Below are 60,948 nucleotides of genomic sequence, written 5' to 3'. Positions count from 1 at the left end.
TTGCTGTGCGCGGACTTTCTGCAGTTGAGGAGAGCAGGGGCTATTCTTCATTGCAGTGCGTGGGCTTCTCAGGGCGGTAGCTTCTTGTTGAAGAGCACAGGCTCTAGGCGCTCGGGCGTCAGTAGTTGTGGCTTGCAGGCTTTATAGCGCATGCTCAGTAGCTGTGGCTCATGGGTTTGGTTGCTCCGTGGCATGTGGGATCTTTCTGGACCAGGGCTCGAACCTGTGTCCCCTGCATTGGCAGGTGGAGTCTTAACCACTGCGCCACCAGGGAAGCCCTATGTTTGTATTTTTAAAATTCACTTCTCCTTCTTTGTCAGAAAACAAAATGCTGGTTTAGAAGTGTGTTTTCTCAAGTTCTACATTTAGTTATGATTCCACATAACTAGACTGTAGAACTTAACCACACTAGACTTTAAAGATTTTCACAGTACCAAGATCCTCAGTAAATAAAAAAAATCCATGCTGAAACAGATTGACCAGACATGTCTTAATGGTCAATTAATTCCCCAGGTGTAATGATATCTTGACTTTAGCAGTCTGAGGTGTTCTGTAATTGATTACTCAAACATGCCCCATCTTGTTTGTTTCAGAAGCTCAGGTTCTCTAAGTTTGAAGGGAAATAGTGGTTTAAAAGCACTAATTTATTTGGTTCGTTAAAGCCCTACAAGTTGTCAGTAATTGATGAAATGCCCTGTGCCCCCATCTTTCCCCATTTTCCCATCCATTTCAGGGCTTTGCAATGCTAGAACAATGTATAGGAACTCAGTAATTTCAAACACATTGTTTGCATCTATAGTAAATGCATTTGATTGCAGATTGCCTTAGTGATAACTTTTCTCCATCATTAAATGTAATATGCCTGTGAAATTTGATAGAGGGATACAATCTGAAATTGGTAATTGTCTTACCTTTTCACACTATGTTAGCTTGGTCCTTATTTTGTTAATCTTTTCCTTCATCTTGAATTCGGTATCCTTATTGTATTCTAACCTATAATACAATCTAGTTTTTGAAAATACAATTATTTAAACTTATGCTTAGAATATTACTGACAAGCTAGAGTTGATTAAACTGTTTGAATCAACACGATCAACCTCTGATTAGGAACTTTTTTTTTTTTCTCATTTCATGCTTTAGCACAGGGCCTGGCTTGTCCTGGCTGCTGCTGCTCTTCAAATTTAACATGTGATTGTCGTGTATAAATTGCCTCATAGCTTCTGCCTTGTGAAACATGGCAGCACTTTCAACAACTGATAACCCGCAGCAAATATGAAACATCCGACCCGTGTTTCACAACACCTCTACTCTGAATGAGCTCAGACAACCCTCCCAAGAAACCCGGGAGTCTGTGGTACTGAATAAGAAGAAACGGAGGAGAAGCAGCAAGAAATTTTATTAGTCCTGGAAAGTAGATACAGAATCAGACAAGCAAAACTTCTCTAGTATGAACATGTGCAAGTTTTGCAATGTTATTATTAAATTTTGCACTAGCAGATTGCTTGAGGTGTAATTACTTGATCAGCATGTGTCAGATAGATTGGCAGCCACCCGCCTTCTTTTGAAAATACAACCCATAAAATGTGATATCTAAGCCAGAGGTGAAACTGACACAGAGGTCTTCTCAAGTCAAATGATGGCAGAGAATATTAAGATAGGGTTTTTGTGATTCAAAACAAGACTCCCCATCATAAAACTGCATGGTGATTAAGGCTAAATTGTTTCTTCTACCTTAAATGTAATATTTCATATCATGCAGCATCTTATAGCATTGAGAATTGAATGCCTATCATTTGTGAGACCAAGACACAGGGAATGGAATAAAATTGTCTGTTTGCTTGGGCACTGAGAAAGGGCTTTTTGTTTTGGTTTTTTTGGCTGTGCTGGGTCTTTGCTACGGCACGTCGGCTTTTCATTGGGGACTTCTTTCTAGTTGCAGCACACAGGCTTCTCTATTTGTGGCATGCAGGCTCCACAGTGTGCAGGCTCAGTAGTTGCGGCACCTGGGTTTAGTTGCCCTACGGCATGTGGGATCTTAGTTCTCCAACCAAGGATTGAACTCGCGTCCCCTGCATTGGAAGGCGGATTCTTAACCAGTGGACCACCAGGGAAGTCCCGAGAAAGGGCATTTTTGTATTATTATCTTTTTTAGAAGAAGCTGTTGTTTGTTTATGCAGCTGTGCTTTTTCTCATTGAATACATGTTAGATCCATTTGTTGATGAACAATTGTGGATCCTGTCTAAAGCTGCTGAGACTACTTAGGATTTTTGCCTTTTGGTTGGCCTGGAGATTTTCCTCCAATGGAACAATGCAACCCCTTAAGGCTGGCACCAAGTGCCCTGTCACCATTGTACTTTACCATCTATCTACATGCAATGGTAAAGCATTTTCCTGTTTTCCAGTTTGAAATCACCTCCCTTTAGTCTACAATAAAGCAGCTCATTGCACATTGCTCTGCAGCTGCTTCTTTGCACTCTCCAGTGCAGGCTGGTTTTACCACAAAGTACTGAAAAAATGTACACATTCTAAGATTCCATTCTTGCTGACTTCGTTCTGTCATTGAATTGTAAAATTGGAAAAAGTTTTTAAATTTTTTATTGGAGTATAGTTGCTTTACAATATTGTGTTAGTTTCTACTGTACAGCAAAGTGAATCAGCTATACATACATATATATATATATATATAATCTCCTCTCTTTTTTGGATTTCCTTCCCATTTAGGTGACCACAGAGCTTTGAGTAGAGTTTCCTGTGCTATACAGTAGGTTCTCATTAGTTATCTATTTTATACATAGTATCAATGGTGTATGTATGTCAGTCCCAATCTCCCAATTCATCCCACACTCCCCTTTCCCCTGTGGTATCCATGCATCTTTTCTCTATGTTTGTGTCTAGAAATATCTTTTCTAAGTCATGAATTATACAAATTGAGAATATTGTTTTACTTTTTCTGAAAGATTTTTAGGTGAAGTCAAGTCACTGCCATTAAGCCACTAAATATAATGTTTGTGGTTAGTACAAGAATCCTAGCCAGGAACATTCTACCCTGGATACCTGCATGGCATACTCCTTTGTATCTCTGCTAAATTCCTATCTTTTCAGAAAAGCTGTCTCTGACTCCTCCACTCCCACTACCAAGCTGGCACCCCTTATCAACCCCATCGACCCTATACTGCATTACTTTTTACAGTAGTACATGTTAGAATGTGACCTGTACATTTATCTGTCTATAGCCTGTCTCCAGTGTGTTTAAGGGAATGGGCTTTTTTTTTCATACTCTGCTCTATTTCCAACTCCTACAACTATGCCTGACTAGTAGGTGTTCAAAATATACTTATTGATTAAATGAATAAATGAGGCTAATTATTTACAGACCTACACTTTAACCTGGAGCCTGTAACCATACTGCCCCTTTTGGTTCATCCTTTTTTTTTTTTTTTTGAGGATAAATGTCTCAGTGAGCAGAGTGTAGCTCAAGTAACAGAATTTAATGTTAGCTTCCTGATCTGTAGTCTTGATAGAAATTTGGTTGGGGTATTCCATTACTGGAGAAATGTGATATATAAAGGATATCTTCTTCAGATTTATTATGTAATCCAAAATAGCTGTTTGTTTTGGTCAAGTCCCTCAATAAGTGGATTTGACTGGCCTTATGGATTAAATTACTTCTTGCGCAATTAGCATAATTAAGTAGGTGTCATGGTGTGTGTTCTAAGACTGCAAAGATTTAAGCAAGAAGAAATTGGCTTAAAAGGAGTGAATGGATTTTATTAATCATAGCAATAAATCTTCCTGATCATCTTAGTGATTTAAAAAAATACAAATCAAATAGTAACACTTGTCGTCTGTTGAGTCCTTAGTGCCGATATAGTGCAAAGAGGTTTCTATCTCACATGATGTTCATGACAACCAAGTGAAGGAGGTATTCCCATTTCCATTTAATAGATGAGGAAACAAAGCCCTAAAGATGGTATGAAACCTATCCTAGGGCAGCAGCTAGGACCTGGCAGAGATGGAACTCAAAATCCGATGCTCTTGATTTAAAATTCCATCTTCCTGATCTATACTCTATCCATTTCTGCTTATGCTGAGGCTATTGAAAGAGAACAAAACCACATCTACTTGAGGGAGCTCAAGAAAATGATTAAATTGAATTATCTTGAAAATAGAAAATAATATGACCTGTTTAAATTAAAAAAATATTTCTTCCTCAGTGCTTGGTTTATAGACTTCTGCTCTGTGTTCCATTGTTCTCATAACTTGCCCCCTTTCTCTCTGTGCTCGGTGAAATTTCTGCCTGAAAGACTGTCAGCAGAACAGCTTTCTCAAGAATCATAAGACACCATTAATTGAAAAGATGACATTAGAAGCAGAAGTGGAAAGGAGAGTAATTTGTCTTATGTTTCAATTTCAAGATAATAGACTAATCCCATCAATGGAAAAGTTTATCTTAAACCTCTCTCCTCATCCCACTCCTCTCCCCAAAATAGCATCTCTCACTCTAGACTTTCCAAAGTATTCTATAAAAAGTAATTTTGAAACTCTTGGACTTGGAGATAGTACTTTAAAGAATTTTTAAAAAGGCAGGTTATAAATCTGATATATTAGTAGCCAATCAAAGGCTTTCATCCATGAACTTATTCTGGAGTGGGTCATTGATATTTTAAGTGCTTTTTGATGATGAAAAATAAATCAGAAGACAATAACATGTCAGTGTAAAAATGCAACTAGTGGACTTGTTTGATTAGTCTGATTTTAACAGAAGGGAAAATCAAACAAGATTTTAAAAATACTCTTCATTAATCTTTTAAAAAAAATTATACTCGGCAGGACTATGGAGACAGTAAAAAGATCAGTGGTTGCCAGGGGCTTGAGGGGAAGGAGGAATGAGTAAGCAGAGTCTTGAGGATTTTTAAGGGAGTGAAAATACTATATGTACAGAACTATAATGATGGGTACATGACATCCTACATTTGTCAAAACCCTTAAAATATGCAACACCAAGAGTTAACACCAATGTAACCTGTGGACCTTGAGAGATAATGATGTGTCAGTGTAGATTTATCAGTTGTAACAAATGTACCCCTCTGCTGCGGGATTTTTTTTTTTTTTCATTTTTTAAAATTGAAGTGTAGTTGATGTACAATATTATTGACGTAAGTTACAGGTGTACAACATAGTGATTCACAATTTTAAAAGGTTATATTCCACTTATAGTTACTACAAAATACTGTGTGTGTTGTACAATACATCCTTGTAGCATATATATTTTATACATAATAGTTTGTATCTCTTAACCACCTACCCCCATCTTGCACCTTCTTCCTTCCCTCTCCCCACTGGTAACTCCTAATTTGTTCTCTACATCTGTGAGTCTGTTTCTTCTTTGTTATATTCACTAGTTTGTAGTAGGGGATGTTGATAATGAGGGAGACTGTGCCTGTGTGGAAACAGGGAGTACATGGGAAACCTCTGTACATTCCTCTTAATTTTGCTGTGAACCTTAAACTACTCTGAAAAATAGTTTTTTAGTAAAAAATATATATATATACTCTTAGTTTGCTGATGAAAATCTCCCCCTGCGATATAGATGCAGTCTTGTGTTCCTAGTTTGTCTAGAAGTTTGGCTACTGCCTGTGTAAGAGCTATAAAATCTTTGCTCTGTATCTCAGGTAAAACCAATATCTGATAAAAAGATGAACAAGCTGGTAAGTAAGATATATATTTGTTGGAACTGAGGAGAACTTATTCATCAACAGTACTAAAAAATATCTTCACAACTTGACCAGAAGCAAGATAACATCACTAAAATTTCCTTGACAGGAATAAATAAGTGATGTACAGCATTTTTAATGAAAATGGTTTCTGGTGTTAATAATTTATATTCACTGTTTTATCTGTATTTTGATATACTATCTATATCTTTAGAAACTTAAACATATTCTGAAATTAATACCTTTTTTATATGAGGTAGAGTAGAAGCTATTTAGTGATTAAGGTAGCTTCCCTTATTTTTTTTTGATTTCTGCTTACTTATTCACCGACTCATAAATTATTATTATAACTAGTTGTGTTGGTTTCCTTTTGCTGTTGTAACAAATTGGCACAAACTCAGAGGTGTAAAACAAAGACAAATTTGTTATATTACAATTCTGGAAGTCAGAAGTTCAAAATGGATCAACAGGGCTGCATTCCTCCTGGAGATGCCAGGGGAAAATCTGGTTCCTTTCCTTTTCCAGCTTCTAGAGGCTGCCTGCATTCTTTGGCTTGTGGCCCCTTTCTCCATCTTCAAAGCCAGCAGTCAGCGTAACATCATCCAATCTCTCTCTCTCTCTGCTTTCGTTGTCATATCAGCTTTTGATTGACCCTCTCGCCTCCATCTTATAAGGACATTTATGACTATATTGGGCTCACCTAGATATTCCAGGATAATCTCACAACTCAAGACCCTTAAATTAACACATCTGTAAAGTCCTCTTTTCAATGTAAGGTAACATATTCATGTGTTCCAAGGATATGAACATGAACTTTTTGGGGAGACTGTTATTCTGTCTGCCATACTGTCGAAGCTGCTGGATATAGATACCTCCTGAAACCCATTCTAGCTGAGTCTAAACAGGCCAAAATATTTTTAAGTTTTATTTTATTACACAACAAATAATGAATATGTAAATGTATTCTCATTGTAAAATATGCAAATATTATGATAAAATTGAGTCTTACTTCACTATCACATTTAATTTCCAGGCCCTTCCCTCCAGGTAACCATTATTATCAATGAGCACCGTGTATGCTATGAGGCCTTTCTACATAACTGCATAAAATAAATGTCTCTATACAAAAATGGTTCATAGTATTATTTTTTAAAAGATGTAAATGATAATATACTGTACATTTCTATGTTTAAATACCATTATTCCATAATCTACTAAAAGTTCATAGAATGGATATAATATGTTGGTATAATTATCATTATTCTGTTGATTTATATGCTTATTTTCCTTTTTTTTTTAATAAGCAATTTTAACTGATGCTGCAGTACCTCACATATTCCTCTTTGCACCCTTATTGGAGTGGTTCCTTAGAGACCTCTAGGGCTGGAAGTGACAAGACATAGGAGATGTGCTTCAAAAATCTAACAAATGCCACAAAATTGCTTTCCAAAGTGGCTGCACCAATTTACTACTAGCAACTTCAGAGAGTTTCTTTTCCCCTTTGGGCTCAGCAGCTTTTGATATTATAACATTTTCCCCCTGATAAGATTGTTTTCAAAAGTGGTATCCTGGGATTACTTTAGTTCCCATTTCCTCCCTGACCAGTGAGGCTGGGTGTCTTCCCGTGTTTACTGGCTATTTGGGTTTCCCCTTTGGAATTGGCAACTTATATTCTTTCTTCATTTTTGTGGACCATTAAATTATTAATTTGTAAGAGTTATTTTTATATGCTAGATACTAACTTTTTGTTTGCTATAGAAATTTCAAACGTATTTCCCTTTTCTGTTGTTTGGTTTAAAAAATTTATGGCAACCTTTAGCATAGATAAGGCTTTTGATGTGGTCAGATTTATTACTCCTTTAATATTTTGTTTTTAAGTGATGACATAACTTATTACAGGCTTATAGATATATCTTTCATAATTATTTTAAAATTTGCCTTAGATTTATATCTTGAATTAATTTAGAACTCGTTTTGTGATTCCTCTGAGGTAGGGTCTTAACTTTGTTATTTTTTTAAATTAATACTCAACTGTTCCAACCCAGTTTATTGAATAATGTATCATTTCCTTAGAGGTTTAAAATACCAACTTTATTTTTAACAAAATCTACTTATATAAATGGGCCTGTTCCTTGATTCTTTGTTTTGATTGATTATATGCTATTCTTATTTTGATCCTAGCCAGCTTAATTTCTGTATGTTGTTTAGATATGTTTTGATAATATACATTTTCTTCTTTTTCAAAAATGTCTCTGATATCTTTATAGTTAAGGCCTCCTACATGAAATTTTGAATCAACCTGTCAAATTGCTTCAAAACTCCTGTTGGAATTTGGATTTGGATTATACTAAGTTTAAGATTAATTTTTTTGAGAATTATAATAAATTTCTTCATCTATTCAGATGATCATTTCTTTCATTCTGGATAATTTTATAGTTTCCTTAAAGTCTTACATATTTTAGTTAATTTTATAGAGTTTAAAAAATACTTTTCATTTATTGTCTTATTGCTCTGGCAAAATGCTCCATTACAGTGTTTCAGAAGTGAAAGCAAAGAAACAAATTTCTGATCTTCATCAAACGTTGTGTGATGTTTACTTTGGGTATTTTGTAAATACCTTTTATTGGTTAATGAAGTTCATTTTTAGTTTTCCTAAGATACACATCATTGATTTGGTTTGTAATCATTTGCTTAGGCTGGTTTTTTATAGTCTTGTCATTGGCTTTTGCCTGCTGTGGCCTCAGTAAGAAACTTTAAGTACTGAGCTAGGTGATCTTTTGAATGTGGTGGCTGTTGTCAGACACGTGGGAAACTATCTTGCTTCCCTGAGTTATCTACTCACATTCCTAGTTCCTGCTTGGGGAAGACACCTCTGCAGCTTGCTCCTTTACCCATGAGAGAATATGGTGGTGAAGAATTGATCTGCCTGGTGTTTCTACTGAGGTACCCAAAGGAAACACCAGAAAGCTCTTGAACCTGGCTGTCCCCTAACAGTCATCAACTCCTTTGAGGGTTTGTAATTCTGGTCTTCTTTAATTCTATCCCATGTGTCAAACAAGGAGTGCTTTCAGTGAATTAAAAATAGGTAAAAATCCCTTCTGTTTTGTCCTGCATGTTATGAGTTAGTACATTAAAAACAAAACAATACAAAAACAAAAAAAAACCTTCTCTCTTTTCTTTTCATGGTGGGAAAAGGGACTAGCAGCAAGTATTTAGTTTGTTCTTGAATAAGAACACAGAGTTTGGGAAAACCATGAGGGTCCTTCCATTTTTATTTTTGGAGTATGTGCACAGCACATGCCCTAAAATAGACCACATGGCAAATGCCTAATTACCCTCTAAGACAACTCTTAAGCATTTTTGTTTTTGTCAAAATGACATCAACATCATTTTTGTTGTCACTGTATTAGCTAGAACCCCGTCATATGTGATATGACTAACTGTGAGAGAAGCTGGGAAATGCAACCTCACTGGGTGTCCAAGAAAAAAAGACAGTATTTTGGTGAATAGCCAGCAGCTTTTGCCATAGTCTATAGGTAGAAGACCCAGAATCTGAACTCAAGTTTTCTGCTTACAAAGTCTCTGCTCTTTTCATTATATCATTATGCCCTTGACTAAATACCAAATAGAATCAGCGATAAGTTTTGGTACAGAATAAATGCTGTCTATTGACTCTTAACAGTTAACTAACTGCCACAGAGAGGCTGGCCCAGAGCTTACCATTGGCACCCTTTATTATTCTCCATTTTGCAGATAACTGCCAATCTCCCTTCTAACTGCCTGAATCCCTAGGCCTGTGAAACATTTCTATTTTATTTTCAGTGCTCTTGCATCCAAAACCTAAGTTGGAGCCTTGCCCTAAGCTAAGTTCACAAGGATAAGTTTCTCTTTTGGACTCCTTTTCAGATTCCCCATTGTTGTTCTATTCTAGATGGACCCTAAGGGGTCATTCTTGGCCCACATTGTAACTGGAGGTAGCCAAGACCATATGGAAATATGTCTCACCCACCATGATGTGGGCTTGGCTCCTATTTAAATCTTTACCTAGTGGACAGGTTTCTAATCTTTCCTCATGCCTTCTGTGTTATGGTTGTGTTTTGAATAAACTGCTAGACCTTGCTGGGACATCGTAGTACACAACAGAATTCTAACCCTGAAAATCTGACCCTAAGATAGAGTTTGGAAACTAGATAGAGTTTGGGAAGTCATTTTACCTTTGCAAGAGTGTAAATCATGCCACCCCTTACACAAATCAACAAGTAAACTCTTTATTGCCCTCAAGGTAACCCACCATGATCCTTGTTAGCTTTCTTTTTGTTTAGTAAAAGATACACCAGCATCAGCTATTTTTATGAAGTAGCTGAAAGAAAAAAGTTCTCAATCAGTATATTCCAAAATATTGATATTTATTAACCAGTATGTTACTAAAGTGTTTTTTTTAATCTTCACTTCCTTTTCAGACAATCTAATGGTTACATCTAGTTATTTTTGTCATTTAAAATTTTTGTCATTATAACATGTGTCCTGAATCTCCAGTAGAATATTTTTACTGAGTGACCATAAAAATGAGGTATGTGAAACACCCCTGCAATGGGTTTTCATTTCTTCTTTGTCATCATAAAGACACTCTTATTGGGTAAATTGATATAGGTAACAGAAATTGACCTAAATTATTATCTCACACAGTATGAGACTGGAAACATAAAATAGAACTAAGATTATAAACATATGACTTTCTTTGGAACTTTCAATATTTTAACAGTTCATAAGAGCAGTTTAGGATAGCAAAAATCTGGTTTTCTAGGAGCCATTGCAAATCAGCATGCAAAGCCAGGAACAGTATGCTGCAAAACTGAGAGCTAAACGTATTTCCGGTAAACTACTATTTATAAGGAAGCCCCTTGCTGAACACAATTTTGGGTCAATATTTTACGTTTTTAGACCCCCATTTAGGTACTCACGCGATGCAGCACTGTGCATGTTTTCAATCTAAGCCACGCCTTTGCTACTATTAATATGTGACTACTACCCTAGTTCTTGCCTGATGAATTGGTAATACTCATTTGTCCTCTGGATGCCTACTACGAGCCAGGTGGCATTTTTTCTGCTGCCATATGCCCCATCAATCTGTAAGCATTGGTTCTATATTTAAGCAGTATTTAGTTCAGCTTATTTATGAAGTTGGCTTTGGTGTCATGTATTAAAGACATAGTTGGCTTTGGTGTTCCTTAAAAAAAAAAAACGGACAACTGGTCAGACATTATAATTTAAATGTGCTAATGAAGACAAACATATCTACTGAATTAAAAACATTATCTCAAAATCACAGCTTTCTGTATTTTTCTGAAGGCACAAATGATATTCAGAAATTCTTTTCCCTGGTGGTGTTGGAAGAAATTTACAACACAGCCAATATATGCTTAATTAAAACATTCCACATATGTTATCAAAGCACTTCATCTTTTCTCAGCACAACAGAAATAGGACTAGCTAGTAGTAATAAAAAGAAGACTAAAGAAATGTCATGGAAATACCACGGCTCCACAATATTTAGACACCAAAGTCATTTGATAGTGCGAAATTGTCGGCGTTAAATTGGTCTTATATTGAGTCTCTGACTTAAGAGATGATTCCCATAATACTAGCAATTTTAACTATAGGAGGATAAAACTGAATCAAAGTGGTTATATCAAGTGGCTGTGATAATAATACTACATACATACACATATTTTTTTTTTGCCAAGGTATACAACTGTGGTTAGAATTATTGATTCAAAAAATGCTTGCTTTTGGAAAAGCATCAGCAACCTGAACTGCTAAAAGTAGTTTTCTCAGCTTTTCTTTCCACTAGACTCTGTCTCTGGGGAGGTTTTTACTGGGGAGTATTGCTGTCAGTTGTATGCGGGACCAGGAGCACTGAGGGAACTCACACACAGCTGAGGGCGGGGTTATGCTGATACACACAGGGAAGCATCACATTCATCTTTGATTGGACTCAAACCAAAACAACTTATTTATTGTAATTGACACTTAAAATACTTTTTTCATTTTGCTCCTCAGAACCCAGCTAAATAGACAATATGCTGAGTTGTATACCATTATATTGGTAGAGAAAATATATTTTTACTGGTTACTAAACAATCTAGAAATTGCAGGCATTTATAAGTTAAAACCAAAGATTAAACAAATGTAAACTCCTGATATTCTCTTGATTTTTGTTTTATAATCAAAATATAATTCTCAAAGTTATAAATAACTAATGTGAAAAAAGCCTTACTTTTATTACCTTAATTATTTCTATTTTCAGTCAGTTTTATTGAGTAAAATTTACATGCAGCAGAATTCATTCTCTTTTAGTGATGGTTCCCTGAGTCCAACAGAAGCATGCAGTCATATAATCACCACCACAATCAAGCTATCGAAAAATTCCATCACACCCTCAGATTTCCTACTTGTAATTATCATCTCTCTGCTCCTAACTTGTGACAACTACTTATCTGTTTTCTGTTCACACACACACACACACACACACATAGATCTGTGTTTTTGTGTGGACATAAGTTTTCAGTTTCTTTGGATAATTACCAAGGAAAGCAATTGCTAGTCAAATGGTTAAGAATATGTTTAGTTTTGTGGGAAACTGCCAGACTGTGTGTTCCAAAGCGGCTGTTCCATTTTGCATTCCCACTAGCAACGAAAGACAGTTCCTGTTACTCCACATCTTTGCCAGCATATGGTGTTGTCAGTGTTCTGGATTTTGGCCATTCTAATAGGTATATGGTGGTATTTTATAGTTGTTTCAATTTGCATTTGCTTGATGACATATGATGTAGAGCATTTTTCATATGCTTATTTGCCATCTGTGTATCTTCTTTGGTGAGGTGTCTGTTAAGGTCTTTAGCTAATTTTTCAATTAAATATTTATTCTCTTACTGTTGAGCTTTAAGAGTTCTTTGTATATTTTGAATCACAGTCCTTTATCTTATGTCTTTTGCATATGTTTTCTCCTGTTGTGGCTTGTCTTATCTATCATTCTCTTGACATTGTCTTTTGTGGAGAAGTTTTTAATTTTAATGAAGTCCAGTTTATCAGTTATTAGTTTCATGGATTGTGTCTTTGGTATTCACCTAAAGGTCATACCCAAGGTCATTTAGGTTTTCTATATTATCATCTAGGAGTTTTACAGATCAGCATTTTGCATTTAGGTCTGTGATTAATTTTGAATGAATTTTTGTAAAGGGTGTAAAATCTGTGTCTATATTCATTTTTTTGCATGTGGCTGTCTACTTGTTCCAGAACCATTTGTTAAAGAGACTACCTTTGTTGCATTGTATTGCCTTTGCTCCTTTATCAAAGATCAGTTTTCTATACTTATGTGGGTCTGTTTCTGGGCTCTGTATTCTGTTCCATTGATTTATTTTTCTATTCTAACACCTACCATACTGTCTTGATTACTATAACATTATAGTAAGTTTTGAAGTCCGATAGTAAAACAATTCTCCAACTTTGTTCTTTCTTTCGGCGTTGTGTTGGCTATTCTGGGTCTTTTGCCCCTCCATGTAAGATTTAGAATCAGTTTGTTGATATCCAAAAAATAACTTGCTAGAATTTTGATTGAGATTGCATCAAATCTATACCCCTATATTTCTGTCATGTAAGTGGTATCATACAATATCTAGCCTTTTGAATGTGGCTTTTGTCACTTAGAATAATGCATGTACAAATTATTTATGTGGTTGAGTGTATTAGCAATTTCCTCATTTTGATTGCTAAGCAGTATTCTGTTGTGGATATAACTCTGTTTGTCCATTCATCATTCACCAGTTGAAAGACATTTCAGTTTCTAGTTTTTGGTGATTCTGAATAAACCACTATAAACATTCACATGTTTTAAAAATTTTTGTTAAATTGCTCTTTTTCAGTTCTTTTTTATTTTAAATAAATAAAATAAGTTTATTAATTAATTAATTAATTTTTTAAACTTTTATTTTATTTTATTTATTTTTGGCCATGCCATGCAGCTTGCGGGATCTTAGTTCCCCGAACCAGGGTCCCTGGTAATGGAAGCACAGAGTCCTAACCACTGGATAGCCAGGGTATTCCCATACACAATTTTGTATGAAAGCACAAGTTTTAATTTTTCTTGAGTAAGTAACTAGGAGTGGGATGGCTGGTCATATATAAATGTATAAGAATTATTTTAGAGATAAAAATTTGTGAAACACATATATGAATATTATGTAATTATAATATGTCCTTAAGTTATTTACTTTAAACATACAATTTTAAAAACTTGTATGTTTCCTTACAATTTCCTTAATAACTGACCTAGATAATCTGACTGATACCCATTGTTTCTTTGCCATATTAAGAAGGTTGGCTGGGTTAACTTTGTCTACTAACAGTATTTTTTTTTTTGCTGGAATGATAAATTTCAGGATTAAAGGGTAACAAAAATTGTTTTAAACAAAGTATACTGTTTTCAAACTTTTTTGTTACACTACTACATACTTTTCTTGCTTTCTGGCAATAGATACTAACTCATATTGATTCATTCACTGTAAATAGAGTCAGCTTAGATAATGGAAATGCACATTAAATAATGGGAACACACACAAAATCTTATTTAAGGTCTTATTAGGTCTTTTGCCTACCAACTCTCTTGTCAGGACTACCAAGATATTGACAGGTATCTGATATTATCTTCACATGATTTATAACTTCTGATTAATTCCAGCAACCAAATAAGAGAGGGAGATGGGAAGGAGAGAGACAGAGAGAAAGAAGGAGGATGAGAGAAAGGTAAGGAGGAAGAAGGGAGGGTAGGAACAAAGAAAGGAAAGAAGGGCGGGAGTAATGGACCCGGCTAATCCACAAACTGCACACTCAGTGTCTGTATAGAGTCTAATGACCACTTACCTGATTTCAGTAATATATTTAATGCTTACAAAATAGTAGCAGTAGGACAGTTAACTTTCATATTGATTTATATTTTATTTTTTGTTCTTCAATAATTATGATAGTAGAGATCATTTCAATTACATTGATAAGAGTAATACTTGAAAGAAGACATCCTACTTGAAAAATATGAAATCTGCACTGGGATACATTTATCAAGTTTAATTTTTATTTCTTAGGAATTTTTAACAAATGATAATAAAATGATAGATTTGTTAATTGCTTAGTATAGGGTGTAAGACAAAGAGCAAAATAAACTATTTTAAGCTGTAATTATTATAGTTAACAATAATAACAATTACTATTGTCTCCTTTCAAAAATATCTATCGGTGATTTTTCACAATTCTGTATAGCTAAAAGCTGATAGACACTTAAACACTTTTAAAACAATGCTTTTATCAAATTGTCTTAGCGCAGTAGCATCATTTTTTTAAAGCCTTGATTGAACTCTTTATTTGGTAAATTATTTATCTCTGTTTCATTAGTTGTTTTTGGTCAGGTTTCTTTTTTTTCCCTTGTTCTGTCATTTGAAACAAATTCCTCTGCCTTCTGATTTTGCTTAACTTTCTCTGTCTCGGTGAAATTAGATGAAACAGTTACCTATCCCAGTCATAAGAGGTGTCCTTGTGTGGGAGCATCCCTATACAGTCTGTCCTGTGGCTTTGGTGGGAGAACTGTATCTGCAGTGAGTATGAGTCATATCTTTCCCCTGGGTGTGCTGGCAATTATCACCTTGGTAGAAGGTGGGGCTGGAGATGCAGGGGCTAGAGCCAGAGCCAGGTGTGAGCCAGGGCTTCTCCTCTGTTCAGTGGCCAACACCACCCGACTGGGAGTCAGAGTCAGGCCCAAAGCTGCTGGAGCAGAAGCCCGAGGGTCAGGTCTGAGCTGGCCATGTGTGCTCTCCCTCCTCCCAGCACCCACACCCTCGCCCTAGAAGGGAGCAGGGTTGGAGTAAGACAGGCTGCAGCAGGTGCTCAGCATGGGTTGGGGTACAGACTCGGGTGGTCCTGGCCCCAGTTATAGTTCTGGACTGCTCCCAATCTGCTGCCTCTTCAAGCACCATCAATGGCAGTCCTCTCCCCACTCAGATGCTACATCAGGCCTAAGGTGGTTCCCAATAGGGGTATGGGATCACAAGTTACAAACTACTATGTATAAAGTAAATAAGCTACAAGGATATGTTGCACAGCAAATGGACTTTAGCCAATGTTTTATAATAAATTTTAATGGAATATAATCTATTAAATATTAAATCATGCTGTACACCTAAAACTAATGTAATACTGTGAATCAACTCTGCTTGAATTTAAAAAATCCCTGATGAAAATTAAAGTATGCATTTTAAGAATAAAAGAAGAATTCTCAAGTAAAAAAAAATTAAAATTATATTTTTTAAAATAAAATCAATTAAAAAATAAAAACAATACACACACCAGGTTCTGCAAGACTAAGAAATTGTATAAAAATATGTTTTTGATAACCATTCCTGTTTCCCATAAATATTATTGATGACCTGCTAAGAGCCCGATACTTTCCTAGGCATTGAGGATGAAGCAAAGAGCAAAGCTGAGAAGATGGGAGTTGGCAAGATTTGGTACATGGGACAAATTTGTTCCACCACCTGTTTTTTAAATGAAGTTTTATTTGAGCACAGCCATAACCATTCATTTATGTACTATCTTTCATGCTATAAGGACAGAGCAACTAGTTGCAACACACACCGTAGGGCCCATACTGCATAGATACTATCCGGCCATTTCTACAAAAGGTTTGCCAAACCCTGGACTAGACTATTCTCATGGAGCTTATATTCTAGTTGAGGTGAGTTGGGAGGCAGTTGGGACAGGAAAATAATGCATGTAAATAAGATAATATTAGATTGTACCAAGTGTAAATTAAATAAAACAATTGGGTTGGCCAAAAAGAGCCTTTGGTTTTTAAGTAAAAATAAAAGACACATTTTCCATTTTTACCAAGAACTTTATTGAGCAACATATTCACTCTTTCATTCCACTACCTTCTGCCATTTTTCAGGCAACTTCATAATTCCATCTTCCCAAAACTTTTTGTTTTTGAGCAAAGAACTGTTCCAGGTACCTTTTACAGTCTTCCAGGGAATTGAAATTTTTTCCATTAGGAGAATTTTTTAAACACCTAATAAATGGAAATCCGAAGGTGCAGTGTCTGGTGAATACAAATGAATCAGAATTTCCCAGCCAAGCTGTAACAGTTTTTGCCTGGTCATCAAAGAAACATGCCGTCTTAAGTTATCCTGATAGAAGATTACAGTTTTCTGTTGACTAATTCTGGATGCTATTTGTCGAGTGCTGCTTTCAGTTGGTCTAATTGGGAGTAGTACTTGCTGGAATTAATTGTTTGGTTTTCCAGAAGGAGCTCATACTAGAGGACTCCCTTCCAATTCCACCATATACACAACATCACCTTCTTTGGATGAAGACCAGCCTTTGGTGTGGTTGGTGGTGGTTCGTTTCACTTGCTCCACAGTCTTTTCGTTTCCACATTATTGTACAGTACCCACTTTTTATCATCTGTCACAATTTGTTTTAAAAACGGAATCTCATGAGGAAATACAGTCAAGAAGTTTATGTTCGCTTAACTTATGTGGAACCCAAACATCAAAGTGATTCACATAACTGAGCTGGTGCAAATGATTTCCAACACTTGATTTGGATATTTTGAGTATGTCGGCTATCTCCCACGTGGTGTAATATTGATTGTTCTCAATTAATGTCTCGATTTGATCACTATCAACTTCAACTTGTCTACCCAACAGCAGAGAATTGTCCAGTGAGAAATCTCCATGACGAAACTTTAGAAACCAATTTTGATGCATTCGATCACCTTTCTTGAAATAATAAAGCATAACATGACAAAATGTTGCTTTTTTTTCCATTTTCAGTATTAAAATGGCTATGCAAAAATTTACCAATTTTGATGTCTTTTGTCATATCTGCATGCTGATATGACAGCTGTCACATACAATCTAACAAAATTGTTTTGAATGAAGTTAAAGACAACTAAATGCTACTAGATACATCTTATGGGAAAGAAACGAATGAACCTTTTGGACAATCCAATAGATATGTTAAAGAGGGACCAGGATTTGGATAATTTCTTTACACTGGCTGCTTCTAAGGAGAGGATGTTTGTGACGCAATCTAAATGAAAAGAGAAATTCAGGTATGAAATAATCTGGAGGTAATTTGCTTTAGGCAGAGCGAATAGGAGGTGCAAAGGCCCTGAGTTAAGAACAAACTCAGAGAACTCAGAAGTAAAGCCAAACACATATGGGCACCTTATCTTTGACAAAGGAGGCACGAATATACAATGGAAAAAAGACAGCCTCTTCAATAAGTGGTGCTGGGAAAATTGGACAGCTACATGGAAAAGAATGAAATTAGAACACTTCCTAACACCATACACAAAAATAAACTCAACATGGATTCAAGACCTACATGTAAGGCCAGACACTATAAAACTCCTAGAGGAAAACATAGGAAGAACACTCTATGACGTACATCAAAGCAAGATCCTTTTTGATCCACCTCCTAGAATCAGGGAAATAAAATCAAGAATCAATAAATGGGACCTCATGAAACTTAAAAGCTTTTGCACAGTGAAAGAAACCATAAATAAGACTAGAAGGCAACCCTCAGAATGGGAAAAAATAGTTGCCTATGAAACAATGGACAAAGGATTAACCTCCAAAATATACAAGCAGCTCATGCAGCTTAATACCAAAAAAGCAAATAACCCAATCCACAAATGGGCGGAAGACCTAAATAGACATTTCTCCAAAGAAGACATACAGATGGCCAACAAACACATGAAAAGATGCTCAACATCACTAATCATCAGAGAAATGCAAGTCAAAGCCACAATGAGGTATCACCTCACACCGATCAGAATGGCCATCATCACAAAAGCTGGAAACAACAAACGTTGGAGAGGGTGTGGAGGAAAAGGAACTCTCCTGCACTGTTGGTAGGAATGTAAGATGGTACAGCCATTATGGAAAACAGTTTGGAGTTTCCTTAGAAAGCTAAAAATAGAACTACCATATGATCCAGTAATCCCACTCCTGGGCATATACCCAGAGAAAACCATAATCCCAAAAGAAACATGTACCATAATGTTTATTGCAGCACTATTTACAATAGCCAGGACGTGGAAGCAACCTAAATGCCCATCAACAAGTGCTACCTAATGTTATAAGCAAGTAAAATAAACAAGAATTGTAAATATTGGAGGGGGAAATGAAAATTATTTTATTATTTGCAGATATTGTAACGGAAAACTAGGATATGCAAAAAAAATCCATAATTACAAAGTAAATAGCACTGGCATAAAAACAATCCTTTCCTCCTTATCAGCAAAAACCAACTCAAAAGTATATATAAAAAAAAATCAAGTACAATGGTAATAAGAAATATAAAATACTTAGAAATACTTGAGGAAATTCTCAAGAAAGCTAATGAAAAATTCCTGAGTCACATAAAACAAAGCCTCAGAAGAGAGACTTAAGCATTTTCCTAGATAGGAAATCTAAATATACAAAAACTGAAAAGTTGACAAGTCTTCCTGACTAAAATGATAAATTTAGATTAATCTCAATCTAAGTTACAGGGGGACTAATTACCCAGAGCAGACTCTAAATATTCAGAAAGCTTGGGAAAAGACACATTCAACTTCCCTACCAAACACAAATGCACACTTCTTTTAAATAGTATATATTGCCTAATTGGCTAAGGTAATAAGTAGACTAATGCCTATGATTGACGCGGGAGAGAAGGCTAGTCCTAAGAACACATTCTAAGGGTAAGAGCTACTGATCATTAGGGGACCAGTTAGAGAAATTTTATATGTAAATTTGATTGTGGAGAACTATATAAAAACAGCGAAGAGCTTTACAGAATTAGGAGAAAAGTCATCAGTGAACATTTAAAGTTATTTTAAAAAATCTGTGTTTATCCTTGTGAAAAAGATTATAAAGCAGCCCCTAGTTTATATAGTTATGGGCAACAAAGACAAGATGAATCCAGGACAATGAGAAAATTACAGACAACACATTAAACAAAACTTCACTGAGGTATAATTTACATGCAACAAAATGTATCCACTTTAAGTATACTGTTACATAAGTTTTGACAAATGTATAATTACACATATAGCCACCCTTCCAATCACCCAAAAAGTTGCCTTATGCCTCTTTGCAGTCATTCTCTTGCACCCTGACCCTAGGCAACTGTATGAGCCCGGTGAAAACAACCACTCAGAAAACAACTATGATGGCAAAGGTTTTTCTTTTGTGCCTTCCATGTTCATTTTCTGCCCTTTCCCCTCAGCTTATCCTGGCACCAAGCTCTAAGTGTTAATCATTTGATGAGTTGTCAACTCAGGGTACCTGCATTGGAATAGAACACACGCAGAAATAAGAATCATTGAAAAGAATGAGCTACATTTATACCTGTATATCCATGTGGAAATAAATAATAGATTAATATATATAAAGAAAAAAGATGGAGGGATATGTTATATTCTGTTAACAGTGGTCATCTCTGAAGGTGGATTTTTGGTGAGGAGGACTTTCTAAAGTTAACTACTTCTGTAATATTTGAATTTTGTATAATTTGAATAATCAGAAAAATAAATAATAAAACTCCAAAGTTTGCGTAAGTGGAGGCTTATCTGGTCGATCTATAAATCAAAAAGCATAAAGCACATCAGCTTAAGTGTTTAAGTAGTCACCATGTGTTCAGTTATGAGAGCAGGTGCCTTTTACTTTAAGAACGTGAAACTGAAGAAGACAAGTTACATTTTTTGTTCCACAGACCTTGACTATCTTACTTCCAATGAGTTGAAGAAAGTAGATAGAAAGGGAAATTAAAAAACTTATAGAGTGGAGGCTGTGAGACAGGAAGGAAAAGACTTTGACAAACAACAAAGGTGTGTTCCAAGAAATGAGTACACAGTTGGACTATTAAAATAGGAAAAAGACATATTTGAGAAGAGGATCACTAATGATGAGGACAGCAACAGCGGCAGCAATAACTGTTGCCAGCGTGTGAAGCCCTGCCCATGGCGCCCCTCAGTTCATCCCAGCATCAGCACAGTGAGGACAGCCTTTCAGCGCCTCAATGTCCACCTTTGTAAAATGGGTACAACAACTAACTCCCAGGATTAAATGGCACGATGGCTATGAAACACTTAGCAGAGTGCTTGGGATGTGGTAGGACTTACTGCTTCACTATGGTTGCTTTCCTCATCTCCATTTACAGATGTGGGAATTGAATCTGAAACTTGTCCAAGGTCTAAGAACTAATAAGTGGCAGAGCTAAGATCTGAATCTGGGCTTGACTCTTTCCAAATCTGTTTCAGCATTTATGTGAAACAGCTACATTTTGGAACCCTATTTAAACACCCTGAGAATTCCACTGGTTTTGATGATCATTTTTAGGATCATGATGTACAAATCTAACTAAGACCTATTGTTGTAGGACTAGACATGTGGGTGGAGGCATGGGTTATTAGAGACATCAACAAAAACAGATCACACCTTTTCCAAAGACGAGACCATGTTCTGTAGGTAGGATTTTTAGGTTGGAATGCATTTTTCTTAAAATAATACTCAAGCATAAGGTGTGATCACCTTGCTTTCAGTGTTAACAGGAGAAAACAGCACATTGCTTCTGCAGTGACTCTGGCACCAAAGTGACAGATGGCTCAGTCCAGGATTCCAACTTCCTGGCATAGTCTACTACCTTCCTGGCACAGTAACTTTGCCAATGTAATAGGAACTGCTCCAAGGAAAAGCTTATAATGAGGTGGGGCAGGGCAAGGCATTACCTTTGCTACTGCCACTTTGTAAGGATAAATCAAGACAAGTCACCTCCTCTAAGGAAGTTATTCTGGGACTAAAGAGGAAACCAAAAAGACAGAAGCAAAGAGGAAAGGAGTGCAGGTCTTTGGTCAGAGGTCAATGATGCTGAAAGTTTGGCTGCCTGTCCAGGAAGCATTTTTTGAAACAGGCAAACCCATTGTCATGTGTGGTTTGATGGAAAATGCAGAACCACAGTGTAGCAGTGAAAAGTGGTGTGGACTCTAGTTCAGCTTGGCCTGAACCAAATTGATTTCCTGGCTTTGCATGCTAGACAGAAACTCCTGGTTCAGTTATTCAAACTGAAAAAAAAATGTTCCCTGAAGGAGTGAGGGGTGAGAAATGAGGGTGTGACAAAAGGGTAGCGAGAGTGGGGCTCAAAAGCTGATATTTTAGAATCAGGCCCATACACTTGCCATAGAATGAGAATCACGATGGGAAGACAATCTTCACTTGAGTATAATCCAAAGGCCAGAGAAGGTTAGTTCAACCTATTCACCTCTCCTGTCTGGCACCACCATCTGCTCTGAGCCAAACTGGCTGCGGGACACAGTGGTTGGTTTATCACTTGGTATGTACCTGTCTGTCCATAGTTAACAGGAGGGAATTAGAGGCAGAAAGCAAATCTTGAGTTTCAGTCATCTATATAAGGTGAGCTTATAGTCTGCCAAATCTCTGAGCAGAGGGAATGTTGAATTTATAAAAGTGACAGGGGAATGTCTATTCACTTAACCATATAGGAAGAGCCTGGTCCTCTCATCTCTAGGTTGGATCCATGGTGAAGGGCAGACTTCTGAGCCAGTGGGGCTACAGCAAGTGTGACAGGGAGAATGACCCTCCCTACATAGTCCTCAGGACAATATTTCCCTGGCATCCTTCCCCTTTGTTCCCGAGGGGTTGAGGAAAGCAAAGGGGGAAGGAAAATCAGAGGATTGTATAAGTAGGAAAGTGTGTTTGCAGGTGGGGTCTGGAATTTTCTAGAGTACGCAGCTGTAGCCACTCTATAACCACCTAAAGATTTGATTATAACTTGCTAGGGACTGTGTACCTCCAAAATTTGTCACTGAAGCCTAATACTCAATGTGATGGTATTAAAAGGTGAGGCCTTTGGGAGGTGATTATGTTATGAGGATGCAGCCTTCCTGAATGGGATTAGTGCACTTACAAAGAGACTCCAGAGAGCTTCCTTGCTTCTTCTGTCATGTGAGTATACAGTGAGGAATGAATGGCCTTCTGCAACCTAGAAGAGGACCCTCACTAGAACCCAGCTATGCTGGCATCCTGATCTTAGACTTCCAACCTCCAGGACTGTGAGAAATCAATTTCTGTGGTTTATCACCTACCCAGTCTACGGTATTCTGTTATAGCAGCCCAAACCGACCAGGACACTCTTTTTATGCCAACACACAACAGTGGCTATCTATGCTGATAGGATAATCAAATGACTTGAGGGGGTGCTAGATATTTCTGCTTTTCTAGGTGTTGTAGTCATTCTATGATAAAATTGTATTAGTTATATGAGCAAATAAGTGAAGACCCCCAAATAACTTGTACTGAGTGATAGCTATACAGAACAAAACAACCAGTGAGCAGTGGTCTATATCTTCTGGGCCTTAATAGAATATCTGCGAAGACCTCATTTTCCTCACTCCTATCCCTTACCACAAACTAACACGCTGTTTCCAGTCAGTTAACAAACAGCACATTTGTACAAACAGGAGAGTGGAAAGGATTGTTCATTGATCTTATTTTTATTTTATATGAGGTTCTTACTCTCGTCATTAGCAGACATTGTGATTAGACTGATCTAACACACAAGAGGGTCTGTTAATACAAGGCTTGTTCCAAGCAGTCTGGAACATTTCAGAATGTCTTTCTACCTCCCCTTTGTCCCCTTTCTACCTCCACTTTGCTAGAGTGCAGGTGTGTTCCCTAGGTGGTCATGCTTGAAGGGGACAAGCGCTGTACCAGAAGCAGTGGAAGAATTTTGCTTAGACACCTCAACACAATTTTACAATTATTTACTAAGTCTCATGCTTGAGTAACGTGAAAATATGATTGTCTTCTAGCACTAAGTAAGGAACTAGACATGCTTGCTGGCAGCCTGATCCAAACTACAGAGCAAGAACCTGAAGGAGATGGTAGTACAGCTTGTGATGGATTCCTACCGTGGACGATCAATACGCTTATATGTACTGGATATATGCGTTAGTCTTGATCAGTTTTAAAAGAGTAAATTCAGAGATAAAGCCCTATAAGATAAAGCTCTTCTCATTTGTGTTTTATAAACTTATTTTTCATTTTATGGTGACTTGAGCATCAACAGATGTTGATAAAAACATGATTTTTTATACCATTTAAGAAACCTAATCCATGACCAATTAAACTAGTTGTTTCTTTCTGAGACTCTTTTTGGACATTATAGATGTGCAATTCTTATTTTAAATTAAAAGAGAAAGAAGTTTTCTATAACGCCTCAAATCCTAGTTTTTATGGCTGTTGATTCCATTTCTTTTAGGAAAACAACATTGCCCTTGCTAGAAATTAATAAATAGCTGAATCCAGTATGAACCTTCTGCTAAGCGGAGGGGAATTATTTTTCCATTACAAAAAAATTACTAAAGCATAAATCACTGTGCTTTTAGTCTTGCTCACCAATGGTTTAGAGGGGACAACATCATCCCTCTTCTACTCTCTCAGGTATCAGCTTGACTCTTTTCACTCTTCTTAAGACCACAGAGAAAGATTTTACTCTATAAGATTCTGAAAGAATCAACGTTGAAGGACTGAGTTTGAAGAACTCTTCAGAGACTGAGGATTCATCAATGTCAGCCAATGGAAAACGCATTTGATTCTTAAGAAATATGTATTTATTCTCTTTTGACTCTAGTGGGCCATTTGCAGCAAGACAAACTAGTGGGTGTCTAAGAGAACAAGGAGTGGTACAAATCCATGCATTAATGCATTGCTTTCATCTGGCTTCACAAACGATTTACCATTCCATTCGATTTTTCCTATGGGAAATTGGAAAAATGCTTCCCCTGGCTTCTGGCACAGTGCTTGTTCCCTTCAAGGAAAACCATCTCAGGCACACACCTGCACTCTAGCAAAGATTGTGTTCACCGGAACAAAGGGGAGGCGGAAAGACATTCTGAAGCATTCCAAACTGCTTGGAACATGCCGTGTATTAACAGACCCTCTTGTGTGTTAGATCATTCTAATCACAATGTCTGCTAATGCCTTTTGTGAACAGGAACCTTTGTAACTTTAGCAAGGGGGAGTAATGACATCAACAGCTTTTACTGGACCTCAAAAGTATATAATTGTCAGCAGCATGACAATTTTTTTACATCAGTAACAAAATGGATATTTTTTAGTAAATAAATACAGGAAACTGCTTTTATATTTATCTGCAGAACACGGACCAAAACAAGCAAAGATATGTAAAACATTTTATTTTGGAGCTGGATTTTTAACTTTATGTGCAAAGGTCATGCAAAACAAAGCAAGCTAAAAGCAAAATGAACATAAAACAAAGCAATGAAAATTTCTAGTGGAAGGAATTGTCTAGAATGGAAAAGGGTCTGAGGTTTTACTCTGCTTACAAGCTAACAAGTTAACCTGACACAGTTTCATGGATGCTGGCAGAGGAAATGAGACTCCTGGGTCAGAGATGGAGTCCTATTTATTACTCACAGCTACAGCAATAGCAGTAGCCAGAGTATCTGCATTTTGGTGCTGATTCCCTGAGGCTCTATTCTCATAGGGTGATGTGAAGAGTTCCAAACGACACTTGCATATACAGTGGGTTTCATTATAGAAGAGGAATTCTGAGCTTTGGGCATCTGGACACCTGAATCTTTTATGAAGGGCAGTAAGTATGTCTACCTTTTGCTCTGGAGTTAGACATTATTTTACTGAATAGTAGTCATGCCTGCCCTTTGTTTCAGAGCATCACCTCCATCTTAAAAGTCCGTGAACAAAACTTCTCTTAGCTCTGGCAGGGGACATTATCTCTATCTTGTAAGGCTGATTGCTAGGTGAACATCCTTGAAATAATAGTCTAGAATAAAGTGCAGCCAGTAACTCACTTGCAAGACATATAGAAATGTGAAAGACCCATGGGACTGTCTTGCAATAGGATTATCTAGTTTTAACCATTAGCAAGTGACTTCAGACAATCAACCATTCATCTATTCTCAAGTCACTCATTCATTCAGTCAATGAATCAGCCATTTAACCAACTTTTACTGAGTGCTAGCCATCTACAGTAAAGAAGAAAAAAAGATGAGTAAAGATGAGTACGTTTCCCTGAAGAAAATATATACCAGTGAAAAAAACAGTAATTAAAAAGACAGTATTAATACTAATGTTAAGCAAAGATAACAGTGTATGTACACTCCACTTTTCTCTTCCTGGGAACACATAAAAACTGCATTTTCAGGCTTCCTTATACTTGCCATTAGGTTGGGGACCTGTGACTTAGTTCTGGTCATCCACGTGGGTATAAGTGATATAAGTGAGTGGCAGACCAGGTCCTTCAAAACATCCCACATGACCCTGAAGCTTTCTCTTCCCTGGCCATGGAATCTGCAGAAGGCTGTCAGATCCACGTCAGATTTGCATGAGCAAAAAGTAAACTTTTATTATCTCCTGTTTACAAGTGAGGAAACAGGACCACAATATAATGTACTAAATATGATAATAGAGATATATTATTTCCAGTACCACGAACAAACTCAGGGCAAGAATGTTGACCATTTCACTTTCATCTCTTAGCACAGGATCTGGAGGAAGGAATATACTTGTCTTTTATGTCAAGAAAGAGATTGTTATGGTAATTAGGGGCACAGAGTCAAGGGAAATACTTTTTATTTGTTTAGCTATTATTTTAAGATAAGAAATGTTCGAATATGACTATAGGTGAAGGAAATAAATCAACGGAGAGGAAGAGGATGAAGCAGCAGAAAGAAAGGTCTTCAAGGGAGGGTAGAAGAATAAGGTCTGCAAGAGCCAGTAAGCCGGTGGGAAAGTAGCCTCATCTTAAAAAAATAGCCTCTTCTTACCTGACCATATGAAAACAAGGAGGAATAAGCACTTGAGTGATGGCTTTGGGGAAAATTTGTTTTATTTAAGGCAAAGGAGGTGGAGAAAGCATTAAGAGAAGATATTAGGTTGTAGATTCCAGCCATTGACAGAAAAAATAGTATGTATTGTCTATTTTGTACCAAACAGTTTGTTGGAGCATTCACAAACATTTAATCCACTCAGTATTCTGAAAGGTACTTCGATATCACTTATTTCATAGATAAGGTAACTGAAACTCCAAGAGGTGAAGTTATTTATCAGCTAAAAAGTGGCAGAGCTGGGGCTCACATGTGATCCATCTGACTCCATGCTGCTTCTACACTAGAATGATCTGATAGGAGAAGCCTAAGGAGCAAGATTCTGTCAGCACTCGTGGAGAATTAAACCAAGGTTTCTCTCTGTGTTCTTCATGTCACATTGCCCATGTCCAGGAATAGTAATCTGCCAATGGAGCTGCACTGAGTACCTCCACGTAGACATCAAAAGAATTTTAACAAGATTTGAAAATAGAACAATTAGGTCAATCAACAGGTTGTTATAGAGGAGTCAAATCACCTGTATTTTACCAGTTTGGGTTCATGATATTAAGCGACTTGAACGGTCATTTGTTTAGGGGTCACTCAGCTACAACCTCCCCAATGTGAAAGCCAATAAGGAGGGAATTAAAAAGTGATACCAAACCTTCAATACCTCTGCAGTTGTATTAGTTTATTATCATTTTTAGGAATAGTCTGATTCCTTTGAAGATGTAAGCACAGATTGCACGACTATGAATGAGAAAGATTTACCAAGTCATAGGTGTGAGGCTGAATTAAAATTTTGGAAGACTTTTTTTTTTTTTTTTTTTTTCTGTTTGATTTTTTTTTATTATTATTATTATTTTTTTTGGGGGGGTACACCAGGTTCAATCAACTGTTTTTATACACATATCCCCATATTCCCCCCCCTCCCTGACGCCCCCCCTCGAGTCCCCCCACCCTCCTGGCCCCAGTCCTCCAAGGCATTAAAATTTTGAAAGACCTTTATTATCTTGACTTATTAAAAAATAATCTTCAGGATCTGAAATTATAGATTCAAAACTGTATTTGTTCAAATAGGTTCTAAGAAATACATTAATTCACCAGTAAATTCCAGAAGTAACACTTAAAGTAAGCCTTTTTTTAAAATTATTTTTTATTGGACTATAGTCAACTTACAATGTTGTGTCAGTTTCTACTGTGCAGCAAAGTGAATCAGTTATACATACACATATATCCTCTCTTTTTTTAGATTCTTTTCCTATGTAGGTCATTACAGAGTATTGAGTAGAGTTCCCTGTGCTATACAATAGCTCCTTATTAGTTATCTATCTTATATATAGTAGTATGTGTATGTCAATCCCAATCTTTCAATTTAACCCTGCCCCCCCCTTTCCCCCTTAAAGTAAGCCTTTAGAATGGGAGTGAAATGAATATTGATAGTGACATCTACACCCACACTGGGAGCTGCAAGGACGATGATAAGAGAAGCTTGGTGCAGATTTCCTGGAAGGTAACTGGAGCGTCACAATGAGCACTATTCAGCAATGGAAAAGGATAATGGATTACGTGGTAAAGCAAATGAACAGAATCTGTAACTTGGGCTTGGCTGATTCTCTCCTTTCCCGTCTTAGGAGGAGTATCTCCTTCCATAAGGCACTGCTTGCTCACTCCAAGTTTTCAACCTTGATGAGATCCTAGTTAAAGTGGCCCCAGTGCATTCCCACTACTGCTCAATTAAGGGACCATTTTGCTCTCAGGAATGCCCTTTTCTCAGATGAGCTCTCTTGGCCAAAAATGCCTTTGCACATTTTGCGGCTTGGAGACAAGACCTGCATTGCAAGTGCAAGCCCTTGACTGGGAGAGGCCAGATTCCTCTTTGAATCCTAAGGGATCTCACAAAGGTGTTTAGGGATTGTGCAGTTTCACTATAAAGAGGCATAGACTCTGAAAGCCTTCCTTGTTTCGGCATCTGCCTTCCTGGGTGGTCCAAGTCTGGTAGTCTGTTCTTAATTTTTCCAACTTCAGTCTTGCTTCCTGGAATTAGAATTCTGATGCTTTCTTGGTTAACTTCCTATTGACTGATTAAGACAGCATTCTAGAAATGTAGTACATGCTCCAATCTTGCCTACGGTTCTAATTCTGAGCTTCACCTGGCCCTCCTAGGGTGTATGATACATTTCATCTTGTACTTCTGGCACTCATTTAAAATTTCTGATAATTCATCCTCACAAATATGTATCAAGAACCCACTAGGTCTCTGCTAATCTCTGCAGGGCCTCCAAAATATCTGAGTAGAACAGTCCTTTCAGAATTTTTATCAATAAGCTTATAATTAGAAATTAAATCTTCTTTGAGAACTACAATCCATTAAACGATCTAATATTGATAGCATTCCTATAAATCTCTTAAATACTTACAATAATTGGTAGTATTCTTTTATTAACTCTATAGTATAAAGTAACAATACAGACTACGAAATGTCCAGCCTCATCATGGCTGGGGGCCCCTACATCTATATTCCAGCCACAATGATCTCCTTTCAGCTCCTCAAACAGGCTGTGCTTTCCCACCTCTTTGTTTTATTTCATCCTTCTTAGAGATTTCTCTCTATAGAAAAGACTTCCCTGATCATCTGTCTTCCAGATCTGGTTTAGGTCCCCTTCATTTTTCATATAACTTCACGCTGCCACCATCATAGACTTTATCACTGTGTTTTATGACTATTTGATTTATTTTCTGCCCCCCACCCCTTGATTCATAAGCACCATGAAAACAGTGCCCGCTTGAGGTTTATTCTTTGCATTGTGCCTCCTGTCACAGCTAAAGCCCAACATCGGTAAGCAGTCATTAAATTTGGGAGATAGGATGAATGTATGAGAAGATCTACGTTTGAGCCCAGGTCTCTCTACTGGTTAACTCTGTCAGTGATAGTGCTGAAGATAATATCTTGTTCTGAGGGTTGTTGCCAGGATCAGATGAGATAGTACAGGTGAAGGTGCTTTGTAACCTATAAAAATGTTAATTATTACTCAATCTTCTTAATTGTGTTTCTACTGCATCTGCAATATGTTAATTTCTATTGCCTTTTATGTTGCTTTTAAGACCTGCTTGAGATTCTTTTATGCGTAAATGTTATTTTCTTCCCCAAGAAAATTATAAGCAATAGAAGATTTCACTTATTTTTTAAAATTTTGTAACAGTGCTTGTCACCCTAAAAAAGCTATAGAAAATTTAAGGCAGAGATTTTGTGACCTATCAATTGGTTTGCTTTTATAATTTTCATATCAGCTATGTGATACAATAAAAAATTAAGTATGTAGATTACTTGATTTTAACAATATTGAGGTTTTCATGTATAGTAACAAAATGCATTCTTTTAAAAGTAAGTGTGGAATTTATGTATTTATTTTGATTGAAGTATAGTTGATTTACAATATTATAATAGTTTCAGGTGTATGACAGTGATTCAATATTTTTGTAGATTATACTCCATTTAAAGGTATTATAAAATATTGGCTGTATTCCCTGTGCTGTACACTATATTTTTATAGCTTTTTTTATCTTGCACATAGTATTTTGTACCTTTTAATTCCCTACTCCTATCTTTTCCGTATCCCCTTCCCTCTCCCCACTGGTAACTGGTTTGTTTTCTATATTAGTGAGTCGGTTTCTGTTTTGTTATATTTATTCATTTGTTTTACTTTTTTAGATTCCACATATAAGTGGAAATATACAGTATTTGTCTTTCTCTGTCTGACTTATTTCACAAGCATCATACCCCCTAGTCCATCCATGTTGCCAAAGGCAAAATTTCCTTATTTTTATGGCTGAATAATATGTGTGTGTGTGTACTACATCTTCTCTATCCATTCCTCTGTTGATGGACACTTAGGTTTGCTCCCATGTCTTGGCTATTGTAAATAATGCTGCTATAAGCATTGGGGTGTATATAACTTTTCCAATTAGTGTTTTCATTTTTTATGGATATATATCTAGGAGTGGAACTGCTGGATCATATGGTAGTTTTATTTTTAGTTTTTCTGAGGAAACTCCATACTGTTTTCCACAGTGACTGCAGCAGTTTACATTACCGCCAACAGCATGCAAGGGTTCTCTTTTCTGCATATCCTCACCAACATTTATATTTGCGGTCTTTTTGATGATGGCCATTGTGACAGGTGTGAGGTGATATCTCACTGTGGTTTTGATTTGCGTTTCTCTGATGATTAGTGATGTTGAGAATCTTTTCACATACCTGTTGGCCAGCTGTATGTCTTCTTTAGAAAAATATCTATTCAGATCTTCTGCCAATTTTTGAACTGAGTTGTGTGTTTGTTTGATTTTCAGTTGTATGAGCTGTTTACATATTTTGGATATTAACCCCTTATTGGTCATATCATTTGCAAATACATTCTCCCATTTAGTAGGTTGTCTATTTGTTTTGTCAGTGGTTTCTTTTGTTTCACTAAAGCTTTTACATTTAATTAGGTCACATTTGTTTATTTTTGCTTCTGTTTCCTTTGCCTTAGGTAACAGATCCAAAAAATTATTGCTATGATTTATGTCAAAGAATGTTTGCCTTCTCTTCCTTCTCCCTATCTCTCTCTCTTTATTTTTCTGTCTCTCTCTGTCTTCCTGTCTCTCTCTCTCTCTCACATACAGCTAAGAAGAAAAATAGAAATATACAAATCCACTATTAGACTTGGAGATTTAACACACTTTTTTTTTAGTAACAAATGTATAGACTCTCCCCACACACCAATAAAGGAAAAAAAGGTCAGATGAATATAGGAAATTTGAGATTTAAATAACTAAATTTTAAAACTTGTCTTAAGTGACATACATGGAACACTGTGCAGGATACACATTATTTTTCAACTGCACATAAAACAAATTTCAATAAAGTTCAAAAAGTTAAAATTATAAATCCTAGAAAACTTGTTCAGAAATAAAAAAGTATAAATTACCAATGTCAACAATGGAAAAAGGGGAACTCACATGGATTCTAAAGAAACTTTAAAAAGAAAAGATATTTGGACAACATCTTGCCAATGAATTTGACAATTTAGATAAAATGGACACATTCCTTGCAAAACAATAAATAAAAGCTGACATAAGAAGAAATTTAAAGCCTGAATCATTTTATGTCTATTAATGAAGTTGAATCAATAATTTACAACCTTCTATAAAGAAAATTTTCAGCTCAGAAAGCTTTATTCATAAATTACCTGAGATTTTAACACTAATCTTGTACACATTCCTCAAGACAACAGAAAAAAAGAGAGGGAAAACAGTTCCCCAGCTTGTTTTATAAGGCTAGCATAACCTTGATATCAATATCTGACAAGAAAATTATAAGAAAAATCAAATCAAAATACAAGGCAACCTCAGAAACACAGATGAAAAAATACTGAGTTAAATATTAGCACATAGGGGCTTCCTAGGTGGCGCAGTGGTTGAGAATCTGCCTGCCAATGCAGGGGACACGGGTTCCATCCCTGCTCCAGGAAGATCCCACCTGCCTCGGAGCCACAAAGCCCATGTGCCACAACTATTGAGCCTGTGCTTTAGAGCCCGTGAGCCACAACAGTTGAGCCCATGTGCTGCCACGACTGAAGCCCACACGCCTAGAACTGGTGCTCCACAACAAGAGAAGCCACAGCAACGAGGAGCCCACGCACCACAACGAAGAGTAGCCCCCACTCATCACAACTGAAAAAGAAGAAAGCCCGCACACAGCAAAAAAGACCCAACACAGCCAATAAAATAAATAAATAAATAAATAAATAAATAAATTTATTTAAAAAATAAATATTAGCACATAATATCTATTGATGTATTACAAAGATATCATTATCCAAGCGATTTGTTCCAAAATCTCAAGGTTGGTTTAACATGTGAAAATCAATCAGTACTATTCACTATATTAAGAAAATACATAAGAGAAACCATATGGTCATCTCAATACATATATAAACACTTGATAACATCTGTTACTCACTAATTAAAATAAAATTCTTAGAAAATTAAGAAGAGAAAATATCTTCCACAATCTGATAAAGGATATCTACAAAACACCTATAGCATTTTCACATTTAATGATAAAATACTGAAAGATTTTTTTTGTGAGATCAGAGATAAGACAAGGATATTTGCTACCACAACTCCTATTTAATATTTTAACAGAAATCCTATACAGTTGAATAAAGTAAGAAAAGGAAATCAAAGTCAAAGAGGAAATAAAAAAGATTTCATTTTTAGTTGTCATGATTATGGTAGACAATCCAAAAGAATCTATACATAGATTATTAGAATTCATAAGTGAATTTAGAAAAGCCAGTGATATAAAATCAGCATCCAAAAATCAGTAGTATTTCTATATATTAGTAATGAACTATTTAAAATAAAGTTTAACATTTTTAAATATTAAAGAACGAGGAATAAATCTATTGAAAGACACATAAGAACAAAAATGCTTAAAAAGTTACTGAGAGAAATTAAAGACCTAAATACATGGAATAATAGGTTGTGTTTATGGATAAAATTATTAAATATTACAATGATATAATTTGTCCCTGTGTTTACTTATAGATACCCTTAGGCTGTTTTTAGGAAATAAAAGCTGATCCTAAAATTCATATCAAAAAGCAAAGAATTGAGAATAGATATGGGGATCTTGATGAACAAAGTTGGAGGACTTATACTACTAGACATCAGATCTTACTAAAAGTAATAATAATCAAGAGTCAGATACGGGCCCAAGGGTAGAGAACTAGGCCAATAAAGTAGCATGAGTAATTTAGAAACAGATGCACACATATTGGGTCAACTGATTAAAAACAAAATACTGCAGTAGATGGTTTCATGTCCAAATAGTGCTGGATCAACTAGATATCCATGTGGGAAAAAAAAGGACATTGATCCCCACCTCATACCAGCCTCAAAAATCAAATGCAGCTGAAATAGAAAAAAATAAAAAATATAAAGCTTCTACAAGATAGTATAGGAGAGAAAATATCTTTATGATCTTGTGGTAGGCAAAGATTTGTTAAACAAAGAATTGATAAGCAGAAAGCAAACAGCAATTACCATAAAAGAAAAGTTTACTAAATTTGATTTAATTAAAATTAAGAGCTCCTCTTTTTGAAAATTATCATGATGAGAAAAAGACAATCCACAGAGGGGAAGAGGAAATTTGCAATGTATTATATACAATGGATCACTCCTCCAGATTACTTAATTAAGTCTAACAAATCAATCAAAGAAGACAGAACAATCTAATTAATGCATAGGAAAAGTCTTGGACCAGAACTTCCCAAAGGAATATATCCAAATGATCAGTAAGTGCCGGAGCCTGCCGGCAAAATCGATCAGGTCCTTAGGCAAACACGACGAGGCTAGGAAATAAAGACAGACAGACACACAAAAGATGGGGTCGAGAGGGTCAGAAGCTCATAGGCAACTGACAAACTTCTTTATTTTACAGTGGCTTTTTATACAGATTAAATCAGAGGAGTCATTGACAACAAGGCTAAAAGAAAAATGATTCTTACTTTAGAGGACAATGTGTTTTTCCCATAACCATCTACCATAGCGAGCATAAGACCTCCTGTTGATTGTTTCTAGGTGTACTAGCGAGATCACAGACCTATGGGCGCACATAGTGCAGCCCAGGGGATCACATGCTCTTTGTTTAAGCACTTACTCAAAGGTCAGGGGTGGCGGGACAGAGAGCTATGCTTGCCTAGGCAAGCCCTTACAGTAAGGCAGCTCCCAGGGCTATTTCCTGGAGACCAAGGCCCTTGTTGGGGGCAACTACGGAAACCAGGACCCCTGTTCAGGGCAGCTCCCCGCAAGTAAGCATTAAAAAAGATGCTCAAGTTTTTAGTCATCAGGGAAATATAAATTAAAACATGATGAGATACTACACATCTATCAGAATGACAAAAAATTAAAAATCTGACAATGCCAAGAGTTGGTGAGAATGTAGAACAACTGGTACTTCTGTATACTCTTGGTGGGAGTTTAAATTTACAAAACCATTTTGGAAAACTGTACACATAATCCATGACAGCAGTTTCTCTCCTAGATTTATTCCCAAGATAAATGCTTATACATGTGTACCAGAAGACATGTGTCAGAATGTTCAGGACATCATATTTCTAATAGCTCCAAGCAAGTCAAATGCCACCAACGGAATGGATGAATAGATTTGGGTATATTTCCACAAGGGAGCTATGCAACAGCAGAAACTACTGTGATACCCTAGATAAATCTCACAAACTATTGAGTGAAATAAATCACACACATAATAGCACACGTATATGTAGTTTGTATGATTATTTAAAATTCAAAAACAATGAAAAGTTATGTGTGGTGATAGAAGGTAGATGAGCAGTTCCCTTCTAAGTGGTAGTTACTGAGTTGTGGCCCAGAGGAGGGTCCTGGGATTCTGGTAATATTCTATGTCATGATCTGTGTGGTAGTTGGATGGGTGTTTCCTTCTGTAAAAATTCTTTGAGCTGTATACTTAGGATTTGTGCATTTTCTTGTATGTAAAATTTAAAACTTAAAAAAAAAATATGTAGGCTATACTTCCTCATATCTTGTGGTATCAGGATGTATCAGGTATAATACTTCCTTATACATGCCTGCATAGATAGTCTTGACCTACTAACTTCTATTAGTAATGGAAAATGTTTTAGCATTTCTATAAATAAACAAATAAGCTTGGCTAATGGATGGTTTGAGAATTTGCGTCATGTATTAAGATTGTACTAAATCTATTTTATTTAAATATTTATCAGGGAAATTAGCAGACATATTTAGTGCAATGCACATTTTTTCAATAATTGGGACAATTATTTTTAGTACATGAATTGTTCACTTATTTCCCATACTCCTGTCAAGAATAGATTACTTCATGTTTATTTCTTTTCAAATGCCTACAGGTAAAGGCAGTATTCATGACTCAACTCTAAAATAACACTTTTTGTCAGCTGTGGTTTAGTGGCTGACCATCAATTTGCCTTGGTGTTACCGTATGCACCCGTCCCCGCATCTGAGCTCTGTGACACTGCCGAGACCAGCTCGGCGACTCGAGGTGAGTGACGGGTGCCGCAAGCTTGAAGAAGACACAGACACAGACTGAAGAGAAAAGTGGGACCGGGGGGCTCAAGACCTCTTGGATCAAGAGCCCTGCTGACTCATCCCAGGTTGCTTTTATTGAGTTCGTGGGCTAACATTCTCAGGTTACACTTATAAACAATCAAAGGCCTCACATGACTGAGGCAATTATCTTTGTTTGCTTCCTGGGTCTGAGCTGAGCAGCTGTGGATTTGAGCTGGGGGTGGAGAGCAAAACAGCCCTGGGGGCAGGAGACCTCTCTCAGATATTAGGGGTCTGTGCCCCACCCGTGTTGGCCCCTCTGCGACTGTGCCTGTCTTAGGTTGTTCCTCCCTTGAGGAATCTTACCCGTCTCTGGCTAACCAGTCATCCTCTAGGGCCAAACAGGGTGATATAAGGAAGGCTCTATGCACCACCCCTGTTGGCCCCTCTACGGCTGTGCCTGTCTTAGGTTGTTCCTCCTCTGAGGAATCTTACCCATCTTTGGCTAACCAGCCGTCCTTCAGGGCCAAACAGGGTGATATTAGTCTCCACGCCCCGCACCCTCAGTTCCTCCACTGCTCAAGCAGGACATTCTGAATCCCATCGCTCGGCCCACATACTTTAACATTTTCAAGGTTTCAGAAAGGTTCCCGAATGTCTTCCCACATGACACGGTGACCCAAAGGTCCAGATGTCTTCAGTCTTGCATAAGCTGCACTCTGGCTAAGCACCTACTATGATTATTTTGTTCAGGGAAGGTGGCCATCCAAATAATTAAATAATTATGTAATTGTTATTTGTTAATACTGTTTCCTAATAAAAGTAAATAGGAAAAAGTGAAGAGGGAGGGGAGCTGAATTTTGGCTGACTTTAGGAGGGAACAAAATCCCAAAGCACAATTTTCCTTGGGGTAGAAATTATCTTCCACCCATGATCTGTTTAATTGCCTCCTCCCTTCATTCTAGAACCTCAATCTAATTTAAATGTGATGGATATTGCCACAAGTCTCATCTAATCAGAATGGTCTCACTGAAGCTACGTTACCTCCTGCAATTCAGGCTGTTGTAGGCGTTGCTCCAGTATCCCAAGAGAGACAAGATTCAACTCATCAGGAGAAAGAGGGTTGGAGGAATGCAATATTTAATCCTTTCGCACCCCACCATAAGAAAATGCTGAGCAGTCAGGAATTAACTCTCCAAGATTATGTTTTGCTGCTTCTTTGGTGTGGGTCAATTTAGCAACTACTGTGTAGAATGCACTTTATACTAAGACTTACTTATACCACAACGCATTAAAGTATATTTATTAAAAAATTCTAAGCTTTTTGTGTTAGTAAATATGTATGTATTTTGCTAGATGAGTGTTAAGATAACACGGAATGGAGAATATTGCAGAATAGCTAGAAAATTCAGAATAATGAAATACTGTTCACAATATTGTTCGTATTCTTGTCCATCCTTCAGAAAGATACACAGAGCACTTGCACAGGGAAATTATTTTCTCAGATGTAATGCTATGATCAAAAGCATCCCCTCACAGGCTACACCTCATTGTCTTTGTCAATGAAATTGAAATTGAGCTGTAGGAATAAAAATTGCTGTCTCTGATTCTAAGGCTAAACGTGCTACACACGCTTTTTCACCAAGAAGGCTATCGATAGGGTTGCCTTGAGCTTTCTTCTCTACCCTTAGATGTAATTAGACACATACAATGCAAGAGGCTTAAATTGAGCTTTGATGCACCAGAAAACCTTTAAAATCAGCAGCTCCTCATTCTCCTCCAAGGGCTAGTTTCAGTGTTATCTATTACAGAGTAGAAATAGGACTTATGAGCAAGTTAAATTCACCTATGAGAAAATAAAGTTGCATTTTTGCATATCTATGTTCTGACTTTAAATTCCCAACCTTTTATACTCGGTAGGGAAGAGAGGCCACAGAAGAAAAGATAGGGGGAAATATGGTTACCCTTTTTAAAAATAAAAAAATAATGAATTAATAAAAACAATATGGTCATCTGCATTTTACACTCAGAGATTAAGTAACTTGCTGGTGGTCATACAGCTAACAGGTGGTGGAGCTGGGCTGCAAAACCAGAAAGATGGGCAGTGGACTCCCTAACCGTACTGCTTCTGTAAGAGAAAAAAAGAGATGGCTAGGAGATAACAGGATCAACAGTGATTTTAAAAACATGAGGACAAGTGACCTATTTGGAAACAGAGAGAAAGAAGTTAGAGATGATGGAAAATTGGGAAGGGAGATGGAGAATTAATGGAATAAGATTCCCAGGAAACATGAAGAAAAAGAATTAGAAGCAGGTGAAAAGTAAAAGCACCTCTTCCCTTGGAACAGGTGCGGGGAAAAAGAAAGTTGTGAAGACCAAAGAGTGGAGTGATGAGAAATCATCATGCAAGGGTTTTTCTTAGAAGGCTTCTAATTTTACAATAAGGAAAGAGAGTGAAATTCTTTGAGAGACAGGAAGGATAGAGGGTGGGATTGAGGGTGACAGAGAGGTAGAGCAGAGAAATGCATTTGGAGTGCAGGGAGAAAAGTCCTTGTGGGAGATGTTTTAGAGAACTGCATTTTTGTGGTTATAAATTGTTACTTAAAAAAAAAAATCTGGGATTGTTACATCAGTTTTCATGTGTGTGAATACCAAACTGACAGGCAGTCCACAGGTTTAGACACATCCCAGCTTGCACTAGCTTAAATAAGCAGCCGTATTAGGGTACACAAAGCTTCTACTGGAAGAATAAACTTTTAGTTAGAACACTTTTCAAACACTGAAAATATGAGAGTATCAAAATTGATACATGTAACTCTAAATCAGAATCTCCATCTATACACAGTGAAACTAAGGAAGACAAACTAGAAAAGCTTTCTTTAAACAAGAACATCTCATACAAAGATTTCAGTTTCTGATCCCTTTCCCCACGTAAAAGTCTTCAAAAAATTACTATATATGTATATATAATTATATAATTACAAGAGAAGCATCATTAGAAGATGAGTTAGAGGAAAATGTTTGCATTGACATAACACTATCTCCTCAACCTAGATACCTATAGGTAAAGAATCAGACTTTTTAACTGAAGCTTAAAGTACGAAGGTGAGTCAAAAATTATCCACACTCCTGTTGGGCGCACTGTCTTATCAGTGCTTTCTGTTCAAGGCTACTGTCTCTCCAGTCACCGCTGTGCAGGTGTGAATGTGTTACATCAGTTCATTTATAACTGTGGTGCAAGCAAAAATGGATGTCCCACTTGTGATTTGCATGAAAGAGCAGTGTGCAGTGATTTGTTTTTTGTGGTCTGAGGGTGTACCTGGTGCCGTTATTTATCGAAGACTTTGTGCACCATATGGAGAACGTGTTTTGTCTGGAAGAAGTGTGTATGAATGGATAGAGAAGTTCAAGGAAGGTGGCACAAATGTTAGCCATCAAGAAGGAACCTGATTCACTTCCAATGGAGTGAAGACAGGGGTGCATTTGTGGCTCTCAGCTCAGCCTAAAACACTTTTTAATAAGGGAACAGTAAAGCTTGTTGACAGAAGTACAAAGTGTACCAAAAAGCAAGCAGATTATGTCAAAAATGATGTATTTATCTTTCCTAAAAGTTAATTAAAATAAGTTCTACAGCCACAGTCCGGATAATTTTTGACACCCCCCCCCCCCATTTTGCATAAAATAGCTGGCACCTAATGCATGCATGCTCGGTTGCACTGTCTTTTAAGGCTGCATTTTTAGAAGCGCCCCCTGCCCCCACCAGGGGGAGGACCCCGGCCACAGGAAGTGGCCGGTGGTCTCCACTGTAGTCAACAGCAAGAAGGCAGATGCCCATGTCTCCCAAGCCCCGTAGAGCACCTAAAACACCCAGCCCAGCTGAGAATGGGCCCGGCAGCGCGGCGCTCCCCTCAGCTTCCGGTGCACAGACACCAGCCAACCCCCAGCGGCCAGGGGCTTCCGGGACTCCCAGCTGGTGGCCACGCCCACCCAGGAGTGCACCTGGCGCTGGGGCTGAGCTGAGCTGGGCTGGGAGGAGGATGGCAGCTTGAAGAAAATCCTGGAGCTGCTGTTGGCCACCAGCACTTCCCATTCGTGCATGCTCTCGCCCTCCGGAGCCCACCAGGGTCACCTGTCACTGAGCCCATTGCTGGGTGGGGAGGCCAGGCCGGATGCCTCCCCTACAGTGACTACGCCCTCGCTGTCAGCCCCGGTGGGCTCCACACTCCACAGGGGTGGATGAGTCCCTGTCTGTGTCCTTTGAGCAGGTGCTACCGCCACCACGTGCCACCATGAGTGAAGCTGGGCTGAACCGCGCACTCTGCAGCCCTCGGGCGCAGTACTGGGCTTCCCTGCACGACGTGGACCTGTACCTGGTGTTACTCTGTGAGTCTGAGCACCGTGAGGCCGTGCCCGTCGCTCTGGCACATGTGCCCCCTGGCAGCTCCAATGACAGCAGTGCTCTGTGCCAGGAGCTGGCGGGCGCTCCAGGGGTCCAGGAGACACTACCCACGGCTGTCAGCAAGTCCCTGCCCACCCTGTCTGACTCAGACCCCTTGCCTGCGGCGCCGCGGACTCAGATGAGGACACAGAGGGCTTTGGGGTCGCTCGCTGTGACCCACTGCCCGCCCGCCTCTAAATCCCCCTTCGCTGCCTACTGCGCTCATATCTGCATGGTGGACCCTGAGATGCTACCTGCGGAGCAGGCCCGGCTGAGGGAGGGCCTCACTTGTACTCGGAAGCCCCTCACCTGTGCCAATCCCGGCACTGCAGCCCCCAAAGCTACTCTAGTGACCACTGCCAAAACCAAGGGACGGGCCAATAGGGACTGGGCCAGTTGGCCACTCAGCTCCCGGAGCGAGCCCAGTGACAAAGGAAGTCGGGCACCCCTGTCCAGAAAGTCCTCAGTCCCCAAGACGACCACTCGAGGTCCATCCGGTAAGTACCTGGGGGCTGGAGTGCTGCAGTGGGTTCTCTGCCCAAGTCCTCCTGTTCCCTCCTTGCTGTGTGGTCTCCGCCACCCCCAGCACCCCCTCTGGGCCTCAGTTTCACCTATAAAATGGAAGCTCTGGCCTCGCTATTTAAGCATTTGCAATTCCAAAGTGCTCCAGCAGTACCATCAATGGAAACATAATGTGAGCACATGCATCATGGTGAATTTTCCAGTAGCCTTGTTAAGGAAAAAGAAACAGGTGAAATTAATTTCAATAGTATATTTTATGAAACCCATTTGTGTTAAGGTTTCCAAGACCACCCCCAGGTTCAGTGATTGCCCGGGAGGACTCTTGTGTGTGGTCATACTCACACTCATGGCTAAATGTATTAGAACGAAAGGATACAGAGCAGGATCAGCAAAGGGAAAAGGCATGAGGAGAAGCCCAGGGGGAACTAGGCATGAGCTTCTGGAGCCTTCTGCCAGTGGAGTCACATGCCATGTGCTTGATTCCCTGACGTCATGAAATGCCATCTACCAGCGAAGCGCTGTAGAGACTCAGGGCCCAGGGTTTCTATTGCGGTTAGTCGTGCAGGCGCCCTCTGCCTCACACGTACATTAAAAGAGGGTTCCTGAATCCAATTCTTGCACACTAGCTGGGTGTCCTACAATTCCCCTCAATTCTGACACTACCTGGAAATAGAATCACATTCTACAGGTAAAGGACTCTGTCCTCCAAGCACCCTCCACTTCAGGTACCAATCACACATCCAGGTTGTTACCTGTGTTTATGACTAACCGGCTATAAATCAGAGGTTCCCATGAACCCCTCTTTGGGTTTGATTAATTTGCGAGAGCAGCTGACAGAACCCACTTACTCACTACATTACTAATTTATTATAAAAGGATACTAAAGGATATGAATAAACAACCAGATGAAGAGATACATAGGGAGAGGCCCCAAACTAGAGATCTTATGTCCTCTTGGAACTTGGGGCCTTGCAAAGGGGCACACAGAAGTGTTCTGGTTCCCGGATGTGGAAGCTCTCTGAAAAAGGACCAAAAAGCTATCCTTTGGGGCTTTTAAGGAGGCTTCATTACATAGTCATGATTGATTGGCAAATGGCAATTGATTCAAATGCAAGCCCCTCTCCCCTCCCCAGAAATTAGGGGGGTAGAACTGAAAGTTCTGACTGATTGCAAGGTTGGTTCTCCTGGCAACCAGCTCCATGCCTTGGGGTGGGATCCAAAGCCACCTTCATTAACATAAAATGCAATTGTGTTGGAAAGGGCTTGTTATGAATAACTAGGTACACATTTCACCTTTTTGGCGCTGAAGTGTTTTCTGGAACCGAGGACAAGAGACCAAATATAACAAAAGATGCTCCCGTTGCTCTTCTTGATCAAACAATTCCAAGGGTTTGGGGAGCTTGAGCTAGGAACTTTGGATGAAGACCAAATACATCTGAAAATGACCAAATATATATATCTTTAAAAAAATTTTTTTTTAAGTTGAAGTATGGTTGATTTACAATGCTGTGTTATTTTCTGGTGTACAACAAAGTGATACAGTTACATATATACATTCTTTTTTATATTCTTTTCTGTTATGATTTATCACAGGATACTGAATATAGGTCCCTGTGTATACAGTTGGACCTTGTTGTTTATCCATTCTATATATAATAGTTTGTATCTACTAACCCCAAACTCCCAATCCATCCCTTCCCCACGTCCCTTCCCCCTTGGCAGCCACAAGTCTGTTCTCTATGTCTGTGAGTCTGTTTCTATTTCCTAGGTTGGTTCATTTGTGTCATAGTTTAGATTCCCACATGTAAGTGATCTTTCTCTTTCTAACTTACTTTACTTAGTATGATCATCTCTAGGTCTATCCATGTTGCTGCAAATGGCATCATTTCATTCTTTTTTATGGCTGAACAGTATTCCATTGTATATATGTACCACGTCTTCTTTGTCCACTCATCTGTTGATGGACATTTAGGTTGTTTCTGCTTCTGGGCTATTGTAAATAGTGCTGCTATGAACAACAGGGTGCATGTATCTTTTTGAATTAGAATTTTGTCTGGATATATGCCCGGGTGTGGGCATATTGCTGGATCATATGGTAATTCTATTTTTAGTTTTCTGAGGAACCTCCATACTATTTTCCACGATGGCTGCACCAATTTACATTCCCATCAACAGTATAAGAGGGTTCCCTTTTCTCCACACCCTCTCCAGCATTTGTTATTTGTAGACTTTTTAATGATGGCCACTCTGGCTGGTGTGAGGTGGTACCTCATTGTAGTTTTGATTTGCATTTCTCTAATAATTAGTGATGTTGAGCATCTTTTCATGTGCCTATTGGCCATCAGTATGTCTTCTTTGGAGAAAGGTCTATTTAGATCTTCTGCCCATTATTCAGTTAGGTTGTTCATTTTGTTGTTGTTGAGTTATATGAGCTGTTTGTATCAAATATATATATATATTTCTTATAAATCACAAAAGGTTGCATTTTAAAAAAAGCTGAGATACTGTTTTGTTTTAAAATTTTTACTATTTATCATGTTATCTTTATCTTACATTAGTCTTTAGCTTGCTAAATTTTAATAATACTTTTTGCATTAATTTAATCATCTAATAGTTAAATCAGAATTAGAATAGGTGCTTAATATTTATACACACACCACACACTAATTTAAATTTTAGACATTTTTCTACCTAAAATCTATTATATTTTTTAGTTTTGTTGGTTTAAAATATTATGAATTCTAAGTACTTTAAAAATAAAATACTGGTATTGCTATATTATTTCAAAATTATTATGAATAAATATTGAAATGCTAATTGATCATTTTGCTGCAGCAATATAATCAGAGCAATTGGAAAGACTAGCATTAAAATGACCCATCTTGAGTTTTCATCTCTACTGGACCTTAATTAAAGCCAACAGCATCTAATAAACTGAGGGCAGAAGGAGGGACATTATAGCTGGAATCTAGTTAAAACATGCTATCATCCTTTAGTTGGTGAATCGGCCAAGGGCCAGTTGGAGGGATGAGGAACAGTTTGGTAATTTGAAGTGAAAAGTGATTTGCTACAAAGAATTAGGTGCTTTAAAAATTATGGCAAAAATTGAAGGAATGCACATAAGGCTGCGTCTCTGTGAAAGACTCCTAGAATAAAATAGCTAAACTAAACTGCCAGTGAAACAGCTGTCCTGACCGTGGAGTCAGGAAGTTGGAGGATCAGGAGGGGCCTCTAGAACTGGTGATTTCAAGCATAGTCTGCTATAGTTGCAATCTAGGATCAGGAAGCTCCAACTACTTCTTCTATTTACTGACTTACTTTATTTATTGGTTGTGCTGGGTCTTCTTTGCTGCACAAGGGCTTTCTCTAGTTGTGGCGAGCAGGGGCTGCTCTTCGTTGGAGTGTGCAGGCTTCTCATTGCAGTGGCTTCTCTTGTAGTGGAGCATGGCCTCTAGGCGCGAGGTCTTCAGTAGTTGCAGCACTAGGGCTCAGTAGTTGTGGCTCACGGGCTCTAGAGCACAGGTTTAATAGTTGTGGCACACGGGCTTAGTTGCTCCACAGCATGGGATCTTTCCGGACCAGAGATCAAACCCATGTCCCCTGCATTGGAAGGTGGATTCTTAAGCACTGAGCCACCAGAGAAGTTCCTCTGACTGCTTCTTGACCACAACAAAGTTGGTAACTGGATGCTGGGAGATGGATTCCAGTTTGCACCAGTACTACCACACTGCCTTTTAACATCCACAGGACTATGACTGGACCCTGCTATGCCACTGCAGAAAAATCTAAGTCTCTAGCATCTTTGCTTGCTGGAAGCAACTCTAAAAGCACAAGAAACAGCCCCTATCTCACTTCTGCTTCCAAATCTTACATGAATGGACTTAAGTGGCAGAATTAAAATCACAACTAGAACTCAGCTGTGGGTGTAGGAAATCTTAATTTTAGTTTTCCATTGTCTGTAGTTCAAGAAGACACAACTAGCAAGAAATAAAGTTGAGCAAACCAGTCCATCATGCCTACTACAATTGGATGATAAAACTATACCGTAATGAGTATGCATTAAATACTTCATCATGATATAGTAAGAATTACAAAAAGAGACCTATGTCCACTTGTATGATGTATCTAAAGTAATCAAACTCATGGACGCAGAAAGAAGAATGGTGGTTGCCAGGGCCTGGGGGAAGGGGGAAACGGAGTTTTTCAATGGCATAATTTCAGTCACTCAAGATGAAAAAGTTCTAGAGATCTGCTATACCACAATGTACATACTTAAGACAGTAATGTACACTTAAAAATTGTTAAAAGTAATTTTTTGCTGTGTGTTTTTTAGCATAATAAAAAAAATAAAATTAAAAAAAAAAAGAAACCTATGTAGTTCAGGGACTTTGTAGTTGCCTCCAAATTCTGGGCATCATGATCTTTATTTATAGTGAATCATACTTGAAATGGTTCATGTCAGCTGTCCTTACCTTAAACTCAAATGTCAAAGGTTTTGGATTTAGCCTGTACTCATTGTTTTGTAATGTTAAGGATAAAATCACCTAGAAGCAATATCTGCCTACATAAGGCAATATTTGATTTTCTGATAGTTAAAAATGATAAATAATTGCTCTAGAATTAAATTAGAACCCTCTCCCTGGAAGCTCTGGTTGGAAAAAACTTCTGAGTGCTGGTATCATGAATATTTCACTTAGAAAGCAGTTCTACTTATACAGAATTTTAAAAATCTGAGATGCTATTTCCAAAATAAATCACTCCATTAGAACACATACAGCACAGAACTTTTAAGCTACTTGAAAGATCATTAATCCATTGTGAAGTTTGTCATTCTCTTTTTTGTGTTTTATAAACATTTGAAAATCTAAATGACACAAAGAATGGAGGATGGATACAGTAGAAGGGCCATATTTAATCTTTCAACTTAAACACTTATTTTATGTGTAAAAGGGTCAAGCACCTAAACCATAAAATTAAAAACCTTCTATAGATTGCAAATGGATATAGCTCCTGCAGTCTGTAGACAGCTCCCATAAAACAAGAAATCTCTGTCAATTTCATATCAAGAATTGTTTTAGTGCTTTGTGCTTTTGTTGTTTGTAGGCTTATGTGTTAATTGATTTTTGGAGGAAGAACAGAGATAAGTTTTGGTCATTGTATTGTTGGTATTTAATAAATATCAAGGAACTGAATTAAGCTAATGTTCATAAAGATTGCCTATATTTCTTAGGATTATTTGTTTTCATGACGGGGTCCAGCCCAGGCAGGATCCAGGGAGTCCCTTGGGAGGGGTAGAGTCGGCGAGAAAAAAAAGAGACAGAGACAGGAGGCAGAGAGAGAGAGTGAGAGTGTGAGAGAGAGTGAGAGTAACTTTAATTTTTGCTCGGGTCTTATATATCTTACATCTTGCTTTGTGGATTTTTCCATTAGGGGCCCCATATCCCTCCCCCGAATGTCCCATTGATTCCGCCGGGGGCCAGTCCTTAGTCAGGTGATGAGTCTTCTATGTAATCATTAGTTCTTATCAGTTCTTCGCGTTCTTGTTTTGTCCTTCCAGTGGTTACAAGGGGGAGGGGAGCACAGGATAACAATCTCTAAGGGCAGGCCTCTCAGGCGCCCAGGCTTGAAGTGACAGACACATTGTTAGCAGGTTAAGCTTAATTAGTGAGCTACATTCTCTATGCTACGTGACAGCAGACATACAGGACATGGACATAACATAGATACCCGTAATATTCCGTTCTTATAAGGGAAGAGTGCATGGGATATTTTATAGGCAACTTTGGTTTGACTGACCCTCACTTCAGAGGTTTGGGATAATTGTGATTGGGTGAGGCAGCATTCCTGATCACAATGCATGGCCCATTAAGGCCGAATTGCCAGCATAGCCCAAGGGTGGGGACAATAAGTTTAAACATTCCTCCATTACCTGGGCCCCCTAAGGGTCTAAATGTGATTTGTTTGCGGCCCATAGAATTTCCACAACACCAAGAAAGCGGGGGGTAGCCACCATTCTTGAAGGCAGCGTTGGCGCCCCTCACCCAGAGAGCTCATCATTCCTAGAAAGAAAAGTACACAAAGGAGACTCATAGTGAAACTAAATCTCGGAGAACTCCGGAACTTCCAAGATGCCTGCTTTGCAGCTCTCCCGAACCGAAGATGCCTTCATCGGAATTCCCGCCTTGCAGGCCATTCCCGAAGTGCTCGGCCTTGCCTGAGCCTTTAGGCAATCCCCGGACGGCTCCCGGCATTTTCAATTTGTGAATAATTTCTTATTTGTAATTTCCAGATCATATTTTTCTAAAGTCTAATTTCTAATTTCCAGCCCCCAAATATGGTGGTGGCATCTTTGAAAGAGTCAAATATTTTCCCAGTCATCAAAGAATAAGGAATTCCATTGTCTCATTCAGTCCAAGTTTCTGCTTTTTCCAGGGATATGTTTAATAGATTTTAAAGAGGAAGTTTATCCTTCTACCCCTCTCTGGGATAGAAGTTCTTAGCATATTACAAAGGAGAAACAATTCCCTGACTATTCCCAGACCTCACGCCCTCAAAGGTTGAGTTTCTAAACAAAAGACATGTTAGTATGGAGATACAGATTTTGCATATGTTTCTTACCACAGTAACACTGACTGCAAAGGTCAAAATTAGGATGATCTCTTTAAACCCACTGGATTCCTTCACCCTCATGTCTGTCTTCTTCTTTATAATTTGACAATTCTCAGAGATGAATCAGACAATACAGAGACTCTGTCTGGATCATAGGCTACCACCCCTTGGAAGGAAAATGAAAAATTCAGTCCATTGTATGGCATCCAGATATCTGGATGTTTGAAATGAGGAAGACAACATTTCTGTATGATGCAATCTTTGCCAGGACTGTGGGTGGCAGGAGAAGTAGGGAGAAAGAGAAGAACCAGGATTACTGAGATCTGAGGGGAAACCAGGGAAGGAGAAACAGGGGAGAGGCTGCAGGCCAGACCATACATAGGAAGTTCCCAGGATGTAGAAGCCAAGGGCATGTGATGGGCTGAAGTCTGAGAAAGACCAGTGTGTTCAGGCTATTGTTAGATTTTGGCCTTGTGAAGCCAAAGGCTAGATACTTCTAGTGTTATCAAGAATGCACCAAGGATTTTCAAACTTGTAAACAAATGAAAGTCAAGAAATGAATTTCATCAGCTCTCTCCTGTATAACTTAAGATTTTTCATTTGACCTTTAGCTCAAAGATCAGTTTTTTGCCCAGAGTCACCTTTGTGACAATAAGAAGGTCCAGGTACCACAAAGAGTGATAGTCACACTAGTACAGGTCTACTCTTTATTTTCAAATTAAAAATCTCCTTGGAAGAGTGGCAAATTTAGTCATTATTTAGTTACTAAATATTAGAGTAATGTTGGCCTCATAGAATGGGTTAGGAAATATTTTCTTTGCTTCTGTTTTCTGGAAGAGCTTGTGGAGAATTAATGCTATTCCTTCCTTAAAATTTTGGTCGAATTTATCAGTGAAACCATCTGGGTTTGATGTTTTCTTTTTCTGGAATTTTATTAATTATTGATTCAATTCCTTTACCAGATATAGGCCTAATCAGATTGTCTACTTCTCCCTGTGTGAATTTGGTAATTTGTATCTTTCAAGGAATTGGTCCACTTCACTTGTTATCAAACTTGTGTTACAGAGTTGTTCACAGTATTCCTTTGCTATCCTTTTTATTTTTTATTTTTTTATTTTTTAAGCTCTTTATTGGAATATAATTGCTTTACACTCTTGTACCAGCTTTTGAGGTACCCCAAAGTGAATCGGCTATATTTATACATATATCCCCATATCCCCTTCCTCCCATGACTCCCTCCCACCCTCCCTGTCCTGGCCCTCTAAGGTATCACATGTCATCAAGTTGTACTATGCTTTTTAAAAAACTTTACTGTGGAATAATTGACAAATATAATTGTGTATATTTAAAGTTCATGTTAGCCATGAATCTCCATGAAATTATTAGTGATGACCCTACCCTTCTGATATTGGCCATTTGCATTGTGTGTTCTCTTTTTCTTGGCTAGCCTGCCTACAGGTTTATCATTTTTATTGATTTTTTTCAAAGAAACAGCTTTTGGTTTTACTGATTTTTCTCTGTTGTTTTCCTGTTTTGAATTTCATTGATTTCTGTTCTTATTTTTATGATTTCTTTTCATCTGCTTAAGATTATATTTTCTTCTTTTTCCAGTTTCCCAAGGTAAAAACTTAGATTATTGATTTTAAATATTTCATGTTTCCTAATGTATGTATCCAATATTCTCAGTTTGCTTCTAAGCACTGCCTCCATTGCATCATACAAATTTTGATAAGTGGTATTTTAATTTTCATTTGCTTAAAATATTTTTAAGCTTCTCTCTAGACTTTTTTTGACGCAACCTAGTTAAAATTGTAAACTTTGAAATGTAATATGTTTACTCTCTCTTTCCTTGCTTTACTTTTTCTCTCCTCCCTATTACTTATAACCTAATGTATCATATTATTTCTTTACTATGCATTTTTATTGTCTCTCTTTCTGTTAGAATATAAATTCCACAAAGGGCAGAGTTTGGGGAGCTTTGTCAGTTTTGTCTAATTATGTGGTTCAAGTACATAGATCTGTACCAGGTGTATAGTAAGCACTGAGTATATATTTGTAATTGGAGTAAGAGGAATTATATAAAACTCGACACCTAAAATGGGAAAGGGGAAGAATGGGCCTTTGAACCAGGAATTTTTAGCTTTGGATATTGGATTTTTTTAAATTAAAACACTTTGCTTTTCAAATTCTACGTAGATTTTTTTGAAATAAATTTATTTGTTTGTTTGTTTATTGGCTGAGTTGGGTATTCGTTGCTGTGCATGGGCTTTCTCTAGTTGTGGCAAGCGGAGGCTACTCTTCGTTGCAGTGTGTGGGCTTCTCATTGCAGTGGCTCTTATTGCTGTGGAGCCCAGGCTCTAGGCATGCGGGCTTCAGTAGTTGTGGCATGTGGGCTCAATAGTTGTGGCTCATGGGCTCTAGAGCACAGGCTCAGTAGTTGTGGCCTATGGGCTTAGTTGCTCTACGGCATGTGGGATCTTCCCGGATCAGGGCCTGAACCCGTGTCCCCTGCATTGCAGGTGGATTCTTAACCACTGCAACACCAGGGAAGTCCCTACAAAGATTTTTTTTTTAAGGACTTTTATTGAGATATAATTGACATACAATAAACCGCATATATTTAAAGTGTATAATTTGGTATTTTTTTTATTAGTAATGTATATATGGCAATGCCAACCTCCCAATTCATCCCACCCCCCCGTCTCTCCCTCCTTGGTGTCTGTATGTTTGTTCTCTACATCTGTATATTTATTTCTGCCTTGCAAACCGGTTGATCTGTACGATTTTTCTGGATTCCACACATATGCATTAATATACGATATTTGTTTTCCTCTGAGTTACTTCACTCTGTAGGACAGTCTCTAGGTCCATCCTTGTGTCTACAAATGTCCCAATTTCATTCCTTTTTATGGCTGAGTAATATTCCATTGTATATATGTACCACATCTTTTTTATCCATTCATCTGTTGTTGGACATTTAGGTTGCTTCCACGTCCTGGCTATTGCAAATAGTGTTGCAGTGAACACTGGGGTGCATGTGTCTTTTTGAATTATGGTGTTCTCTGGGTATATGCCCAGTAGTAGGATTGCTGGGTCATATGATAATTCCATTTTTAGTTCTTTAAGGAACCTCCATGCTGTTCTCCATAGTGGCTGTATCAATTTATATTCCCACCAACAGTGCAAGAGGGTTCCCTTTGCTCCACACCCTCCCCAGCATTTACTGTTTGTAGATTTTCTGATGATGCCCATTCTAACTGGTGTGAGGTGATACCTCATTGTAGTTTTGATTTGCATTTCTCTAATAATTAGTGATATTGAGCAGTTTTTCATGTGCCTCTTGGCCATCCGTATGTCTTCTTTGGAGAAATGCCTATTTAAGTCTTCTGCCCAGTTTTTGATTGGGTTGCTTGTTTTTTGATATTAAGCTGTATGAACTGTTTGTATATTTTGGAGATTAATCCTTTGTTGATTCATTTGCAAATATTTTCTCCCATTCTGTGGGTTGTCTTTTTGTCTTGTTTATAGTTTCCTTTTCTGTGCAAAAGCTTTTATGTTTCATTAGGTCCCACTTACTTATTTCTGTTTTTATTTCCATTATTCTAAGTGGTGGGTCAAAAAAAGGTCTTGCTGTGATTTATGTCAAAGAGTGTTCTTCCTATGTTTTCCTCTAAGAGTTTTATAGTGTCTGGCCTCACATTTAAGTCTTTAATCCATTTTGAGTTTATTTTTATGTATGGTGTTAGGGAGTGTTCTAATTTCATTCTTTTACATGTAGCTGTCCAGTTTTCCCAGCACCACTTATTGAAGAGGCTGTCTTTTCTCCATTGTATAGCCTTGCCTCCTTTGTCATAGATTAGTTGACCATAGTTTATCTCTGGGCTTTCTATCCTGTTCCATTGATCTATATTTCTGTTTTTGTGCCTGTACCATATTGTCTTCATTACTGTGGCTTTGTAGTATAGTCTGCAGTCAGGGAGTCTGATTCCTCCAGCTTTTTTTTTTTTCCTCAAGATTGCTTTGGCTATTTGGGGTGTTTTGTGTCTCCATACAAATCATAAAATTTCTTGTTCTAGTTCTGTGAAAAATGCCGTTGGTAATTTGATAGGGATTGCATTGAATCTGTACATTGCTTTTGGTAACATAGACATTTTCACAGTGTTGATTCTTCCAATCCAAAAACATGGTATATCTCTCCATCTGTTTGTGTCATCTTTGATTTCTTTCATGAGTGTTGTATAGTTTTCTGAGTACAGGCCTTTTACCTCCTTAGTTAGGTTTATTCCTAGGTATTTTATTCTTTTTGTTGCAATGGTGAATGGGATTGTTTCCTTAATATCTCTTTCTGATCTTTCATTGTTAGTGTATAGAAATGCAAGAGATTTCTGTGTGTTAATTTTGTATCCTGCAACTTTACTGAATTCATTGATTAGTTCAAATAGTTTTCTGGTGGCATCTTTAGGATTTTCTATGTATAGTATCATGTCATCTGCAAACAGTGACAGTTTTACTTCTTTTTCAATTTGTATTCTTTTTATTTATTTTTTTTCTTCTCTGGTTGCTGTGGCAAGGACTTCCAAAACTATGTTGAATAGTAGTGGAGAGAGTGGACATCCTTGTCTTGTCCCTGATCTTAGAAGGAATGCTTTCAGTTTTTCACCATTGAGAATGATGTTTGCTGTGGGTTTGTCATATATGGGCTTTATTATGTTGAAGTAGGTTCCCTCTAAGCCCACTTTCTGGAGAGTTTTTTATCATAAATGGGTGTTAAATTTTGTCAAAAGCTTTTTCTGCATCTGTTGAAATGATCATTTGGTTTTTATTTTTCAGTTTGTTAATATGGTGTGTCACATTGATTGATTTGCATATATTGAAGAATCCTTGCATCCCTGGGATAAACCCCAGTTGATCATGGTGTATGATCCTTTTAATGTGTTGCTGGATTCTGTTTGCTAGTATTTTGTTGAGGATTCTTGCATCTAAATTCATCAGTGATATTGGTCTGTAATTTTCTTTTTTTGTAGTATTTTTTTTTTTTTTTGTAGTATCTTTGTCTGGTTTTGGTATCAGGGTGATGGTGGCTTCGTAGAATGAGTTTGGGAGTGTTCCTCCTCTTCAGTTTTTTGGAAGAGTTTGAGAAGGATGGGTGTTAGCTCTTCTCTAAATGTTTGATAGAATTCACCTGTGGTGCCATCTGGTCCTGGACTTTTGCTTGTTGGAAGATTTTTAATCACAGTTTCAATTTCATTACTTGTGATTGGTCTGTTCATATTTTCTACATCTTCCTGATTTAGTCTTGGAAGGTTATACCTTTGTAAGAATCTGTCCATTTCATCCAGGTTGTCTGTTTTATTGGCATATAATTGCTTGTAGTAGTCTCTTATGATGCTTTTTATTTCCGTGGTGTCCATTGTAACTTCTCCTGTTTCATTTCTAATTTTATTGATTTGAGTCCTTTCCCTCTTTTTCTTGATGAGTCTGACTAAATGTTTATCAATTCTATTTATCTTCTCAAAGCACTAGCTTTTAGTTTTATTGATCTTTGCTATTGTTTTCTTTGTTTCTATTTCATTTATTTCTGCTCTGATCTTTATGATTTCTTTCCTTCTACTAATTTTGGGGTTTTGTTTGTTCTTCTTTCTCTAGTTTCTTTAGGTGTAAGGTTAGATTGTTTATTTGAGATTTTTCTTGTTTCTTGAGGTAGGATTGTATTGCTATACACTTCCCTCTTAGAACTGCTTTTCTTGCATCCCACAGGTTTTGGATCTTTGTGTTTTCATTGTCATTTTTCTCTAGGTATTTTTTGATTTCCATTTTGATTTCTTCAGTGATCTGTTGGTTATTTAGTAGCATATTGATTAGCCTCCATGTGTTTGTGTTTTTTACATTTTTTTTCATGTAATTGATTTCTTTTATTTATTTATTATTTTTTGGGGGGTACACCAAGTTCAATCATCTGTTTTTATACACATATCCCCGTATTCCCTCCCTTCCTTGACTCCCCACCCCTCGAGTCCCCCCCACCCTCCCCGCCCCAGTCCTCTAAGGCATCTTCCATCCTCGAGTTGGACTCCCTTTGTTATACAACAACTTCCCACTGACTATGTATTTTACAGTTGGTAGTATATATATATCTGTGCTACTCTCTCGCTTCGTCTCAATTTCCCCTTCACCCCCCGCCCCCTCCCATACCTCGAGTTCTCCAGTCCATTCTCTGTATCTGCATCCTTGGTCTTGTCACTGAGTTCATCAGTAGCATTTTTAGATTCCGTATACGTGAGTTAGCATTGATTTCTAATCTCATAGCATTGTGGTCAGAAAAGATGCTTGACGCAATTTCAATTTTCTTAAATTTACCAAGGCTTGATTTGTGACCCAAAATGTGATCTATCCTGGAGAATATTCCATGTGCACTTCAGAAGAAAGTGTAATCTGCTGCTTATAGGATGGAATGTCCTATAAATATCAATTAAATCTATCTGGTCTATTGTGTCATTAAAGCTTGTGTTTCCTTATTAATTTTCTGTCTGGATTATCTGTCCACTGGTGTAAGTGGGGTGTTAAAGTTCCCCACTGTTGTTGTGTTACTGTCAATTTCCTCTTTTATAGTTGTTAGCATTTGACTTATGTATTGATGTGCTCCTATATTGGGTGCATATATATGTATAATTGTTACATCTTCTTCTTGGATTGATCCTTTGATCATTATGTAGTGTCCTTTCTTGTCTCTTGCAACATTTTTTATTTTAAAGTCTGTTTTACGTGATATGAGTATTGCTACTCCAGCTTTCTTCTGATTTCCATTTGCATGGAATATCTGTTTCCAACCCCTCACTTTTAGCCTGTATGTGTCCCTAGGTTTGAAATAGGTCTCTTGCAGACAGCATATATATGGGTCTCGTTTCTACATAGACTTTTGATAAATTAAACTCCATGTGATGTCTTACTAAAGATTTTGTGCTTATTTGATCTTATCTGATCAGAACAGGACATGCTTTTAATATAGTGCACTGAACTATTTTTATGTCTCTAGAGTCTAACTGATTGCAAATCCTGGCGACTCTGAGTCAGCAACCTATGATTTCCAGTTAAACTATAAAATTACTCTGTGAATCACAGGCCAGAAATCACATGTTTATGTCTATAAGAAAGGAAACATTTATATGATGTGATTGATTGATCAAAGTATTAATCATCTTTGGGCACAAAAAAATGTGACATGGATTTTCTCAGATGTTATGTTTGCCCAAATGAATTAGCATATGGGATACCTGACTGAAATTCTTAACAGCCAGAATGTGAAGGAGAGGTTTATGCTTTATAAAAGTTAATCAATAGTACCCATTTTGCTTCATTTCTCTGTCACAAAACACCACTTAATAGAAAAATATTCTTCAATGGATATACAAGAAATATTCATTATTGCCAAAGGTGCTTATCTATGTCATTGCACTGATGATGTTGATAAAGCATATCCTGGATATCTGTAGGCATACATTTAATAGAAATGTCATTATCTGAAAAATACCAAAAAATCTTATACCTTTAATCTACTTGGTGGACTATAGAATTGCAACATAATTAAAATTCACCACTTCACCAGTTCTCTTACATAGAAGTTGGGGTGTTAATAGGTAAGGAATGGGACCTTGAGAACTGGGATGGGAATGGTGACATTTGAGAGTACTCAGATGAGTCTAAGAAACTTGAACACCAAAAACCACCTGAGTGTCCTTTGCTTTCAAAAGCAACCCCACCTCCCCTTTCTGATGACTCTTATCTTCTCTTTGCTTGAAAATCTGGCAGTTATCTTACAGGACTCAGTTTCTCTTTCTCCTCATGATCAATCCTTAACACCCACCTGCCCTAGACTCATAATTAGAAGTCCAAGAATGTTCCAAGGGATTTACATTAAAAGAATGATAATGTTTTGCCAGCTTATATTGGGGGAAAAAAAACTAAACTAGAGAATATGTATAGAAATGGCTTTTCAGTGGATAGCCCAAAAAGGACTGAATATAATGAATCCTCTTGTTCAGTGGGATTGATGAGATACCAAACAGCTGAGAGTGAAGCCATATAGCAGTGCTTAATTTAGGTATAAATTCAGTTGGGGCTACAGTGACAATTAATTTCAGCTTGCAGAGATTCTTGGCAATAGCTAATTTTTTACAAAGTCCTTGAGTATAAAATATATTGGCAGCTTATCTTATAATTAGTAAATCCCTAAGACTAGGGAAAAAAGTCTGGTTAGAATCTTCACAAAAGACAGTCATGTTCTCTCATCCGGTTTCCAGATATGAGGCAGTTCAAAGACCCAGGCCCACCTAAATGAAGGAAAATTTAGGTATCTTTGAAGAATACCCCTGGGACACTGTGATAAGTAAATACTGTAATCCTCTTCAGATCCTTTCCCAAAGGGATCTGAATCTGTATACCAGGATGGCTATGCACTGAGAAAAGGGAAATACCCAGACTTTTAGAACATTATAAATCAATATCTCTGAGTTGCTATTCCCTGATGATGATGTCAAATATCATTTTACTCCAACTAAAAGTGTATGGAGTTTTGATTTTACTACATGTCACAGTGGCTTTAATAGGTTCATGGATCCATGTTGTTGTGATTTTCACAGTTCTCAAATACGTAGTTGAAATGACATTTTTGGCAATAGATAGAATCCCCACCATGAACACATGAACTGTAGATTGAGGGCTATTATTGTAGGCAGGACCAAGTGGAAGCCCTTGAAACTTCTCACCCTACCAAAATACAAACTAAAAGCAATATCTCATTCATGGGAAGAATCACAGAGATTAATGTCACTATCACAAATTTTAAAATTCAGAAGTATTCATCCTTGTCACCAACCTAATTAGTATTGTCTTTTGTGAAAAAGGAAGGTGGATCTTGGAGCATTTAAGGTTTTATAGATGTAATCAGGTGATAATTCCAATTATAAATTATAAATATAAATTGAGCAAAACAATATAACCTTTGAAATGTAGTATATAGTTATTGATCTGGCAATTTTTTTCTTTTCTGTACCAATTTACAAAGACCATTTTGCTTCTGTCTGGCAAGAACAAAAGTACACCTTCACTTAGGACTTTGTTAATTATTATGTTCTCTTGATCATAATCTAGTCTGCAGAGACCTTGATTATCTCAACATTCTATGGACCATATGAAGATCCATTACATAGATTATAACAAGCTGATTGATCCTGGTGATCAGGAAGCAGTAACTTCTATCAATGAAAAGTAGTTAGAAAAGTAGTTCACCAAGTGTGATCCTTGGACCAGCAGCATCAACACCACCTGGGGATTTTATAAAAACTCTTCAGCCTCAGACCCATCCCAAACATACTGAAACACTAGGTGGATCAATCTATGTTTTAACAAGCCCTCAGGGTAGTTCTGATGAGCACTAAAGTTTGAGAATCACAGCATTTGAAAATCACATGTGTGTGAGAAGGTAGGAGATAAGCCACATAAAAATTCAAGAGTCTGGCACTTTGGTGGAGTTTGAGAAGGATAATCTCCTGGGGCGTCTCTTCCAAAATAAAAAAAAAGTTGCTGCATCTTGCGCTGTTCACCACTATGAAAGAGGTGCAGTGCTTTGTGTTCATCTTTGCATTGTTAAGATAAATAATACCACATTTCAGTATACTGCTTTGAGTATTTACTGTGTAACTTGCAAGGCTACAAAAAATAGTGGCGCTCAAGGCTCTTCCACTTGGATTTTATGAACAGAAGATTCAGTGGCTGTCCAAATGTCTATCACAGATTAGGATGCTCTATGGAAGTTCTGACATACTCCAGTAGGGACTTCTAGGGCAGATCCTGAGAGCTTGGAGGGAAAGCTATGCCTTCTTCTGCAAAGAACCACCATCTCTCTAGAAAGAGTTCCTGATTTGGGCTGGGGAAAAACCAATGCTTGATCATTGAGTATCTGAACTGCCCACTATAAACTGGGTATTATCTGATTCACCAAGCTTTAAACAGGGATACATAAGGCAGAAGTATTCTGTCATTAAGTAGAAGCAGGGTATATGAGATAAGACTTGAAAATATCCTAAAAATACAAGTAAATTGCATGGCCAGTGGCTCTGACTTCTATAACTTCTACTTCAGCTTTATTGCTATGATCATCTCTCAGTCCACACTAGCATCTCATGGGTAGTTTGGAGCAAAGCTATGGCTTCTTCTGCAAGCAAGTGCTATCGCTTTGAGAAACAGCTCCTGACTTGCTTTCTCTGTTCCATTGGTAGAAGAAAAACTGAGACCTGATTTATAGACAGATGTCTTGGTAGAAGGTTGGTAAGGCAAGAAAAAGGAGGAAGCCATTTTCCCCCTGCTTTTGGAGGTACCTTGGGCAGGAGCAGAAATGGGACAGCCAGCTCCTCAGTGGTGATCTAAGTACCTGGATTCTCACTAAGTGGTGGCAGAGCAGTTCTAAAAGCAAAGTAGCAGTGCTTTTTGCAGCAGCAGTGAGAATGTATATGGGGTTCCTCAGTGGAATGTGGGCTCCTGGATTCCTGTTCAGTTACAACAGTGGCAGGTGACAGCAGTAGTAGTAGCAGATTTCCTATCACAGCACAGTCTACCTCTCTCCCTTTTACGTTTACAACCCTTTGTCATTGTAATCAACTCCCTGCATTAAAGCCCTCCCTGTTTGAAATCTCTAGAATGGTTTCAGTTTCCTGATGGACATCGACTGATACATCCACAAATTTCTTTCATCTCATTCTTACAACAATTCAGAGAAAGACACTATTATCCCCATTTTATAGTGAGGAAACAGACACTCAAGAGATATTAAGTAACTTGCCCAGAAATATAGAACCTACTGAGAGAATACATGATGAAATAGTAGTCTGAAGCTGGCTCTTTTATAGTTTTGCATTGAGTTTGAAACCATATTGTAGCATGTTTTTTTATGGTCTGTAATACCTGGAGAATAAGAGCTGCTGGTTGTGTTGCAATAGTTTTTCTGTCATAGCGTGCCAGGTACAGTGCACTTCTTACATCTTTGTTAACACCCTTTTAAAAAATACCTTAAAAAGTAGCTTTACAGAGAAACAACTAGGTTTTATTATTTAGTAATACCCATAAGACACTTTAAATATATGCAGTTTATTGTATGTCAATTATATCTCAATAAAAATTCTTTAAAAAAAAGTAATGCCCGTAAGTAAACCTGAAGAATTATGCCCTTTAGTTTGCCATATGTTATAGCATTAATCCTGGACTTCTAGACTTGGGTTCATAGTGAAGAGCAGCCTCTTTCCATCTCACACTTTATTTTCTTTGTGTGTGTGTGATTCAAAGACTCTGAGGAATGGGGAGAATTAGAGCTGACCGTCAACTTCTAAGATATTTAATATAGGAGTAAATATAAGAAAGTGTATAAGGAATAGTGGGTCAGTAAACTAGATTCTCTGTTTTTCCTTTTCTCCCACTTCTATTAATAGCACCAAGTAAGATTATGGTTGCTGTGCTTACACAATTGGTGCTAAATATATGTTGAATAACTTACTGACTGAGAAGTCCAGCTTTGTAAAATTAACAATATTCCCTCTTTTAATATCATGTAAAAATATAGTCATATAAAAAGTCCTGGAAATTGGTAGTTGGCATAGATTACTAGCATTTCTTTATTGAGACGAGGAAGAGCAGTCTTTCCTTGAGTTCATGAAGAGTTTGTGACAAAGCCTGACATAGATTTGATATTCTAAACCCATGCTCTGAAATATCTCCTCTATAAAGAAGGATAATATGAGCAGGATGCATATCTTTAGACTATAATTCCTCCAGTGTTACTTGCATGTCTGGGTAGTGGTACTATGGGTACTTTTATTCCTTGGAAATTTCCAATAAATATTCATTAGTTATAAAATTATTTTCAAAATAAACAACAATATAAAAACACTAAAAGTTTCATAACAAAAGGTATTCTCAAGCTGACAAAGCTTAGGACATTTCTCATCCATCCAGTGACTCCTGGTTATCCCCTGTGATATAGTGGTATTCCAGGAACTGAACAAGTGTATTGACTTGAAATAAAACATGATGTTCTTTCTCAAAATTATAGAAAAATGAATCAATACAGAATATTGTTTATTTACTATTTGATTTTCTTAAATCTTTGAGACTTGCTACCACTTGTCTGCTGCTAGCAGAGGGCAAAAGGAATGACTAACACAAAAATATTAAAGTAAGAACTTGAAAATGTGATGTTTCCAAACATTTTACTGTGTTAATCTGCTTGGGATGTCGTAATAAAATACCATAAACTGGGTGGCTCAAGCGATAGAAATTCACTTTCTCATAATTTTGGAGACTGAAAAACCCCAAATCAAGCAGGGTTAAGTTTATGGTAAGAGCTGTCTTCCTGGCTTGAGGATGGCTACTTTGTCCTCACACGGCCGTTCCTTTGAACTCTCTGGTGCCTCTTCTTCAGAGGACACTAACCCTATCTGATCAGGACTCCACACTTATGACCCCATGTAACCTTAATTACTTCCTTAGAGGCCCAGCTCCAAATGCAGCCACACTGGGACTTAGACCTTCAACATATGAATTCTGAAGGAACACAAACATCCAACCCATAACACATATCTACTATCAGTTCTACTGATAGGAAGAGATCTACACACAGAATGCAAATATATTTTCTGAGAGTTAAATTTTTCTTACTTCAAGTGACATCCTTGTCTACATCACTATTTTATGATGTTCTAAGACAAATGCCATTGTTCTCAGGGTTTGGGTCTCCTCAGCATGTTTAAAAGACACCAGAAGGGTAAATTTCAAATTCCTTGGATGTTATAGCCAATATGTTGTTGCCTCTTTGAAGAAGCTGAGAGCACTAATAAAATGCATTTGTTCTAATATTTATTTCATGTGTTCCATAGAAATTCATACACAGTCTGTATCTTTCCCATTTTTCCTGTGAAAGCAGTGAAGTGTTAACTTTGGAGTCTATTTACTCCAAATAAATTTTACTTATAATATACAGTTACTCTAAAAAATTTATCTAAGGTAAAGTTGGATAAATTACTTATCAGCTTTGTGTCTTATTGACATGGCAGGGTTAATAATAGTCTTACACCATAGAGTTGTTGTGAGAGTTAAATGAGATACTCCATGTTGAATCCTTAATAAAGGACCAGGCACTGTTTATCACCAATATAAGGAGCACAGATATAAGATATAGTTGAAGCTATTTGCATGGATTAAAATATTCTTTTTTTAATAAGAAAGTTTACAAGTGGTATAAGGCTTAGTGAAGTCACATTGCCAAATTCGTATTCTGATGCCCTAGTGTGCATTTCACCCCAGTTAGCTGCTTTCCCCCATCCATGGGGATTTCAAATTTAAGAAGAGCAGTATCTGTTCCTAAGTTATCTATCTTTGACCTTTTACCTAGACCTTTCTCTGTACTGACCAAGGAATAAAAAGATCACATCACTGTTGTCCATTTGTTTGTGACTCTAAATTCACAGCGTCCACCAGGCCTGCTCTATCCTTCCCTCTTCACAGGGTTTCCTATTTAGGCAACGTCACAACATTCATCACACTCACC

The 60,948-nt window shown here is 37.6% G+C and overlaps 1 pseudogene; it reads left to right on the top strand.

The window, feature by feature from the left end:
• The first annotated feature begins 22,006 nt into the window (after positions 1 to 22,006).
• On the top strand, positions 22,007 to 41,244 carry LOC130848836 (microtubule-associated protein 1S-like; annotated as a pseudogene).
• The last annotated feature ends 19,704 nt before the right edge of the window (positions 41,245 to 60,948 follow it).

Source organism: Hippopotamus amphibius, chromosome 3, assembly GCF_030028045.1.
Source record: "Hippopotamus amphibius kiboko isolate mHipAmp2 chromosome 3, mHipAmp2.hap2, whole genome shotgun sequence".
In the NCBI taxonomy this organism is placed as follows: domain Eukaryota; kingdom Metazoa; phylum Chordata; class Mammalia; order Artiodactyla; family Hippopotamidae; genus Hippopotamus; species Hippopotamus amphibius.
This window is presented reverse-complemented; position numbering and strand designations above follow the sequence as displayed.